This window comes from Microcaecilia unicolor, chromosome 1 (genome assembly GCF_901765095.1).
Source record: "Microcaecilia unicolor chromosome 1, aMicUni1.1, whole genome shotgun sequence".
NCBI lineage: Eukaryota > Metazoa > Chordata > Amphibia > Gymnophiona > Siphonopidae > Microcaecilia > Microcaecilia unicolor.
This window is the reverse complement of record NC_044031.1, coordinates 30,721,748-30,789,692: the sequence shown is the minus strand read 5'-3', so window position 1 is coordinate 30,789,692 and position 67,945 is coordinate 30,721,748. Positions and strand designations below refer to the sequence as shown.

Sequence of the window (67,945 nt, the reverse complement as noted above, 5' to 3'; positions counted from 1 at the left end):
TTTCCCACATAAAAACACTTTCTCTTTCATTCTCACACACTGGCACACACACAATATTAAACGAAGGGGTGGGGGGAAGGCAAATAAAAACGAAACCCTGATTTGCACCTTGCAACAAATGGATATAAGGAGCCACTAACCACCGCCACTGTGACAGCTCACTCTCATGCTCTGTCTCTTTCCCAGAAAGACACACTTTCTCTCTCTCTCACTCACTCACTCTCTCACCCAAGCACACACACACACACAATATTAGAAGAAGGGGTGGGGGCAGGCGAAACAACAACGAGCACTGATTTTAACCTAAACAAAAAAAAACCATAAGGACCACTCCACTCTGACACCTCACTCTCATGCTCTCTGTCTGTTTCCCAGAGAGACACACTTTATCTATCACTCGCTGACTCACACACACACAATATTACAAAAAGGGGTGGGGGCAGGCAAGTGAAAAAAAAAACCACTAATTTGTACCCTAAAATAACTCGCTATAAGGAGCCAGTGACCCCCTCCACTGTGACAGGGAGTCCTAGCAGCTCACTGACACACACAAACTCACTTTTCAAAGCCCACAAACACCGGCTACAAGGAGCAACTAACACTCACTCTCTAATACACATCCACGCTCTGTCTCTCACTCACACAGACGCACACACACACACTTTCACACTGCACACTTTGTCTATCACACACACACACACACACACACAATATTACAAGGAGGGGGGCCACACAACAGAAAAAACATCAAACCATTGACCCTCCACTGTGACAAGGAGTACTACCACCTCACTCTCACACAGACACACACTTTCTCTAACGCTCTCTCTCTCACACACACTCAGCTACAACAACATTTGAACTACTGTGACAAATCAGAACAAGAAAAGGACTGTAACAAAACAGAAACAATACTATTAAAAAAGCAACCTAAAACAACTAATATGCCACGACGAAAACTAGACACCACAGGAACTGAGCAGGCAGCTCATGATTTAGAATTGAAGAGGAGGAAAGCTCAAAGAGATAGAATTAAACATGAAAATAAAACAGAAACACAAAAACATGCAGAAAAGGAAAGAGTACGCAATTACAGAAAACATTGCAGTGAACTACAAAAACATGAAGAAAGACACAGACGTCAACAATCAAGAATCAACAAACACTTAATGGACCTTCAAATGACAAGACACAAAGCTTTAAGAACATTACAAGAGTTTCAGGAAAAAAATATAAACAGTAGCAGCCTTGGCAACTTTTGCGAAATCTGTGAACATTGTCATGCAAAACACTTTAAAAATGAGAGACCAACAGATAAGAAGTTTAATGTTTGCTGCAATTAAGGGTCTATACATTTACCGCCTATAACTACAAATGAATACATTAAGAACTTGATGACTGCACAAGATCCAGATTCAAAAACATTTATGAAAAATATACGATCATATAATAGTGCATTAGCATTTGTATCAGTGGGAGCAAAAATTAATGTCCCTAGAGGTTTTGGACCATACTGTTTCAAAATACACGGACAAATGTAAAAATCAATTATTAAATGTTTTCCCCCCTTATTTAATTTCTTTTTTTCATTAATCGATGGAGGGGAGGGCAGGGGACAGAGGAGGGTGGCTGCACATGGAGTGAGGGAAGAGGACAGAGGACGGTTGCTGGACATGGGGGAAGAGCAGGGGACAGAGCACAGTTGCTGCACATGGAGGTGAAATTTAAAAAAAACGCCCGTTTTAACGGGCTTAATGGCTAGTATAGAATAAACTGAGCGCCAGTACATGCAACTAAATTTAGTCGCGGGTAGTTACGCCAAGTAAAATTTGGTGTACATCCTGATGTCTAAATTAGGCACAGACCGGGTGTATTTTATAACCATATACATAGATTTTACAAACGCCCATGACCCGCCCATTCCGCACCCACTTTTCAACTAAGTGACTTAGAATGTACACGCAGCACGTACACTGCCTATCCAACTGCATGGTGATGGCATAAGGAAAGCAAGTTTGGTCCAGTGAAGACTAACTTAACCTGTTCCTTAGCTGGGCTCTGGAATTACCATATTGAAAGCGTGACCATACCATGCCTCTGTGGTTATGTTCCACTTATAAGCTAAATGATTAACTGGCTTTCTTGAAAGGATTTTATTAACTTTGGATGCATAACTAAGATCACAAACATTCACTTACTTATTCAATATCACAACTCCTCATGTACAGTCAAAAAACAACCTTTAAGGGTAGATAGTGTTCACAATGAGCTCCTTTTATGATCAACCAGATAGAGATAAGAGTTTTCAGTTTTGGCACAGTATAAGCCAGGGGCGTAGCCACGGGTGGGTCTGGGTGGGCCTAGGCCCACCCAGTTTGGGTTCAGGCCCACCCAGCAGAGCACCTTCGTTTGAACGGCAGCAGGCTGAGCTCCCCCAAACCTGCATCTGCCTCCCTCTGTCCCACTGCAGCGCTTCCCAGATGCTACCTACCTACCGCCACCACGATCCTCCCGTTTCAGCAGCAGCGCGGACCAGCGGTAGCGATTCATGCTGCTGCTGCTTCGTTCTAACCCGGAAGCGTCTCCTCTGCAGCGTCCCGCCCCCATTATTACAACTTCCTGTTTCTGCTGGGGCAGGACGCGGGCGCTCGGCAGAGGAGACGCTTCCGGGTTAGAACGAAGCAGCAGCAGCATGAATCGCTACCGCTGCTGCTGAAACGGGAGGTACATGCTGGATCGTGGTGGTGGTAGGTAGGCAGCGTCTGGGAAGCGCTGCAGTGGGACAGAGGGAGCAAGATGCAGGATTGGAGCTCAGCCTTTTAAGAGTGGTGCCCCATTGAAGAGAGGGAGAGTTGGGGGAGGTCTCCATAGGATAGATGCTGCATGGGGGGGGGGGGGGGGGCATGAGGTGGAGAGGGGCAAGAGAGAGAGAATTGTGGGACATAGGGTAGAGAGGGGTAAGAAAGTTAAAAATCTTGCATGGGGAGGGGAGAGGGACAAGAGAGGGAGAAATGTTGGACATAGGGGGGTAGTGGGGAGGGAGAGATGGTAAATGTTGGACAGGGGGTGGTGAGGAGGAGAAGATAGATAGTGAAAAATTGGACATGATGGTGGAGGGCAGGAAGAGATATTGTAGGGGGAAGCGAGAGATGTTGGATGGGGCACAAAGGAGGGGGAGAGGCAGAAATGTTGGACATGGCACGGCAGTGGAAGGGAGGAAGAGAGAAAATGCTGCATGGGGGGAGGGGGGAAGAGAAGTGTTGGACCCATGGCACAAGAGAGGGAGAAATGGTAGAACGTGGGAGAGAGGGAGATATATTGGACCTGGGGGTGAATGAGAGGGAGAGAAAAACACAGGAGGTGGAGAGGGAAGAAAGGAGGAGATGTTGGATTCAGGAGCAGAAGGGTGATGGAGAGATGCCGGACAGTGGGAGTGAGGGAAGAGAGAGGGACAAATGTTGGAACATGGGGGAGAGGGCAGGAGGGAAGAGAGATGTAAGGCTACAAGAGTGGGGTGGGGAGAAAGAGGGAGTAGATGCTGGGCTACAAGAGTGGAGGGAAGGAAGATGGTGGAACCATGTGGGAGAGGCCAGGAAGGAGAGGAAGAGGGTGGCAAGGAAATAAATAAAAAGATAGTGATTACAAAGGATAGAAATATGGTAATGAAAGGGAATGGAGGGCTGAGGAAGGAGTGAGATGGGGAAATGGAAAAGCTAGTAGGTGAGAGAAAAAGTTGAAAATCTGATAGGTAGCTGTAAACTAAAAAGGAGGAGAACAGTGAGAGGGTGAAATTTGAGTTGACAGCAAGGCAGAAAGAAGAAAAAAGAGAGGAAAGAGCTAAAAGTAAGAACAGTCAATATGTCAGAAGCAGGTGTAGTGAAGGTAAAAAAAAGGCAAATGGACAGCAGTCGCTTGAAAGAGAATTAGAATATGACAGACAGGAAAGCATAAAAGAAACTGCAACCAACATGATGGAAAAATGCACACAAAGGTAGAAAAAAGCAATGTATTTTGAATGTTTTAAATGGAGTATGTTGGCTTTGGGAAATCTACATAGCAAATGTGTTTGTATCGTGTTCAGGAGAAAGGAAATGCATTTCTGTTTTTATTTCTCCAGTGTTGAAGTACATGCTAAGTTTAACTTTTTGGGGTTCCGAGTTCAATTTTTGTCTAAATATTTGTATTTCTGATACATGATCCCTTGTTCTGAATTTGGTGAGGGTCTGTTGGTGTGACAGTAAAAGCAGGTTGGGAAATCGGAGGGCAGGCAGGGAGGAGAGGGGATCAGGGAGGGGGCCCTAGCATGTCTAACACCAGTTCTGACCCTTGCTGTATAGCTGGTAGGGATCCCAAGCCTCCCCAGCTGAGGACTTCCTCCAAAGACGGCCATAACTTCCTTCTACCAAGCTCTGCAGTCAGTGACAGCATGCTTGAGTCACCGACAGCTAAGCACGCATAGGGTGCTGGCATCAGTGGTTTACGGCTGTTGCTACTGCCTGTCAAGTTTGGTAAAAGGGAGTTCTGGCCACCTTCAGAGAAAGTCTTCAGCTGACAGAGTTTGAGGATCCTTATTAGCTAATGTATTTATATTTTGCGGTAGGGCACAGAAAATATTGTGCCCACCCACTTTGGGCTCAGGCCCATCCAAAATTGGCTGTCTGGCTACGCCACTGGTATAAGCCATCACAAGAACAAAATATAAGAAAACCAATGGACTGCATTAGGGGCTTATAGCCCATGTAGTTATGTTTAAACAAAAGAGATCTGCATGAAACAAAATATTTATTTTTATTTTGACTTATAAAACCACTTGCCCCTGAAACATGTTCAAAACAGAATAATCCATTTGCGTATCTAAAAGGTAAACTTCTACAAAACAGATGAAGATTCCATGTGCCCCAATGAAAGGAGAGTTTAATTTTACTTCCATTTAGTTTCAATATATTCCGTCATTATAAAACCAGGCTTTTCCCAAGGCAGATTACAACAACAGTTAAGAAGAACCCATCAGGAAACAGGATATCCTCACTGAAATCTGGCCATCTGTATTGTATAGAACAATGAAGAAAACTGAGCACAGAGTTTAAAACTGCTTTTTCTACCAGCTACAATAATTTTTTTAAGCCGTTTTAGTGATATTCAATTATATGTATATCTAGATATAGGAAGCTTTCGAATAAATTAAAAAGCTGTCAAGTAAATAAAAAACAAAATCTTTTGTCCTCCACCTTTTAAAGCACTGCCTAGCCAACTGGCACTTACACCTTTTGCAGATGAACCATGCCTAGGCAGTCCGTTATTTCTAATAATCTTCAAGCTCCGCCTACTGGTTTCAGCTCATGGACTAGATAGGCTCAGCCCATCTCCTATTTTCTTCAACCTCCTTGCTTCTGCCCACAGAATGGGACAAAGCAGGCTCCTGCCGTTTCCTGTCTTATTAAACCTCCTTGGGGTAAACATCATACTGTCATCTACCAACATTTGCTTATTTCCGATCTGACAAAGAAGGGCAACCTTCGAAAGCTAATCAAGAAATGTATTAAGTTATGTCCAATAAAAAAATGTATCTTTCTTTTCTTTTCCATGTTTTATTTTGTTTTATTTCTATTGATTACCCTTAAAAGTGGACTAACACCGGCTATCACACCTCTAGTTGGAGTAAACAGGAAAGAGGGATGAACAGATGTTTCCTGTGATCTAAACAGACCACAGGAAACAAAAACGGAAAATGTCATAAAGCCAGATGAGGCTGAGGTGCAGCAGGGAATAAAGAGCAGAATTTTCTTTTCTGGAGCCCCAATAATAGATTGAGCAGTGTCAGGCTCATTACCTCCTCTTTAGCCCCATGCACGGTATGAGTATCAGAGGCTGCCTGGCATTGCATCCCCTGCTGCCCACCTCCTGCCAGTCTCCTACCTGATGAGCAGAAAACCCTGCAGCCATTCTCCTGCCCTTCTCCACAGCACAGTTTCCAGCCCTGCACCGCTTTGCTGAGTCAGTGGCAGTGCACTGCAGGCACTCAGTCCCTCTCAATTCTTCAGACAAAGAGACAGACAGAAAAAGGGGAGGGGAGGGGAGAAGTTTGGGGACAGATCAGAGAGATGAGAAGCAGGAGAGAAGGAGGCTGGGAAGAGACACTTCTGATTGTTGCCATCTGCTGGACCCTCCCAGCACTGATGGCAGAGGAGCTGATCCTTTACAGACTATCCCAGGCTCAATTCAAGAATCTTACAGGATAATTTGTAGACAGTAACATAGTAACATAGTAGATGACGGCAGAAAAAGACCTGCACGGTCCATCCAGTCTGCCCAACAAGATAACATAGTACCCTGTTTCCCCGAAAGTAAGACATCCCCCGAAAATAAGACCTAGTAGAGGTTTTCCTGAATTGGTAGATATAAGGCCTCCCCTGAAAGTAAGACTTAGCAAATTTTTGTTTGAAAGCAGGGCCACTGAGAGTCGGACAAGGCCACCCCCGGGCCGCCCCCCCCCCCCACCCGAGGTCGCCGGGCCCCCCCCTCCACCCACCCTCCGTCACTCCTGGAACTAACCTTAAATGCCTCCTTTCACCTTCGCAGCAAGCAGCAGCAGGGCAGACCTCTCCTTCCTTCCGTGCCCCGCCCTCGCGGACGTTACGTCAGGCGAGGGCAGGGCACGGAAGGAAGGAGTGGCCTGCCCTGCTGCTGCGAAGGTGAAAGGAGGCGTTTAAGGTTAGTTCCGGGAGCGACGGAGGGCGGGCGGGCCAACCCGATCCAACCCCGATGTTTCCCCAAAAAATAAGACAGCCCCTGAAAATAAGACCTAGCACATTTTGGGGGGCAAAAATTAATATAAGACAGTGTCTTATTTTCAGGGAAACATGGTAACATAGTAACATAGTAGATGACGGCAGAAAAAGACCTGCATGGTCCATCCAGTCTGCCCAAGACAAACTCATATGTGTATACCTTACCTTGAATTTGTACCTGTCCTTTTCAGGGCACAGACAATATAAGTCTGCCCAGCAGTATTTCCCGCCTCCCAACCACCAGTCCCGCCTCCCATCACCGGCTCTGGTACAGACCGTATAAGTCTGCCCTCCCCTATCCTCGCCTCCCAACCACCACCCCCTCTTCCCCCCACCTGCTCCGCCACCCAATTTCAGCTAAGCTTCTGAGGATCCATTCCTTCTGCACAGGATTCCTCTATGCATATCCCACGCATGTTTGAACTCCGTTACCGTTTTCAAAGGAGACTGTATAGATTAACAGAATGTTTACATTATAAAAAGTTTTGAATGATGCATAATGTAGAAACAGATAAGAATTTACCAGCTAATGTGTGTTCCAACATTCGTGTGGATATGTTGAAATCAATAAAATAATGTAATGCAGCATATACACACCTGAAACTCCAATGTGGAGGAGTGGCCTAGTGGTTAGGGTGGTGGACTTTGGTCCTGGGGAACTAAGTTCAATTCCCACTTCAGGCACAGGCAGCTCCTTGTGACTCTGGGCAAGTCACTTAGCCCTCCATTGCCCCATGTAAGCCGCATTGAGCTTGCCATGAGTGGGAAAGCGCGGGGTACAAATGTAACAAAAAAAATCATACTTCATATAGTCATCAATAAAATAATATAATTCGGCATATTCACAATTGAAGAATGAGGTAATATAGAATCAATTAACATAAAATGACATCTCATGTAGCCACCAGATTATATTTTATGATATATAGATGACCCAAGTCATTTAACCCTCCATTGCCCTAAGTACAAAATATGTACCTGTATATAGTATATAAACCACTTTGATTGTAACCACAGAAAAGTGGTATATCAAGTCCCTTTCCCTTTCAACTTGAATATTACATATGGAAATCATATGTATGTATATATATATATATATATAGAGAGAGAGAGAGAGAGAGATTTATATATGTAGAGAGAGTGAAAGTACATATATGAGATGCTTAACTCCAAAAAATACTTCTGTCATATATGAATCTCAATTAGAGGGGCATTTTCAAAAGAAACGTCCAAATTGCTATTTGGGCATCTTTGCAAAACATCCAAATCCAGGGGCAGGGAAAACCAACCTTATTTTCGAAAAAAGATGGACGTCCATCTTTCGTTTTGAAAATACCGTCCTAGATTTGGACGTCCCTAGACATGGACGTCTTTGACTATCGGCGATTTTCAAAACCAAATACGTCCATGTCAAAAATGTCCAAATGCAAGCCATTTGGTCATGGGAGGAGCCAGCATTTCTAGTGCACTGGTCCCCCTAACATGCCAGGACACCAACCGGGCACCCTAGGGGACACTGCAGTGGATTTAATAAAATGCTAAAACAACAAAGAAGTGGGTAAAAAACCAGGAGTCCCAGAGACTGGATCGCTGTGAAGATGAACCAAACTTTATTAATCAGTATATTGACTCGACACAACGCTGTGTTTCGGCCAAAAGGCCTACATCAGGAGTCTACAAATAAAAACAATATATAAAAACCTGATGTCACAGAAAAAAATAATAATACATATATAATCTGAATACTATACAAATGTAATGTAATGTGAAATGAAAAAAATAATATAAAGAACAAAACAGCAAGAGCGTTTATATAGCATATAATATGACATGAAACATGACCATTGTAATCCTATATAATAATTCTCACCTCCAACAGGATGTGCCTGGGACCGTGCCTGCCAGAAGTGGTCTGCTAGGCAGGCACGCATTGACCTCAGTGACATCAGTGACAGATAATTTGGCAAAGCAAAACAATTTGAGTGCTGGCCATTAGGACACAGGGTAGATAGGAGAGTTTTAAAAGACTGAAGGAAACGAAAGTGTTAAACTGGAGAAGGTGGGGGGGGGGGGGGAGTTGTGAATGACTGAAAGACATGCAAATTTGGGACAGGAAAACAATCTCAGTGCTGGCCATTAGCACACAGGGTACATAGGAGAGTTTTAAAAGACTGAAGGAATCAAAAGTGTTCGGGGTGGGGAGGGGGGTGGGGGGCAAGTTCTGAATGAATGAAATAAATGAAAATTTACGAGAGGAACACAATCTGAATGCCGGGCATTTGTACACAGGGTAGATAGGACACTTTAAAAAAAAAAATGAAGGACGTGAAAGTATTACCTCTTGGGGGAGGGGTGAAGAGGAAAGCGGTGGGGTATCCAGATACTGAGCGTTAGGGCCACGGGGGTACATAGACTTTTGAAAGCCTTAAGGAACCCAAAGTGTGGGAAGGAGGAGGAACAGGAGGGGAGGGAACGGGGTGAGGGGCATTAGGAACACGGGAGGGGGCCCTGTCACACACTCTCATTCTCACACACACATTGTCACACAGTCAGTCTCACTCTGTCACACATCCGCACATTCACTCTGGCTCTCTCTCTCTCAAACATACACACTCCCAGGAAAACCTTGCTAGCGCCCGTTTCATTCATTCCAGAAACGGGCCTTTTTTTACTAGTAGTTAATAAAGCTTAAAACATGTATATGACAAATTTAATAAAAAGACATTAATATGAATGAACACTTGCATTTTCTGAAAAAAATGAACATGCACAAAACAAAATTATCCAGAAAAAAAATGGGACAAACCTAAATACTTGAGTAGAAAACAATAACGATGATGCTGGAGAATGCAGTCTGTATTGCAGTGGTCTGTAGGAAATAGCAGAATATACATACTATAGTAAAACTGTATCTAAACAGAAAGGGAAAGCCACTATAATGTGAGGCACAACCTAAAACATAAAGGAGTGCTTAATATGGCTGTTGGAAACGAGGATTATTTTGGCCAAGGAATGGAGGATAAGTCTTGGTGCAGACATAGAGAGAAATAAAATTGAGAGTGAACACGGGCAATGCGTGGTGGACTTTGGTCCTGAGGAACTGGGTTCGATTCCCACTGCAGGCACGGGCAGCTCCTTGTGACTCTGGGCAAGTCACTTAACCCTCCATTGCCCCATGTAAGCCGCATTGAGCCTGCCATGAGTGGGAAAGCGCAGGGTACAAATGTAACAAAAATAAAATAGATACTATTGGAGATTCTACATGGAATGTTGCTGCTATTGGAGATTCTACATGGAATGTTGCTATTCCACTAGCAACATTCCATGTAGAAGGCTGCGCAGGCTTCTGCTTCTGTGAGTCTGCCGTCCTGCGTGGCCACATTGGTGATCTGCAAGGGCCGACTTCTACATGGAATGTTGCTACTATTGGAGATTCTACATGGAATGTTGCTATTTCACTAGCAACTGAAACCACTGAAACTCTCCTAAATATTAGAATCTTTGGTAAATTCAACTAGATACTACACCAGTCCAAAGAAAAAAGAACTAATCATGTGTGCAGCGTGCACCTGTAGGAATCGTTGTATTTTTTCAAAAAATTGTTCTTTAAATAATAACAACATAAATCCCAACTTCTAAAGATATATTCAATTGCATAAATGTATTAACTGCAGATACATAAATACATGCCAAACTTAGTATGGGAACCCTCAGAAGACACCACTTACGGCACACTCATAAATGTTTTGTTGCCTAGTGGCATAGCGTCTCCTCATCGGGCAATCCCTTAGTAAGCTATTTAATAGTGCTATTGCAAACACACATACTTCTAAACGTGCTCAAAGCTACAAGTGCTAACCGCTACAAGTGCTATAAATAAAAAATTATTGGAAGGACTTATCTTAAGTTCCTCTCCATGATGTCTTATGCTGTTGGAGTCCACTTAGGCTTTCCCTAGATCACGCCCGACACCGCGGGTTTTGTCTAAAATGCTGGATCATTTTCTTCAACCACAAGTCAAGTTAGCTAAATCATACATACAGGATACCGCACATTTTTTGCGGCATATTGAAGCTATGGATTACGTGTCCCCGACAGTCCTTCTTGTAACGTTGGATATCGAAGCTTTATACTCTAATATTCCACAAGAGGCCGCTTTGGAGATAGTACGGAAGACCCTTTTGGAGTATACAGTAGAGGATAGAATTTCCATTGATTTATTAATGGCTTTTGCATCGTTGGTATTGAAAAACAACTATTTTGAATTTGATCATACGTTTTATTTACAAAAGAAAGGAGTCGCTATGGGTACAGCAGCCGCCCCGAGTGTGGCTAACTTGTATGTCAGCCAATTTGAGGAAACTAATTTATACCAGTCACAATGGTATAAAAACAACATTAGAAATTGGCTTCGTTTCATTGATGATATATTTTTTCTTTGGGAAGGTACGGAAGAACATCTGCAGTTATTTATACAATGGCTAAATAACAGGGATAAAAATTTGAAATTTACAGCAAATAGTAGTACCATCAATATATCATTTTTGGATACGTGGATATACAAGGCAGGGAGTAAATTACAGGCTACAGTGTACCATAAACCCACCGACCGCAATACTTTGCTATCCTGGAATAGTCATCACCCACATAAATTGAAGTGGTCTCTTCCAATAGGACAGTTCTTACGTCTCCGTCGCATTTGTTCTACAGATGAAGCGTTCAAAGCTCAAGCCTCGATTCTTATGTCAAAATTACAAATGCGAGGTTATACCTATAAGTGCATCCAACAGGCATATAAAAGAGCTTGGTATGCCCAACGTTCATTATTGTTATTAAACAAAGAGAAGGAGAAGGAACAAATGGAAAAAACAGTTTGTGTCCTAGGCTTTTCTACCTTAGCCACTGAGGTATCTCACCTAATTTTCAAACATTGGCAAGTACTGACTTTTCATCCAGTGTTTCAGGAACACCCTTGTATTGCTTATACAAGGGGTAGAAATCTTAGAGATCAACTAGTGCATACACATTTTCCCCCACGGCTCCCAATTAAGGGAACAGGATGCCATCGACCGTGCGGTCAATGCCAGTTTTGTACAATGACCAGCATAATGACTCAATGGTTCCATGCGAGCACTCAACACATGTACAATATGGAACAACAGACTACTTGTTTATCATCTTATGTGGTATATATCATATACTGTCCATGTTCTCTGTACTATGTAGGACGCACGATGAGAACTATGAAAGTACGGCTGATCGAACACAAAAGCAGGCTGAATACTAAAACATTATCGGCTCCTCTAGTACTGCACTGTTTGCAACATCATCATATATTTACGGACCTTAGATGGTTCATAATAGAACAGGTTTCAGAATCTAGAGGAGGACGGGATCGTACTACAGCCCTGATCAGGAGAGAACAGTGGTGGATACATAAGCTACATACAACTAATCCTTATGGATTGAATGAATCGGTAGAATGGAATTCTATGATTTAATCCATAATCTATCTTTCCTTTTGTCCTTTTTACTCCATTTATTAATAACATGGAGATATTACCATCATGCACGTGTAGTTGGAATTTATATAGGAACGAAGAAAAATATATATATATTTTAGTATATTATCTCTTCTTCTAGAAACTGTTTTGGTAAGGGCAATGAAGTGAATGTATTAACTAGCGCCAGATTTTTGCTCTTACTTCTTTTACAGAGACGTCACTAGGATGCGCCATTATTCTACAGCCTTTAAATAGCGCCTTCTAAGAACATTCGAGTGCAGTGTTTTCGGATGTCTACGCTTATATACCGCTGTGAATCTAAGGCGGTCTTTAACCCGAGTCCCTGATGCAAGTTTTGAAACCCGCGGCATCGGGCGCAATTTAGGGGAAGCCTAAGTGGATCACACCAGCGAGAGACATGGATTAGAACTCAAGATAAGTTCTTTAAGAGTTCTTTATCTATTTATAACACGTATATAATTTTGGCACTTTTTGAGTTTGTTTGTCACAGCATTAAAAACAGCACTAATAGTTAATCGAGGGAAGACCCTATGAAGAGATGCTGAGCCACTAGGCAGAAATTTATGAGATTGCCTTTTAGTGGTATCGTCCGAGGGTTCCCAAAAATGAGTCAATTTATGAAGGTATTGAAATAAGATACATGGATGTTTGAGTTTTGCAATCATTAAGGCAAACGTATTTCCTGCAAGTAGACTGTGGACATTCTCATAGTTCTCATCTTTGGATATGTGAAGAGCTAGTGGAATAGCAACATTCCATGTAGAATCTCAAATAGTAGCAACAGTGGAGGAGTGGCCTAGTGGTTAGGGTGGTGGACTTTGGTCCTGAGGAACTGAGTTCAATTCCCACTTCAGGCACAGGCAGCTCCTTGTGACTCTGGGCAAGTCACTTAACCCTCCATTGCCCCAGGTACAAATAAGTACCTGTATATACTATGTAAGCCACATTGAGCCTGCTATGAGTGGGAAAGTGCGGGGTTCAAATGTAACAAAACTAAAAAAAAAATGTTATGTTTGTTAAATTAAGCTGAAAAAAATAACATACATCAATACTAAAAAAGTACTGTATATCGATGTGACAAAAAAAAGAATGATAAAAGGAAAAAGGAAGGTGATTAGAACGTAACAGTAACAAGGCAGATGAAAGTGTTACGTAATGTCAATTAGATTGTATCAATGTACTGTGTGCTGTAACAAACGTAAGAAAATGAATTGCAACATTGTCTGATACAATGTGTATACTGCATTTAAAACTATTTTAAGGCTACACATGTCTATTTTTAACCCTCTCAGGTAAATTTATAGGGTTTTTTTCCCCCAACACTATTCAAGTCTCAACAAGGAATGGTTAAACTTGCAGGTGATGTTGGGGTTCACTTTTCTGAAACTGTCTCGTAGAACCTTGCTTGCGTGGGGGCCCGTGATGTAGTCTTCAAGGCATGCCACCCCTGATGCTGACACCTATCTCTAATACAAACTTAAAAGGAGAGAGACCCTATCTCCCTCACACTATTGCACAATCCTTAAATCTGAGGTAAGGGTGTTACTGTGACTGCTTAACTAATACAAAAATGGAGAAATTAGACCTTTTCTGCTAATTTGCTTTCCTTTAGTCTCTCCAGACTGGCCCAGGATTGGGCTGATGGGTTGTTCACTCCTTCCAGCAGGTGGAGACTGAGAACTTCTGACTCTGAGAGCCAATAAGATCCCTTGCCATCTGACCCTAGATTTAGTATTTGACTAACAAAGCAGGAAAGAGAAAGAAGGACCTTCTGTGTCACTGAGAATCTACAGCTGCAGAAGCACTGCCAATAGCGTGCATGAGACAGACCCAGAAATACCTGGAGTCTCATAAATGCAAACACAACCCACTCTGGGAAGATGTTTGACCATAAGCTTGATTTATTCTTTTTTTTTTTAATATCGAGTGTTACATATTCAAGGAATGGCCTAATGGCTAGTGCAGCAGGGCAGGCTTTGATCCTGGCAACCTGGGTTCAATTCCCACTGCAGATCCTTGTGACCTTGGGCAATTCACTTAACCCTCCATTGCCCCAGGTACAAAAATTTAGATTGTGAGTCCTCTAGGGACAGAGAAAGTACCAGCATATAATGTGTAAAGTGCTGCATAGGTCTAGTAACGCTATAGAAATGATTAGTAGAAAGTGAGCCCTTGGGCCGCTGCTGGCGAACGGCAGCAGCAGGTGAACCACCCAACCAAGGATTGAAACTGATCATAGACAGGACTGGAGCAAGCAGGACTGGAACTGTAGCTAAAGACAGGCAGAACTGGAACAGAAGCTGAAGACAGGCAGGGCTAGAACAGAAGCTGAAGACAGGCAGGGCTGGAATAAGCAGGACTGGAACAGAAGCTGAAGGCAGGTAAGGCTGGAAGTACAATAGCACAAACAGACAAGAACTCTGTTGCAAAGGCAAGGCATGAAAGTTCCAAGCTGTTTATAAAGGCGTACCCATCTTGAATAACCTCTAGTACCCACTGATCGGAGGTAATTTGATCCCACCTCTGAAGAAACTGGGACAACCTTTCTCCCACTGGAATCAGAGGAAGGACTCACGCACCCTCATTGAGCTGACCGGGCCACCACGACGGGAACCGCGAAAGGACTGGGTCCTCTGGCATCCCACTGAGACTGAATAATATCTCAAATGTCCTGATGCATTGGAAAGGTCTAACCAGATTTCCTAATACACTTAACCAAGAGGTCCACCTTACAGACCTCAGGAACCACAGACTGCTCTTCCTCAAAACGCAGGGTGGAGGCTACCAAGGAAAAAAGTTATTGAAGTACATAAGCACTGCCACGCTGGGAAAATATCAAAGGTCCATCAAGCCCAGCACTCTGTGTCCGACAGCGGCCAATCCAGGCCCCAAGAACCTGGGAAAAACCCAAAATTTAATAACGATCAATGGACTTTTCCTTCAGGAATCTGTCCAGACCCCCTTTAAACTCAGCAAGGCCAGCTGCCGTCACTACCTTCTCCGGCAATGAGTTCCAGAGTCTAACCACACGCTGAGTAAAGAAAAACTTTCTCCACTTTGTTTTAAACCTACCACATTCTAATTTCATCTTGTGTCCCCTAGTTCTATTATTGTTAGAAAGCGTAAACAAACGCTTCACATCTGTCCGCTCTACCCCACTCATTATTTTGTAGACCTCTATCATATCACCCCTCAGCTGCCTTTATGGAAAATCTTCACCACCAAAGGATCTTACCCTGGAGACATGAGATCCACACCAAACTCAACTGATACAGGATCCTCAGCCTCCCTATCCTCCAGACTTTCTATTTCTTCCAAGGAAGGCATATCTAAATCAGCATCTGAAAACTACTCCCCTTGAAGATCCCAGGACTCCCTGAGTCTCTTAGCTGGAGTTAAGTGCCTAGACTGGGAATCCCTGGAAGGAATAGCTCCAGCACTGGACTGCTTAAGTAAAAATGCGTAGTACATCTGAAGAACAAATATAAGGAGGGAAACCTCCCTCCTGAAAACTGCCAGGCTGAGCTAAAATGACCACAGAAGTTTCAGGCAGGGAAGGGCCTGCTGAAAGTACCGCTCTGCAGAACTGACTGCTGCAGACAACATGGCGGACTTTCCCGCCATTGGGGACAGTGTTGCCAGGTGGGCGGTTTTATCGCCCAATTGGGCGGTTTTCCGCGACCCGCCGCAGGAAATTTTGCCTGCAGCGGGTTGCGGTTTTGTGGGCTTCTTTTTTAGTTTTGGGGCGGTTTTTTTGGTGGTTTTTTCGGCCGCGGGGGTGGGGTTAGTGACGTTTTGGGCGGGGCCGATGACGTTCTGGGCGGGGCCTATGACGTTCTGGGCGGGGTCGATTACGTGGGAGGCGGGGCCGATGACGGCGGGGCGGGGTTGATTACGGCGGGGACGGGGTTGATGACGGCGGGGGCGGGGGTGATGACGCGGGGGTGGGGGTGTCGGGGGCGGGGTTTGAGTTTGGGCGGGTTTTGGGCTGGATTTAGGCTGTTTTGGGTGGGAAAAAAATTTTCCACCTGGCAACCTTGCAGTCTCTGAAGTCGCCGTGGGGTCCCAACATCACTGAAGATGCAGCTACAGAAGGAGCCGAAAAAGCAGGAACTACTATGGAATCGATGGCGGTGCAGTACTTGCAGCTGCCGGATGCTCCTATCCCCCACCCCCCCCGCCACTGACAGACTTCACATCATTGGAGTTTCTCTGTCATTGCGCGGCTAACCAAGCATCTGACTTCGAATGCAAAACCTGCAGATACTTTCAGCCTCCGATAATGTAGTACCACGGAGACAGGGGAGACAAAGGCAGTTGAGGTGAAGATGGAACTGCACTGCTCATTCACGCCGAGGAGAAGCAGCTAAAGAGCAACTTACAGAGCCCCCCCCCCCTTTTTTTCAGCGGCTGCCTCTCCGGAAACTGTAACACCCTTCCTCTGAAGGGGTAGAGCTCTTCCCTGCCTAAAGGTAGATCTGAGAAGTGTGAGAAAAAAAGTGGGAGGGTAGAGGGGGAGGGACCCGGTACCCCCGAGTGTGACACCCCTGGAATATTTAGAAAAGCTCAGTGCACAGAAGGCTGTCTAATTATATTTTAATTTTTTTATTAATCTTAAAAACGAAATAGATAAAGACAGAAAGAGAGGAGACTAAGGGCTCACCTCCTGCTGGAGACTGAGAATACTGAATCTAGGGTCACATGGCAAGGGATCTTATTGGCTCCCAGAGTCAGAAGTTCTCAGTCTCCACCTGCTGGAAGGGGTGCACAACCCATCGGTCTGGAGGGACACTAAGGAAAAAGTTAATTATTCTCCCTGCGTGGTCCCCTGTTCTCTTACTGATGCCCTATTCCGTAAGAGCCGGTTGTTGTGGTATGTCGGCCCACTCTCACATCACTGATTCACTCAGCCACGACACAGGCCTGCCTAATAACCTCAGCCTTCCAGTTATGGAATCAGGCTTTAACTCTATTCTTGTCACACCTCACACTACCTCACAGCAGTTTCTTACACGCACACACTCAATCTCTCTTACAGCATTTGATCACAACTTAATCAAACCTTATACATTTGGAAATGAATTAAATTAAATTTTGGCACATGTCTCAGTGTTATTCCAAAGTGCCACCATTTGTTTAGAGACAACAAAACTTAAACAGGTGTCTGTTCAATGTCAGATGATAGTCACAAACAGAAGGGAAAAAAAACTCCACGAATGGAATTCACTAGGCAAAAACAGTGGAGAAAAAAGGAATCCTCTCGCAGATGGTGTCCAAAACACTTCTTTATTTCAACAAACTACAAAATTTTAAAAGCAGTAAAGGAGACCCGATACGACTCGTGTTTCAGCCCTACCGGCCTGCATCAGGGGTCTAAAGAATACAGAAAATGCAAAATACAAATCTAAGAAGAAATCAAAAAAAGCGGAGAGGAGAATCCTCACGTATAGCAAAAGCAATGGACACAAAAAGTGAGGACGAGTTGAAGAGGAAATCCCAAAAACCTTTATTAATGCTAAAATGACGACCTGACACGGCAGTGTTTCGGCATCAAAGCCTGCATCAGGGGTCAAACAAATCTTTTTAAGTTGTCACTGAATAAAAGACCAAGGGAAATGCGGCTGTAGGACTTTCTTGAAACACAAGAATTAAGCAGTCAACTGTGAAGCGCCTCGAGGGCAATACACATAAATGATGTCATTAATAAAGGTTTTTTGGATTTCCTCTTCAACTCGTCCTCAAATAAAAATCTAAAACATATTTAAAAACATATATAATATAGAAAATACTTTGAAATTTTAAATTATGCACATAGATAAAATAATATATAAGAAAAGGGGTTACTACCTAGGACTTAAGCCAAATCTTACATATTCCCAGAAATATCATCAGATCCTATTGGACAATATACAAAACCAAGCATAAGATGCAAAATTTTGAACAAAATACACTTGTATTTATATACATTTCAAAACCAAATATAAGATGCAAAATTTTGAATAAAATACACTTATATTTATATACATTCTCATAAATGGCTGTTGTAGACTCAGAGAAAAAAAAACAATTATGTGAACACTGTTTTAGCCTCATGGAAATATCAAATATTGTGTAGACTCAGAGGAAACATCAAATATGTGAAGAACACTGTATATGAACACATTTAAGGTAGAGCACAGTATCAATTTTTAAAATAAAATCAAAGATTTCAGAAGTATAACCACTGTGTTTGTAATACCCAATGGATAAGAATAGAGTTCTCTTAAACACACTATAAAATGCTATAGAAAATGACCATAAAGATATCAAAAGCTGTGTGACCTCGTCTCCTGAATCAAAAAACCATTAGATAAAAAAAATATAAAAAATGAGCATGAGGGTATCAAAAACTGTATGACCTTATCAACATGTCCTTGAACATATCTGTAAATGCTTTAAAAAAATTCTCATATAAATGAGGATAAAACATAACTTGCCTCTTCATTGTATACAATTATGAGGTGGAGATAAAAAAACAAACCAAGCTGGCACAAAAATGAAATAGGGGAAAAAAATATAAGTACTACTAAAATGACAGAAAAGTGAGTAGCTAAGAAAATGACAAGGGTACTCACTTCAGAACCACCATAGGAATTGGTGAACATTATAAATATCTCATAATATTCTTTCTGATGGTCAGAGAAAAAAAAAAAGAAAAACAAGAAATATATGGACACCTTATGTACCAAATAGAAACAATGTGTATAAACCCCGGTGACACCAACTGAATGTAACATGAAAATTGAGGGTTTTTTTTAACTGCCAAAGCCAAGAGATAAAAAAAAATTAGAGAGGGAAACCGCCATATCTACAGTTAGTGCAAGGAAATCAGAAACATTCACAGGGAAGATAGGAATGAAGGGTTACAAACTTGGCACTCGCAATCCTAACAAAAAAAATTGGACAGCAAACCGCTGGCTTGACACTGTATACCTAAGTAAAAGAGAACTATGTTTTAACAATCTGCTCTTTTGAAGTACAACCTATGACGTCAAGAGATATGAAAAAAAGACAGCTGATGTGTAGATGACTCATTTGACATTTGCATAAAAACATAAAAATTAGATATAAGTATTGGAATCTAGAGATGCACGTTGGTTTATATATTGGCTTAAAGGCACAAACTTTTTTTTTTAAGATTAAACAAAAACTACAAAATAAAAAACGGAAAATTGTGAGGATGGAAGATTGCAGATTATTGGTCGCCGTATCTCAAAAAAGATATAGTGGAATTAGAAAAGGTGCAGAGAAGGGCGACAAAAATGATAAAGGGGATGGGACGACTTCCCTATGAGGAAAAGCTAAAGCGGCTAGGGCTTTTCAGCTTGGAGAAAAGGCGGCTGAGGGGAGATATGATAGAGGTCTATAAAATAATGAGTGGTGTTGAACAGGTAGATGTGAAGCGTCTGTTCACACTTTCCAAAAATACTAGGGCTAGTGGGCATGCGATGAAGCTACAATATAGTAAATTTAAAATGAATCAGAGAAAGTTTTTCTTCACTCAACGTGTAATTAAACTCTGGAATTCATTGCCAGAGAATGTGGTAAAGGCGGTTAGCTTAGCGGAGTTTAAAAAAGGTTTGGACGGCTTCCTAAAGGAAAAGTCCATAGACCGTTATTAAATGGACTTGGAGAAAATCCACTATTTCTGGGATAAGCAGTATAAAATGTTTTGTGCTTTTTTGGGATCTTGCCAGGTATTTGTGATCTGGATTGGCCACTGCTGGAAACAGGATGCTGGGCTTGATGGACCTTTGGTCTTTCCTAGTATGGCAATACTTATGTACTTATGGATTACCCTGAGCAAAAGAGGGGGTAAAAATGTGTATGGTATAAACTCAAAATCTGAGGACCAAAATCATATAAATAAAGGGAAGAAAGGTTAAAAATGGCATGCTAAACTGAAAAAATAAAATTGTAAACATTAAATATAGGAACCAAAAGAAAAACATAAGCACTAAATGTGAGAAGAAAGAAAAAAATGAAAATGAAAACCAAGAAAAAGACAAAAGTGCTAAATATGACATGTTCAGCTGAGAAAAGGGGACAGATTGGGAAACGTGGGACCTATTGAGTTACAAAAAAAATCTGGTTTGGATTTATTGGTGATGCTATTCAAAAGAGTCTGTCTATCTTTATTTATTAAATTACAAAAAATCAGGAAGATCAAATCCAACAAACCAAGTTAAACCTTAAACTCACTATAGTAAACTTGGGTTCAGAATAATTTATCTTTTTATATATATATATATATGTATGCACTTTAAAAAAATGCTAAAGTGTTTTAAATTGTTTTAAATGTGCTCAGACCATACCGTTTACACCCATTATATCCCCAAGAGGAATATGTGGTGGTGTCACAATGGAACCATCATTGCACATGTGATGTTCCACCTCCTAATATTTATGTATGTACATACAGCTGAGCCCAAGTAGATCTTACTCACCGATGTATGCGTATATCTATAATGCATATGTATAAGTCATAGACTACTCACATTAAATATTGTTAGGGAGTAGTTATTTTGATGGCAAGATTGGAATGGATGAATGATATGTGATTTTAATGAAGCACAAGCACGAGCACAATATACCCCAAGGGAAGTGAAATAATTATGTGAATATGTGTATATATCGCATTGTGGGTTGGTGTGTGTAAGATATGTGGGGGAAGAGAGATCAGGGTGTCATGTATTAACATATTCCTCCTTTAGGTTTAAACAAACGTTGAACTGTATGTTTTATTATCCATGTATCAGAAGGTAATATGGAATGTACCATAATTTATGGGCAGAGGTTTGAGCTCAAGTCTAACAATATTTAATGTGAGTAGTCTATGACTTATACATATGCATTATAGATATACGCATACATCGGTGAGTAAGATCTACTTGGGCTCAGCTGTATGTACATACATAAATATTAGGAGGTGGAACATCACATGTGCAATGATGATTCCATTGTGACACCACCACATATTCCTCTTGGGGATATAATGGGTGTAAACGGTATGGTCTGAGCACATTTAAAACAATTTAAAACACTTTAGCATTTTTTTAAAGTGCATACATATATATATATATAAAAAGATAAATTATTCTGAACCCAAGTTTACTATAGTGAGTATCTTTATTTATTGCCTTGGTTAAACTATTATCAATACATTTCTCAGGATAACCTCTATGAATATGCATTTATTTTTGTTACATTTGTACCCTGTGCTTTCCCACTCATGGCAGGCTCAATGCGGCTTACATGGGGCAATGGAGGGTTAAGTGAGTTGCCCACAGTCACAAGGAGCTGCCCGTGCCTGAAGTGGGAATCGAACTCAGTGCCTCAGGACCAAAGTCCACCACCCTAACCACTAGGCCACTCCTCCACTCATGAGAGCTATTTGTATACAATGGGAGCTGTACATGCAAATTATTGTGGAAAGCTTGAAAGCCTGACTGAATTGTGGTCCTCGAGGACTGTGACCACCCACCTGTTAGCCAAAGGTCTTTCTTATCACTTAAACCCATAATGCCAGTACCAGCATCACCTATGGACCAGGAACTGGACTGTTTCAGCTTATGCAGAAATGTATTGTCACCCCTAGGGGCGCTCTCGCAATTGACTACTACTACTACTTAGGTCCAAATGCTTGCCGTGATGGAGGCTGCTGGTTCTTTGGTATAACTGAACATGTGGATCACTAACCACGAGGAGCTCTGTCTGCGTCCCAGCTATCCCCATTAGTTCTATACCAGGTTTAATCCAGTACACCAGTGCTCGTCAATCTTCTTGTGGCCGTAATCTCGTGACAGTGGCCACATAAAATTGTGTGACCCCCCCCTGGAGGTACAGAAAAATGATGCATTTATAGAGAGCACATGCAGGTCGTGACTCCAAATGTGGATTTTGTGACGCCATTTGGGATCCTTACCCACAGTTTGGGAAGCTCTGCAGTTCTCTTTCCCAAAGCAAATCCACCCCCAAATAAAAATACTTCCCAGGATTTTACTGAATTTATCATTTATTAAGGATATAAAAGAGTCATGTTCAATCAATATAGCTTCTACGATTCCTTCCTAGAAGATTGTTACAAAACAAAAGTTAAAAGAAAGAACAAAAATGTCTAATTCACTTCCCCGAGTTACTGTGTTAAAATTCACACGCTCCACACATTGCCTAATTAAAGATAATCTTTCCCCATTCCACAACTTGCAAATATCAGGAATGCCACATCTACTTCAAACTGAACTAGACAACTGACAATTTCAGCAGTCCAGACAGCTTCAAAATCCTATACTAGTTTCTCAGACCAGCCAGCATGTGCCGTCTCCTGAGGGGACACCAGGACACGGATGAGGTGGATTCTCCCTTCCCCATCCCTTCATCGTTAAACAGCAGTACTACCTTTCTTCATTTCCCAAAACCTTTCCCAAGGAAATTACTCTTTGGTAACATTAAGTAGACAGAATTTCTCCATTCACAGAACTCTTCATAGGGAAATCTCCAGTTTGTTAAAATAAACAGAATTGCTTCCTTCCTCAAAATACTTTATTTTTCAAAAAGCTGTATTAATTCTGCACAGTACAGGAGTAAGTACATTGAAACATAAAAGCTTAGAATTAATCAAATAGAATAATACATGTCATACAATTTAACGTGAATAATGAATTGTCATCATACTTATAAGTGACTGATTTAACAGCAAACAATTGCCCCTCCTGGTTAACGTGGAGGGGCATAATCGAACGTCGCCGACCAAATAGATCACCGGTGATCTATGTTGGCGGTGGCGCTACAGCTGGCCGGAACCGTATTATCGATAAAGATGGCCGGACATCTTTTTTTTCGATAATACGGTTTAGCCCAGCCAAATGCCATGGAGTTCGCCGGGTTTGAGATGGCCGAGTTTGTTTTTCAGCGATAATAGAAAGTTATGTCGGCCATCTCAAACCCCGGCCAAATTCAAGGCATTTGGCCGTGGGAGGAGCCAGCATTTTTAGTGCACTGGCCCCCCTGACATGCCAGGACACCAACCAGCCACCCTAGGGGTCAATGCGGTAGACTTCAGAAAAGCTCCCACGTGCATAGCTCTCTTACTTTGGGAGCTGAGCCCCCCAACCCCCCCCCCAAACCCACTACCCACAAATGTACTGCACCCACTAAAATTGCTCCAGGGACCTGCATACAGCCTCTAGGACTTATTGCTGCTGTATAACTTTGGCACACCAGTTCACACCTGAAGACTAATCTCTCTGAAAAAGTCCTTTCTTGAAATAACCACGTTTACTCACAGTTAACTGCAGATCAGAGGTTGTGCCCCACTGGCAAAGAATCCCCTGGTACTAAGATTAGCAGTAGGTCAGAGCTGGCACAATGGTGTACAATGCCCTCTTTCAGCACCATTCAAGGTAATAACTACGTTCTCTAACGTGGGTAACACAGGAAAGGGAACTAAAACTGGCTTACAAAAATGGCCACTACCGCATAGACTACAACAGGAAACAAAACAGGGCACACTCTGACCCAGTTAGCAGGGGGGAAAAGCACCAAGGGAGTAGAGCCCAGTACCCTACACCCACCACAATGCATTGCTAATGTGACTCTGCAGGGCACCTAACAGAAAAGGTGTCACACTCACCTGAGAGCCACATCGCAACCAGGGAAAGGCTGTCGGAGGATACAACACATTCTGCTGTCATGGAGGTGGGTACGGCATTTGAGGCTGGCATACAGGCTGGCAAAAAAGGTTTTTAGTTTTATTTTTTTAGTTTGGAAGGGGATTGGTGACCACTGGGGGAGTATGGGGAGGTCATACCCCATTCCCTCCAGTGGTCATCTGGTCAGTTGGGGCACCTTTTTGAGGCTTGGTCGTGAAAATAAAAGGACCAAGTAAAGCCAGCGAAATACTGCTTAATGCCGTTTTTTTTCCATTATCGGCGAAAGCCGGCCATCTGGTAGCCACGCCCATGCCTGCCCATGTCCCGCCTTCGCTAATCTACCGACACGCCCCCAGTGACTTCCTTGTTAGGAGATACGTTTTTTGGATCCTCAGCTTTAGGAATAGGATCCCAAGAATGGGATTCCTTATTCAATAAATTTAAAACAGCCATTAAATTGAAACTTAATAGCGCTGCGCTGGTGGAATACTGTAAAATGGAGCGTATTCCCCATGGTCTTAGAGTACAGAAAGCACCACTGGCATTTAAAACAGATGAAGCATTTGTGAACAAGTAGAACATGATTTTAAATAAATGTTCCCTTGATCTAATGTTGCTCATTATTGAAAAGAGCAAAACAATTTTAGATGCAGAGTAAGCTGCCTTGGATGCCGATCTCAGCAAATTGAAAGAAAAATGATCTACAGCAGATTTTGATAAACAACATGACAAGTTAAAAGAGAATTTAGGAGTATTTCGTGAAAACATCAGATCTCTTAAGCTTAAGAAATTTGAAAGGGATGCAAGAGATTACGCAGAAAATAAAGTTTATATGTGGATACACAAAGATACACAAGCTATGAGTGGCATTGATAATGCCCAGATAGACTCGTTGGATAATATTCTAAGTGATAGTTCAACTTCTGGTAGCAATCGGGGAGATTTTTTAGGTGGACGCCAACACAGAGGGAGAGGAAGATGCGCTCGCAGAACAAGAGGTGGCGGCAACGATACACTATGCCCTCAAACCAGATCCCAGCGCCGATTTCAACAACCCCCTCAGTGGTGACCAATTTATCCACCCGTGAATTATCCACAACAGAATACAGTCTATTAGAAAAAGGCTTATCGTTTGTGCCTATGAAGAAATTTGACCCGTTCCAATTTCGGATTGATGTGGAACGGTTCATCAGACAACTTCAATGAAGAATCTTCTTTGCGGATAAGGAACAGCAGTCTGACATCTCAAGAATGAGCTTTAGATCCTCTTGGACCCCTCCTGGACCTCTTGATCCTATTGTGAAAATCTTCAATGATGTATTGTTAAGAGAAGTCATGAGGTCTTCCAGCTTGCAGGGTTGGAGGAAAGATAATCTATCCAAGGAAGAAAGACAATCTATACAAAGTTTGGCTTCAGATGATTCCATTATCATTAAAAAAGCGGATAAAGAGGGTGCTATTGTGGTTTTAGAAAAGGAAGCATACCTGGAAGAGATACACATGTAATTATCAGATACTGCTATTTATCAAAAAATATCATCAGATCCTACTATGGAGTTGCAAGATATCATTAAATCTGTTATATCTGAGGGATTAGAATCAGGTTTTTTAACTAAAAAGGAATGGATATTTTTGAATCTTAAACATCCTCACACTCCAGTGTTATATGTGCTCCCTAAAATCCACAAGAATCTTGAAAGACCTCTTGGACGTCCTATATTGTCATTGACAGGTTCCTTATTGGAGCCTTTGTCTATCTTTGTGGACTACTTCCTGAAACCATTTGTCATTTTGACTCCCTCCTACCTTAGAGATACTAACGTTTTGGAGGAGGTGATTTTATGTCCTGAGGACAGCATCCAGATGGTGACTCTGGATGTAAAATCTTTGTACACCTCAATTCCTCAGCAAGAAGCTCTGCAAGTCATCAGATCGACTTTAGAATCTCGGGTTAGACCCATGGATGTGCCCACTGAATTTCTCATGGAATTGGCGGAGTTAGCCCTTTGTAAAAAAAAAATGTTTTCTATTCGAGTATGATTATTTTCAGCAAATTTCTGGTGTGGCTATGGGTGCCTTGTTTGCTCCTTCAGTGGCCAATTTATACATGGCCGTTTTTGAGAGAACATGGCTGATTGATCATCAATGGAGTGGCTCTGTGTTGCTTTCGAAACGCTTCATCGATGATATTTTCCTATTATGGAAAGGTGACATTTTTTCTTTAGAACAGTTTGTTGGCTTAATTCTTTGAATCCAGCACTTCAGTTCACAAGTGAGTGTTCCATGACCACCATCAATTTGTTGGATGTCACGATTGAACTAAACAGGGGCAATTTTTGTACTAAGGTGTTGAAAAAAACCAACCGATAGAAATACTGTTGTACAATATAAGAGTTGCCATCCTAAGTCACTAAAAGATAGTCTTCCATTTTCACAGTTTTTACGCTATAGGAGGATATGCACTGACAATGATGATTTTAGACACCAAGCCAAGAGCTTGGCGCATTCTTTACATCAACGAGGATATCCTGCTTCAGTTTTGAAAAAATCATACACTGGGCCAAGTACAATAACAGAGATATTTTGTTAAGAAAGGGTGTTGAGTCCATAGATAACAACAGAGATTCTAAAGAAACATTTATGCTTAGATATCAGCAGGGTGGGGAAGAGGTGGCCAACATTATTCGCAGTAATTGGGATATCATATAATCTCATGATGTTTTCAAGAACACAGATTTACAAATTGCATTCTCTAGAGAACGTAATCTAAAAGAGATATTATGTCTTGCAGATGTTGTGTCAAGAACAGGGGCCACTGAGGGGCATCATCAATCTTGTGGTAACTGCAGTTTTTGCAAGGTGATGATTACGTGTGACAGTTTTTGTAATCCTGTGGATGGCAGGATTTATAAATGGAGACATTGTACTACATGTCGTTCGGGCCATGTGATCTATGTCCTACAATGTCCATGCAGTAAACTGTACATTGGTAAAATGAGATTCATCAGAGTTGAGATATCCTGGCAGGGCCTTCCCAAAAAATGAGCATATCATCAGGTGGATTTTTTGTTCTGTTCCTCTTAATTTAGTTCCATGGATTTCTTGCATGGCATGAATTTTAATGGCAAGTGGCTATCTAGTGTTAAAATAAAAAGCAAGGGGGACAACGGGCACTCTTGCTGTGAGAAAACACTTCTGTAATCCTTCCATTAATCAATAATTTCTTATAGAATTCTAATCCATTGCAAAAATGCCTCTTCTAACCCAAACTTTTTCAAAATCCAAAACCTGTATTCCCAATTTACTCTATCAAATGCCTTTTTGGCATCTAAGCTACCTAGCACTACTTCCTTTTGAGTGTCAGCTTTCCTGTACAATGCTGACAGCACCCAAACGATGTTATTAGAGGCACAATGACATGGACCAAAACCAGTTTGGTCTCTATGGATCAGGTGTGGTAGAAACACATTTAACCATGCCACTAAGATGGATGTTAACATTTTCAGATCCTGATTTATCAATGAGATCAACCTATAAGAATTCAAATTGTTCATCTTTACTTTCGGCAATAGAATAATTTGAGCCCTATTTTGTTATCCACCCATGATTCCTTTATATTTTAGAGTGTAAGAATGTTTCATGTTTCTTTTCTCTGCTGATATCATCTACTACCTGTCCCTGTTCACCTTGACCCCACCCACTAAGAAAGCCAGATTCTTTCTTTCCTCCCATGTCCCCTCCCCAATCTTTTTTTCCAGTCTCCCTCCACCCTTTTTTTTATAGCTCACTCCATTCACATCCCCCCCCATCCTGTCCTGTACCTTATTGTGCCTGGTGGTCTAATGGCCTCTTCAGGGCAGGAGAGACCCCTCTTTCCTGTCTGGTGCTGCCGCAGACCTTTCACACCTGGCACCGCTTCAAAATGGCCTTGGGATACAGCTAGACTTAACACTTACACTGATCCACCAAATCCCAGCAACCTTCAGAGACTGCTTCTATCATTTGCGGTAATTACATTGCCTCTCTTCATACACTGAGAAGGCAAGTCTTATCACAGTGCTTCACACCATGATATAACAATTGCATCAACTCCAGTTGAATCAGAATGTTTACAGCAAAACTGATAGAAGGTTGCAAGGGACACGACCACATCACACTATTTCTGCAAAATTTCATTGCCCACCAGTACAATACAGGGCTAAATTTAAAACTCTGTGTGTGTGATCTTCAAGGCCCTTAAATGAAATGGGCCAGAGTACTTGAAGAACAGGATCTCCCTCTACATAGCTCTAAGGTTGCTAAATTCCTCCTAAGGAGTATCCCTAACCACACTCTCTCCAAAGGACATCACATCACATGATGTGACACCCTTCAGGGAGCCTTCTTCAGAGTAGTCAGACTCTGGAATGCATACCCTGAAAGGTTTAATTCAGTCCTTCCGGAAGCAGGTGAATGCTTGGCTCTTCTTCCAAACCTTTAATGGAAGAAGCAACCTACCTTGCTTGTCACACACATGCAAGGACTAACACCAGTCGGTGCATACTGTAGTCCTACCCTAGGATCGGTAGCATGGAATCTTGTTACTGTTTGGGATTCTGCCGGGTACTTATGACCTGGATTGATACTGGGCTAGATGGACCATCGATCTGACCCAGTATGGCATTTCTTATATTCTTATGTCATTCGGGGATATTCAATGGTATTTCTGAAACCTGGTAGCTTATGGAATTCCCATGGGTGAATATCCTGTATGTGTGTGTGTGTGGGGGGGGGGGGGGGGGCGGAGGTTGGAAGGAGGCTGAGGGGGGGGTCTTGCTTCATGGGGATTAGCTGAGAGAGAGGCTTGCCTCATTAGTGAAGAGGGAGGGAGCATAGGAAAGGCTTAAGATGTGTGGGTGTATTGCATTAAGTAGGATTCCCTCCCCCCATTCAGTCTAAAAGTTTTCTGTGACCTCTGCGGATTTCAATAAAAAGAAAATTAACTCTCAAGAGTGACCTTCAAACACTCATCCTGCCCTCCCCTACACTGGGCGGGGCTTCACCACTATATAAGGGAGCTTTTCAAGATGGCACTGGAAAAGGTGGGAGTGTACTACTACACTCCCTCCACCACCGTTAAGGAACCGGGGGTGGGCTGCTAGACCACCAGGTTTGGGGGTGGGGTGCTTGAGTTTGCAGCCACCGGGCCACCAGGACTTTTTTTTTTGGGGGGGGGGGTGAAATTTTGTCCGGGGGGGGGGTGGAGGTCCAGTGGACATCCAGCCCCCATGTTGCCAGCTTAGGATGGGGGCTGGGGGCTCCTGCAGGGGGGGGAATGGGATGGGGGGCCTGCTAGTATGCAAATGCATGCTGGACAGGGTTCTCCATTCCTCCCCAATGTTCTGCAAACCCTAATGCAAGCTCAGAGCTGGTGTAGGGTTTGCTGCGTGCAGTGTGCCAATGTTTAGCGCGCTGCCCACTGACCATTGGGGAGGAATATATTTAGCATGCAATTTGCATGTTACTTGGCTAAGAGCTCTGTTTATCATGCATCTGCATGCTACTTGCGGTCAGAGCCCATGAGCACATTGTTTCACGTGCTTGGGGCTCTGATCATGGGGTGGTAGCAAACATGGGCGCTAAGAACCTCAAGCGCCCATGTTTGCTTCCGATCATCAGCCCATGAGGGAGAATTGCCATGGAAATTGCATTGCTGATAAACTGTAGCTCCTTGTACCTAAGGAGTTGCGAACTGCAAAGTATGGTACTGGATTCAAGCAACAGTCCAGAGTCACAGAAGGACCACTTCCAAATCCAGCAGTAATCTGAATTTGCATGATCTGTAGGGGGAAGGGCAATACTGAAGTACAACCCGATGTTTACTCTGAATTGAGGCACTACTGATGAATGTGGAACTTAAACCTGTCCCTCTCAACAAATCGGGTCTGGATTCATTTGGTTGCCTTTAAGTCTGTATTACTTTGGATTCCCCCACCACCACCTCTTTTTTTGTGTCCATCTGTATTAGCTGCACTTATTAGGTTCTGCGGTTTTGCAAGAAGGAACAGATGAGAAGTATCTGAAACGTGAGAAGGCTAGCAGCTAAATGTATTTATTTATTACATTTGTATCACACCTTTATCTAAGGCAGGTAACAATATCTACATACAAAGTCTTGAACACATAACAATCAACAAGTATATTAGAAGTATCCTCATACATAGTCTTCAGCATGTAGCAGTCGCTAGGTATATTAAGCTAAAATGGAATGGAAGGGGAGGAAAAAGTACTCAGAAAGATAAGGGGATTGAAACCGATAGAGTTTATAAATATAGCAAGTGCTTTGCCAATGGTATAGCATAGTGTGACGGGGCTTATAGGACATTGTTCCTCACCCTTAAGAAAAGTCCCTCTTTAATTAGCCTGGGCCACCTTAAGAGTGCAGATCCCATCCCGGGAGGAAGCAATCTGGGAGGGGAAGTGTCACTACCAGAAAGTTCAAAAGACAGGGCCAAGTAGAAGTTAAAGAGGCCCAGGCCCAAAGGAACTGAACCCAAGCCTATGCCCTTACTACTACTACTACTACTACTACTTAGCATTTCTGAAGACGTATAGCTGCTGTGATCTGGCTGAGGCAAACCACAGCTAATACTAAACTGAATATTGCAAGTTTGTGCCTCCAAGAGGAGACAAGAACTAAAGGCTGTGTTTGGGAACTGGCAACCCTGCCAGTCACACACTGTGTTAGGCCTGCTGCTAGAGACCTGCTTGATAACTGTGTTTCCTGAGCCACAGAAGCTTATCCACATTATGACTTGGGCCCTGTGAAGGAACAGGCCCAGGGAGCTCTTTAAATAAATACTTAGTTTGTGTGCATCCCTTCTTGTCCAGTTGCGTTACTTCATCGGCCCACTCCCAACTCTCGCTCGGGATCTCGCACATGGAAACAAAACCGAAGCCAAAATTTAACTTCAAGCATCGGCTAGAATTTGTGATTGAGGTGAAAACTCGAGAGTGTTATAAGGAAAGTGTATGCAACATGGTAACACATTAAGAGAAGAGCTGAGAGTAAGATCAATTTTAAATTAGGCCAACTGTCCCGGTGGCCATGATCATAAAGAGGAGCTGCATGGGAGAAAAGCATGCAGGAGGATTGCTATCGCCCTCTCTTACAGGGAATTTTGTTTTTTTTGTTGTGAAATACAAGATTCTCACATATCCCCAGGAATCTCCAAACGGAGACACACCGGTACTTGTATGAAGCAAACAAAATCGAGCCTAAAGTCAACAATGTCTAAGAATGTTAATACGGAAGAAACAGCCAATCAAATCTGACTGCTTGTAATTTCGGATGAGAAACAGAGCACAGCTATGGCATCAGTAATGTTTGCCCACTGCTGGGTACTTGTACCAAGGAGGTAACGTCTTTGACTTGTACCGCAAGCAGAAACCCCTACACTGATGATAGCTAGGTCCTGGCATGACCTGCCAATATGGCGACTATAAAATTCACTAGATGCTAAGTGTCCAAAAAGTGCATCAATCAAAACCTCATGATAGTAGAGAGTTATAATCGTTCCTTCGCTCAGGACAACAGTACGTGCCTTACGATCTTTTCTACACTCCCTTACATCTCAGTCTTATGCGAGAGCCCTTCACCTGGCTTGCTTACCTCTTCAAAAATTAAACAAAGCCTGTTACCACCAACCACTTGCGACGCTGGAACTGCAACCCATCTGCCTGGCCAAAGCAGCTCTGAACTCCATGACAAATGGCAGATCCAAACTGCAGTTTAAGGGAACTGGAAGCTAGAAAGAGTTGCGCTAGATTAAGCTGCCCGACCTGATAACAACCAGAGATAAGTCACAGAAGAAACCATTAACAAAGCTGAGGATTGCAGATCAGATGCGAGCAGAAGTGCTAGACCAAGAAAACTTTTCAGGCTCCCTGCAGAAAGAGGGCAAGACTTAGGGAACACAGTATTTTAAAGAACCCGTTGTCGATATTGGCTCCACCTCCCAGTTACTCAGGCCAACCAACGGCTCAAGACACCGGACTGATGTCATAGGCTGATACACACAAGGAGCTGCTCCTCCCCCAAACCACCAATCCTGACCCCTGGGGGGGGGGGGAGGGGAGCGCTGGCCCAAGCGTTGCACATGGCCTCTGCCATATTATCCGCAGCCACGCTTGCATGCTCTAGCGGGCCTTCCTTTATCTTTAAATTTCTGTTTAATTTACAAAACTATTTTTGGACCATTTGATAATCAAGGTACCATCTAGACTAATTAGGAATTCTAATCTATTTGCATATCCTTCAGTGAAAAATAGAGAGGTTAAGGGGCCCTTTTACTAAAGGATTGCTGCGGCAACCCGGAACTACCACCGGCCCAACATAGGTACCGGCGGTAGTTCTACCCCCAACACATGCCATTTCCGGCGCTAAGTGAAATATTGAAAAACTTTACCGCCACCTCAATGGCCGATGGTAAGTGGTCCCCCCCGAAATGGCCGTGCAGCAAGTGCAAACTTACCTCATGCCATTTCATTTTTGGCTTTCACCCGTAGCGGAAAAAGGGGCCCTTATGCTTGGCAAAAACGACTACCAACGCCAGTGCAAGACCCCATTTAGTGCAGCTTAGTAAAAGGGCCCCTTAGGTTGGCTGATCATTTACTTTCAATTCAAGCAGCAAGATTAGATTCAGCTTTTCTTGATTTGTTATTATCAGCTGAGAATTATATACACTTTAGAAAGAATCTTAAAACACACTTTTCCAAGAAATTAGTTCTGAATTTGAAAGAATGATACTTTTAAAGAAGCTACTTTTGAGTTATTATTTGCAGTTTTATCTTCAACAAGGCATACCACAACGATCAATAATTGTAAATGTAACACATCTTCACTTTACCTATATACAAATCTGTTTTCTTCTTATATCTATTTGTTTAATTTTATTATGACATTCATGTGTCTGTATGTAACACCAATTGCTATCTTCTAATCTGGATTGGTGTAGGCCATAACGGTACATTGTAAGCCACATTGAGCCTGCAAATAGGTGGGAAAATGTGGGATACAAATGCAACAAATACATTTATTTAGATTTTGCTCACACCTTTTTCAGTAGTAGCTCAAGGTGAGTTACATTCAAGTACACTGGATATTTCTCTGTCCCAGGAGGGCTCACAATCTAAGTTTGTACCTGAGGCAATGGAGGGTTAAGTGACCTGCCCAAGATCACAAGGAGCAGCAGTGGGATTTGAACCGGCCACCTCTGGCTTGCAAGACTGGTGCTCCAACCACTAGGCCACTCCTTCACACATTATTATCTAAAGGGTTTAAATAGCATAGGCTCTCTGATTATAATTTTTTTTATTGTAACTTCCAGGATGTTTGATTTCTGACCTAGATAATGTGCGGCTTTTTTTTGCTGTAATCCACGTAGAACCGGCAGGCTAACAGCGGAATATAAGGTATGTTGTAATGTAATAGGAGAGATGGAGTGGGAATTTGAGGGGATAACGAATACTTGGCAGTTTCTGATATGAGTGGGGTATATTGATGGGTTGGGAGAATGAGTGAGAGTGTGAAGTGCGCGATATGAGGAGAGGAGCAAGATAGGGGATGATGGGGGGAAAACTGAGACAATATGAATGATCTGGAAGACTGGAGAGAGGATGAGGGGCATTGAAAAAAGATGGGAGTAATGGGAAGGGGAAGGTGATTGAAGGAGGCTGAGTGAGGGTAGAATGGGGTTAAAAATATGGTGAAAGAGAGGCTATTGGGCAGGGGGTATAGGGTAAGAGACAGAATAACCTTGGAGGCAAGAGAAGCAAGGAGAGACAAGGATGGAGCTGGGACTGATTGGATGGTGAGATGTAGTGGAGGGTAGATGAGGGCTAAGACGGTGAGTAGAGATGATGGGAATGAGGGACTAAGGAGGTGGATGAAAGATTGGGGAGTGGTTTAGGAGACTAGGTAAGTGAAAGACAGAGGGGGCAATGAGAGTGCTGAAGAGGGAAGGAGGAGAGGGAGATGGTAAAAGCCAGTAGGTAGATGAGAAGTGAAATAGAGACTAAGGCCTTTGACACGGTTCCGCACAAGCAACTGATAAATTGAGTGCTCTTGGTATGGGACCTAGAGTAACTGATTGGGTTAAAAATTGGTTGAACGGAAGGAGACAGAGGGCAGTGCTCTGAAGAAATGGATGTTATCAGTGGAGTACTGCAGGGATCGGTCCTCGGGCTAGCTCTTTTTAACATCTTTGTGAGTGATATTGCGGAAGGGCTGTCTGGTAAGGTTTGTCTCTTTGCGGATGATACCAAACTCTGCAACAGGGTGGACACCCCGGAGGGGTGTGGATGAGATGAGGAAGGACCTAGTGAAGCTGGAGCAATGGTCCGATATCTGGCAACTAAGATTTAATGCTAAAAAATGAAGGTCATGCACTTGGGTCACAAGAATCTGAGGAAGTGGTACAATATAGGGGGTGAACTGCTTCTGTGTACAAAGGAAGAGAGGGACTTGGGGGGGTGATGACCTTAAAGCTTCCAAACAGGTACAAAAAGCGATGGTCAAAGCCAGAAGGATGCTTGGGTGCACAATGAGAGGAATGACCAGCAGGAAAAAAAGAGGTGATATTGCCATTGTATAAGTCTCTGGTGAGGCCCCACTTGGAGTACTGTGTGCAGTTCTGGAGACCGCACCTACAAAAAGATATAAACAGGATGGAGTCGGTCCAGAGGGCGGCTACAAAATTAGTAAGTGGTCTTGAACACAAAAAATATAGGGATAGGCTTATGAACTTCAACTTGTATATGCTGGAAGACATGAGGGAGACAGGAGACACGATAGAGACCTTTAAATATCTCAAAGGCATTAATGTACAAGAAGTGAGCCTTTTTCAACTGAAGGAGAGCTCTGGAATGAGGAGGCACATGATGAAGTTAAGAGGGAATAGGCTTAGGAAAAATCTAAGAAAGTATTATTTCACAGAAAGGGTGGTGGACGCGTGGAATGGCCTCCCAGTGGAGGTTGTGGAGTCGAGGACTGTCAGAATTTATGTTTAAATCTGTTTTATTGGCAGTAACATTAGATAACAGACAACTTTGTCAAAAAACAACGCTAATACAGAATGTCATCATACACACTAACATCATTATGCATTTTCACATTTTTCCCCCTCCCCATCCCATCCCCCTACTTCATCCCTCTCAACCTCCAGTCGTATTCCATGGTCCTTTCTATGTTAATGTGTCTTGTACATGAAATCTATTTATTAAGTTGCAACCCACAACAGCAGCCACGGCATGAACAAGCTGATAACCTTAAGACAGAGAATCCATCTGCCCAGTTTTCTCTAGGACCTTGGCTCTTCTGGCCCTTCATTGACCGTTATCGTCTCTGTCCTCTGTCAGAATTTAAAAAGGCATGGGATAAGCATGTGGGATCTCTTAGGAAAAGGAAGAGTTAGGGGTTATAGAGGATGGGCAAACTGGATGGGCCATTTGGCCTTTATCTGCTGTCATGTTTCTATGATTCTACATATAATGTTTCACTCCTGGCTGTTTTCTTTACTACACTCAGTATATGTACGCAATTTCATTCTTGTGTGAATTTTCTGGTGCTTTGTTAGGTGTCCATTTTGACTGAAACTTTTACCACACTCAGAGCATGTATGTGGCTTCACTCCTGTGTGAATTCTCTGGTGCTGGTTGAGGTTTTGCTTGTGCCTGAATAATTTACCACACTCAGAACACGTATATGGCTTCACCCCTGTGTGGATTCTCAGATGTGCTGTGAGGCTCCCCTTGTAAGTGAATTGATTACCACACAAAGGACAAGTAAATCGTTTCTCTCCTGTGTGGATTCTCTGATGCATTATGAGGGATTCCTTCCAACTGAAGTTTTTACCACACTCAAAACACGTATATGGTTTCATTCCTATATGGATTCTCAGATGTGCTGTGACGCTTCTCTTGTTATTGAATTGTTTACCACACACAGGACAAGTAGATAGTTTCACTACTGTGTGGCTTCTCTGATGTGTTGTGAGAGCTTCCTTCATACTGAAACTTTTACCACACTCAGAACATACAAACTGTTTCACTTCTGTGTGGATTCTCTGGTGGGCTGTGAGAGTTCTCGTGTGACTGAAGCTTTTACCACACTCAGCACTTGTAAATGGTTTTGCTGAGTCGCCTGTTGAATTTTTTTCTTTATTTTCTGAAATCCTTTGATATTTTCCCTTTTCTCCCCAGTCAGAACAGAAAGCGGTTTCTTCTTCTTTTTCTGATGCCTTTTCCCCTTCAGGCTTCTCATTGATTTTCCAGTGCTGTGTCTCGATATTACTGTTTCTGGGATAATCTTTTTCTAGATGTAAAAAAAAAAAAAAAAAGAGAACATTGGGCATTATTATAGTTGAACAGTTTAACGAGTTCAGTAATACAACAGCCTTTTGTAAATTAGACACCCACGCTGTGCAGGAAAAAAAGTTACTCACCTGTAGCAAGTGTTCTCTGAGGACAGGAGGATTATTATTCTTACTGTTGTGACATCATCAAGCCTGTGTGGGAACAACTCCCTAGTATCAGTTCTAGAAGACTTTGGAAAGCATAAAATGGGCATGAGTGTGGCCTTCAGGTGCAACTAATCTTAACAGCTTGAAAAGTACAGCTCTGAGAGGAGGTGGGTGGGTCAGTAAAAATAAAGAGCCTGATGTCTTTGAAGAACACCAGATACAGGGAAGTAACATTTTCTCCTAGGATAAACAGGATACAGCTATTCCTACTATTGGGACTCCCTAGCTACCTGGCCGACTTCAACAAAAGTCTGGTAACAGACTAGGTCCTAAAGCATTAACACATTATGTACTTTTCTATTTTTTTTTGGTAAGACAGCCTGGAACTGAACGAAAGAGGCCTAGGGGGACTGAGTTGGATTCTAAACCCCAAATAGATTCTAAGTGTCTGACACATTCTGGAACAGCGAGTAATTCCATGACATCTAAACCATGAGGGCTAGGGATTTCTTTTTAGGAAGGATAAGGGAGGGCCATAGAGGTTGAGTGGCGGCGCTGTATGTGAAAAATTATATCAGAGCAGCTGGAATGCAGGGGACCCCGGGGAAAGGAAGACGCTATATGGATCATTCTGGAAAGAGAAGATGGAACCTATATCCACATGGGTGTTGTCCACAGATCTCGGCAGTAAAAGCATTCAGCGTCGGTGTCTCAGCTTACAGGTCTTTGTGGACCTGGCGTGGGCAATTAACCCGAGTCCCTGAGGAAAGCATTGAAACCCGCGGTGTCGGGCGTAACCAGGGGAAGCCTATGTGGACTACAGATTTCAGAGACATGGACACGATTTAAAGTTAAGTTTATTATTTATTGAGCACATTCAGTTGGAGCACTCTTGTGTGTTTGCAATAGCACTTCCAAAAAATTCATAATTAAGGGATAGCCCGATGAAGAGATGCTATGCCACTAGGCAAAATAACTAATGATATTGCCTTTATAAGTGGTGTCTCCTGAGAGTTCTCTTATATAAATAAAGAAAAAACAACAAGAATTTGTATATATATAAACAATGCTTAAAGAGAGAAAGTAAAAGGTAATTTGCAGGCATGGAGTTAAGATCTTTGGTTTTGTAGTTCATTTGTGTGTTTTTACCAAAGAGCATTTTTGGGAAGATTTTGTGTTGGTCCACAGATCTCCAGCACTGAAGGTGAAGCTGGACAAGGGTCTGTGGTGCCCGATGCAGAAGAGAGCCCAGGTGCTGGAAGAGGAAGAGAAAGTAACAGAGTTCAAGGGGGTCTCTGTTAAAGATACTTTGGACAATTATGTGCTGTGAGTGAAGATGAGCACTGCCTACATGGAGGGAACCTGGCATGGACTCAGCCTGGACACAAGGAGAAGACTACTGAACGTATTACTGTGGGAACTACTTCCAACTTTGCCAAGTTCATTTTTGAATAAACCTTCTGAAATTTCATTAAATTCTATTAGGTCAACCATATCAGACTTGGGTACATCATTACTCCTGATTGTTTGCATTATGAGAAGTTCAATAAATAATAGAAAGAAAAAAACATAACGACTGACGTACTGTGTCAGACTAAAGTTTCAGCAAGTCAGGTATCCCATTTTCAACATGGGCCAATCCAGGTCAGAAGTACCTTGCAGGTTTCCAAAATGTAGACGGATTCCAAGCACTTCTTCTTGGGGATTAGCAGTGGGTTTAGGCTTATTGGTACTTCATGTACTGCTAATCATAAACAGGTCTTAGCAGTTTACAAACACCACAACATCCTGCACAGATACCTCTGAATATCCTAGGTTCTTGGGAAGGACTTGATACAAACTCAGCCAGCAGCAATCATAAGTACACAAGTATTGCCATACTGGGAAAGACCAAAGGTCTATCAAGCCCAGCATCCTGTTTCCAACAGTGGCCAATCCAGGTCACAAATACCTGGCAAGATCCGAAAAAGTACAAAACATTTTATACTGCTTAGTGGATTTTCCCCAAGTCCATTTAATAATGGTCTATAGACTTTTCCTTTAGAAAGCCGTCCAAACCTTTTTTAAACTCTGCTAAGCTAACCGCCTTTACCACATTCTCTGGCAACGAATTCCAGAGTTTAATTACACGTTGAGTGAAGAAAAATTTTCTCAGATTAGTTTTAAATTTACTACATTGTAGCTTCATCGCATGTCCCCCAGTCCTAGTATTTTTGGAAAGCGTAAACAGACGCTTCACATCTACCCGTTCAACTCCACTCATTATTTTATAGACCTCTATCATATCTCCCCTCAGCCGCCTTTTCTCCAAGCTGAAGAGCCCTAGTCGCTTTAGCCTTTCCTCAACTATACTATATAGATAAAACATGATTACAAAACACATTCAAAGCAATAACAAAAGAACCAAGCAGAAGATGAAAGGCCAGGGGCCTCTTCACATAAATTGACTAGACCCTCCTTAGCTGCAATGCTTTCAATATCTGATAGTTCTGCTGAAAATCTCTTTCACTAGGAGTCATCATATTCTGTATCTACCAAAACCTTAATCTTTCATTCTGTTTACAGCTTCCATCTATAGGTTCCAGGATATCATTATATGATTTGTTTTCTAGATTGTGCTGTTTATGTTTTTTAAACTTTTACCCATATGATTTTAATATATTATTTAATTTTAGTATATTTAGTATTTATGTAATGTTGATACTTCTTTTCCAATATTATTTATATATAGTGTTTGAAGTATACAGTTTGTGCATACTATACAACTTTCATTTTTGTGTGTGTATTTTAATGTTTGTTTGTGTAGACCCTGACATAGGCATTTTGCTGAATCATGGGTTGTGTCAGGTCCCCTAATAAAGACACATCTCTTTGCCAACCCAATTCTAAGGCCCTCCGTGCTTTTTGCATTTGCTAATAATGCAGATAATACAATCCTTACCTAGTGAGATCAGGGTCTCATAATTCTCCTTCATCACCTCCCAGTAAAGCTCCCTCTGGCCTTCATTCAAATATTCCCACTGCTCCTGGGAGAAATAGACAGCGATATCCTCAAACGTCACTGGCATCTGAAACACAAACCAGAAACAACATGTGGAGGAGCTCAGGCTGCTTTAGAGTTCAGATAACTTCATTCTCCAAACAATGTATCATAGAAAAGAGGATTCCAGGACCCCTCTCTACCCCAGAAAGTGTCAGATTTACTTCCCCATATATGGCCCTAGACTTGGTTTCCTCTGTGTACTTCAAGGTTTGCAAGTTTAACTATGCTATCAGGTGCCCACACTTACACCAGCTCTAAGGCTGTCATAAGAGCTCATGCTGAAACGCATATACACATACCTACCCTGTTAAACTAGTATTCAATAAAGGAAATCAGGTGCCTGTATTCATTTATAGAACAGCTGCACAGTTATACAATTATCCCCTTAATATGCTTGCCAGTCCCCTAAAGATGCAGGGGTTTGAGAATTAGAATCACAGCAAGCCCTTGATACCCTGTACCTTTAAAGGGTTAATCTGAATAGGATGCACCACTTTACGTTTGGTTCGTCACACGGACCAAATCGTGTTTCAGGCATTTCAGATTCATATACGCTACGTCATAGCGGGAGACTCCTGATGCAGGCCTGTAGGCCGAAACACAACAGTTGTGTCGAGACTTTTCTTCAATAAAGAAGTTTTTATGATATTGTTTCCAGGATTTGTATTTCCGTGGTCAAACATCCCACTTTTTACCTATATCTGTGTTTTCCCGTGGGGCGTTCGAGTTCTCTGCTTGATTGCGGATTTTGTTTTCTGCAACATATAGGCATACAGAGCAGCAGAATGAGCTTTGGGTGGGGGGGGGGGGGGGGAATCAGAAATCCCCTGCCCCAAAGAAGCCCCCAGTGGCTGACGTGCATCCCGAAAATATCAAGGCACATCACAGGACCATCAGAGATTCCTTCTGGAAAACGTAGCCTTCTAGAACCCATCTGCCCGAGATGGGCATAAAAAACTCCCCCAATCATGAAAAGGGCTACTGAGGCCAAGCTCTCTTAAGAAGAAAGGTTCAAATTAAGGATCCCAGAGCAGAGGAGATCCTGCTCAGAAGATATAGAAATAGCTTAAACTAATTCTGTTCTTTCCTTGGATCCCCTTGCATAGTGGGGGCAGTTTGAGAAGAATTTGTGCCACTGCACCAGCTACATGCAAACAGTTTCTGACTCAACAGTGATTTTGGTGAAGGAAACCAAAGGCTGAAGAAAATAAAGGGGAATCCCCTGGACCAGCAGTCTCTAATGGAACACAAGATCCTTTAGGAGAAGCCCCCCCCCCCCCACCCACATCAAGGCCACAGGGCGGAAAAGGAACAGAGCTGATATCAGGAGAAAAGAGAGAGCCACGCCAGCAAAAAAGCGCACGTTCCTGCCATTTTAGCGCGGGAAAAGGCTGCTCGGGGAAGGGGAACTTCAGCACTTCCCTCCCCAGTGTTCAAACACGCCACCACACAGAGTCCTGCTCTGCAGAATCTGCTACCACAGCGGGAACAGCTTTCAAACGCCAGCGTCGCCCAAATTAAAGCATGAAAAGAGAAAGGCAGGGACTCACCGAACAGCAGGTGTCTCCGGAGGACAAGCAGACGCAGGCAGCCTGCTGCCTAACTGGCACACAGACTGAAAGCACAGCACTAAGACAGGGAACATTTCTATAGCGCTACAAGGCCCGGTCCTGTCAAAAATCTTTTGTTTCTTCTGTTTTGTTTTAGTTCTTTTAACACCAAATGAAGGCAAAGGAGCTCTCTTGGTTTTTTTTGTTTGTTGTTTTGTTTTTTTTTACTGGTGAGGAAGGCTAGAGCTCTAAAGACTGGGGGGAAAGGGTGAAGCAGGGACCCAGAAGACTGAGTATGCCCCCCAAAGTTAGCACCACCAACCAGACACCCCTAAACTCAACTGGCCTACAGGACCCAGGAGTATCCCCAACAGACAAATCCAGGCGCTGCTGAAGCGCCGTCCACCACCTGCTGGAGATAGAGATGTACTGAGGTGAAGGAGGAGCTGGCCGTCTGGTAGCACTGCCTTCAGCTTTGTAATCTCTATCTCCACCTGTTGGTAGATAGACACAACCCACCAGTTCTTGGACTCATCTGCTGCACACGCTAAGGAAAGAGCTGAATCTTGGTGTATGCTGCCCCTCAGACATTAAATATAGATGGATCCAGGTGTAAGCAGCCCTTCCAGAAAGATCTGGACATGTATTACTGTATTGTATAGAACAGTGTGGAAAAATGAGCAAAATATACAAAGAACGTTTCTGATGTTTCTAGCAGGTACAATAATTTTTAATGCTGTTTTACTGATTTCAATTTTTATGTTATCATATATTCATAGGGGCAGCTTTCAAATAAACATCTGTAAGTATTTTTATAGAGAACTATCTTTATTGTCATCATAAAGAAAAAGGCAGGCGTCTAGTGCTCCAATGAAAACTACAGTACAGCATTGGAAATAAAGCAGCTTCTGGTGCACTGACAAATATATTTTGAAAAGGACCCCCCCCCCTTCACAGACCCTCAAAAATTCCACCAGCCCCTACAACTCCACTTAGATCTTCTCCCCCCCCCAATCCCCTAACAAGAGAGAATGCAGAGCTATGTTGCTATTGTTTTTGACAAACCAAGATGGCTGCTGCAGGGGGAACCGGCTTCAACTTTATAGTCATACTGTCTCGTTATCCAATTTCAGTGAACCAGATAAGCTCATGCTATGTCCCCTCATTTAACTTCAAGGAGACAGAGATAAAAGTTTTCAGTTTTGACATAGTATAAGTCATCACAAGAACAAAATATAAGAAAACCAATGGCCTGCATTAATGCTTATAACCCATTTAGTTATGTTTAAACAAAAGATATCTGCATGAAACAAAATATTTATTGTTATTTTGACTTACAAAACCCAAAACAGAACAATCCATTTGTATATCTAAAAGGTAAACTTCTGCAAAACAGATGAAAATGTGAATCCATGTGCCCCAATGAAAGGAAAGTTTAATTTTACTTCCATTTATTTTCAATATATTCAGTCATTATAAAACCAGGCTTTTCCCAAGGCAGATTACAACAACAGTTAAGATGAACCCATCAGGAAACGGGCTATCCTCACTGAAATCTGGCCATCTGTATTGTATAGAACAACAGTGAAGAAAAATAAACAGAAACTACAAGAATTGTTCGTTCTTTTCTCCTCCACCTTTTAAGGCACTGCCTATCCAACTGAAGCAGCTTTAGACTTGTTACAGATGGAGCAGCAATAAAGAACCACAACGTGGATGCAGCAGCTCATAGGTTTGCTTGCTGTGTTTTGAGTGAAAGGCAATGACGGCTGCGCGGGGGGGAATGGAAACAGAGATTAACCAAATTGGCTTCTTTGCTTATAGTGGACTAGATAGGATCACTTCCACTCCCGTCTATTAAACTTCCTTGTTTAACTTCCTTCAAGATTCGCAGCGCTGGGTTATGGCTGGTGATCGCTGCATACTGTAAGCAGCGATGGCCGTCAAAACAAAGAAGTGCTCCAGTCTTAACAGATCCGGAAGATCCCGGGGATTCCGCAGATCTGGCTTTTACACTGTATCTCTAAACAGATCACAGGAAACAGAAACTGAAAACGTCATAAACCCAGAGGAAAATCAAGAAGAGCCTGAGGGGCTGCAGGGAATAAAGAGCAGAACTTTCTTTTCTGGCACCCCCAGGAACGGATTGAGCAGTGCCAGGCTCATTTCTTCTTCTGCTTGTGTATCAGAGGCTGCCTGGCATTGCATCCCCTGCTGCCCACCTCCTACCTGCTGAGCACAAAGCCCTGCAGCCATTCTCCTGCCCCCCCCCCCCCTCTTTGCTGGCTCAGGAGCAGCAGCCCTGTGAAGGGAGGGGAACCAGGAAGAAGAACTTTCTTTTTCGTCTGCTTGCTCCATGCACCATGTGTGTATCAGAGGTTGCATGACATTGCCTGGCACTGCATCCCCTGCTGCCCACCTCCTGCCAGTCTCCTACCTGCTGAGCACAAAGCCCTGCAGCCATTCTCCTGCCCTTCTCCATAGCAGGATTTCCAGCCCTTGCTTCCTCCCTCTCTGCAGCTTTGCTTCTCTCCTAATGGCTTCTGACAGAGACCAGAAAGGGGAGGGCTGGGCAGGGCAGGGGGGAAGTCTGGGAACAGATCAGAGAGAAGCAGGAGAGAGGGAAGAGGGAGTCACTTCTGACTGCTGCCATCTATTGCACCCTCCCATTACTGACACCAGAGGAGGTGATCCTGCACTCACTATCCCAGATTCAAGAATCTGTATTACAGGATAATTTGTATATCGGTCTGAAAAGTGCTGCATTACCTGAGCCAAGCCATAAAACCAAACAAATAATAATGCAAACATAAGTGTGACAATGAAAATTAACACATATTAAACAACCTTATTCATATAAATATAAAAAATATAGATTATGATAAAATAGCAAATATTCTTAAATTTAGAAAAAAAATATATATATGAACATAAATGAAGATGTGATCACATACATTGATACTTTAAAAGGGCATTTTACAGATTAACAGAATGGAAAAAATTATGAAAAGTTTTTATTTTATTTATTTATTTGTTACATTTGTACCCCACATTTTCCCACCTCTTTGCAGGTTCAACGTGGCTTACATAGTGCCAGAGAGCAGTTGCAGACTTCGGTGTATACAAATACAAGGTGAAGTTGTGATAGGGTAAGGCTCATGTGGTAGGACCACGTAGAGGAAACGTTCGACGGTAGGATTCAGTGATGGCCATTACGAACTTTAGCGTTGTTGTGTCGCTGAGCTCAGGTAGTTGCGTTCTGCGGGGTATGCCTTTTTAAACAGGTGGGTCTTAAGTGTCTTTATTTATTTATTGCATTTGTATCCCACGTTTCCCCACCTCTTTGCAGGCTCAATGTGGCTTACAATACATCATGGATACTGGAAATAAGAAGAGAATATACATTTGGTTTTACAGAAGGATTTTGGGTTACATGGTAGTGAAATACAAGATATTGGTATAGCAGAAGACATTATAAGACATTAGACGCTGTAAGACGTTTCTGGGTATATTTGGAGATTTTTACATGTGTTGATCTTTGTGGTATATCTTGTCAAAGAGATGAGTCTTCAGTAGTTTGCAGAAGTTGGTCAGTTCATAGGTCGCTTTCAGATTGCATGGTAGCGCGTTCCAGAGTTGCATGCTCATATAGGAGAAGGTAGATGGCCGTATGTGGTTTTCAAGTCTCTTGGAAGTGCGTTCCATAGTCGTGTGCTGATGTAGGAAAAGCTGGATGCGTAAGTTGATTTGTATTTGAGTCCTTTGCAGCTTGGGTAGTGTAGATTCAGGTACGTTCATGTAGATACGGATGAGTTTCTGGCTGGTAGGTCGATTAGGTCTGTCATGTATTCCGGTGCTTCGCCATATATGATTTTGTGGACCATAGTACAGATTTTGAAGGCAATGCGCTCTTTGATTGGGAGCCAATGTAGTTTTTCGAGAAGGGGTTTAGCGCTTTCAAATTGTGTTTTTCCGAAGAGAGTCTTGCAGCCGTGTTTTGTGTGGTCTGAAACTTCTTTAGGATTTTGAATGATGCATCATATTTTTTCACTCCAAGAATAGTTAAGTTCTAGAACTCATTGCCAGTAGATGTTCTTATGTTCTCTCCACAGGGAGATGGCTATTCTTATGTTCTTATAATGTAGAAAGAGGTCAGACTTTACTAATTAATATGTGTTCCAACACTCATGTGGATACATTGAACTCAAGAAAATAATGTAATACAGCATATACACAACTGAAAAAAACAATCCTATATAATACAACTCACCCTCAACGTTCTGAAGACACTGACGTCAGTGAAGCCAAGCCACTGACGTCACTTCCTTCAAGACGGGTTCGAAGGGTTCGTGGTGGTGAAGCCACCGAAATCGCCAAGTCTCGGGGCCCCGCCCTTGCATCAAACGTGATGACGTCGAGGGCGGAGCAATGGCCTCACACACCGAGGGCGGAGCAATGGCGTACGGTGCATTCAGGAGGTGCGGAGCAATGGCGTCAGTACGACGAAGGGGTCGGCAGGTAGGTAGGTAGGGAGGGAGGGAGGGAGAAGGAGGGGGTGTAGGGAAGGAAAACCTTGCTAGCGCCCGTTTCATTTGCTCCAGAAATGGGCCTCTTTTACTAGTGATAAAATAATCTCATATAGCCATGAATAAAATAATGTAACTTAACATATTCACAAGTGAAGAATGAGGTAAAATAGAATCAATTAACATCAAATGACATCTCATATAGCCAACAGATCATATTTTATGATTTACAGATGATCGTATGACTTGAATATTACATATGGAAGCCCAAAATACATATGTTAGGTATATATACACAGAAAGTATATTCACATATATATGTAACCCCCCCTGAATAGTTGCTGCCCCTATAAGTGGTAATTGAGGAGACATAGCTTCAGGTCGAGTAGGTGAGTCCAGCCTGGAAGTGGAACGAGAACAGGGGGGGCCTGTTCAAGGCAGGGGCGTAGTCAGAAAACAGATTTTGGGTGGGCACCAAGTGTTCTCCCCCCCCCCCCCAAAAAAAAAATTATCTCAGCTGGTGGGAAAACGCTTCTTTCCTCCTTGGCAGCAGGCATGCACAGGTGCCGGTGTCATGGACAGTAGCGTTTTCGTTACCATCAGGGGGAAATCTTCAGCTAGTGGAGCTTGGGATTCCCACCAGTTACCACTAAACATGTGCTACTGTTGGGTGGGCCTGAGCCATAAATGGGTGGGCCCTGGCCCACCCAAACCCACCTGTGGCTACACCACTGGTTCAAGGCCAGAGTGTAGTCTTGCGAGGCGCACTGCTGGAAGGACAGCCTAAAGGGTCTGTGCCTAAGGGAGTGCTATTGACAGCAATTGGAGCAGCCACAGAATGGGGAAAGGAGATTCTGGTGGATATGGGAAAAGTGAAAATATTGAGAGCATATGTAGTGATTGGTGGGATGGTTTAAAGAGGAAAAAAAATGGGAAATTAGATAAATGGTGAATTTACTATAAAAGGAGAAGGTTAAGTGTTAAAAAAATAATGAGAGATATGATGTAGGGGAAAAAATAATAGTTGTGTTTAAAATAGAGGTCGACAATGTTGTGTGGTATTGTTGTTGCTTCAAAGGAAGGGAGGAGAAAACCTAAGGAGTTTGGCCCTTGAAGACAAAGGATGATGTTTTCTGTTGGCCTTTCCTGGGTTTTAAGCAATTCAGGACCTGGACTCTGTACATACCCCACCCCCACCCCCAATTCTATATAGTGCAACTGAGTTGTGCATTCAAATCTGAGCGTATTCAGTATTTCAGCATGCAATTCAATTGGTTAATGACACAATCAGCGTCAATAATTGGATGTTAACAAGCAATTATCAGCACTAATTAGAATTTACGCACACTACTCACTAAGTGTATTCTATAAACTAGTCCAAGTAAATTCTACCGCATGGCAGTGGTGTAGCTACAGGGGGCCTTGGGGGCCCAAGCCCCCCCATTCCTGTCTCAGGCCCCCACAACAATGGTGGCCAACCAGGTGCCTGCGTGGCCGTGCACTGCACCCCCGCCTGCAACTGTCCACGGATGCTCCCGATGCAGGCATCTCCCCTTCTCCCTCCCTGCGGTCCTTCCACTTCACCTCCATAGCGGCACCACAGTGACTGAAGCAGGGCAGACGGCAGAGTTGCCTCGGAGCCTTGGACTTCCCTGGAGTATACCCCGCCCTCCTCTGATGTAACTTTGTTTCCGTCCGCCCTTGCAGAACCAGGAAGTTACATCAGAGGAGAGTGGGGCAGGGTATCCCCCAGGGAAGGCCGAGGCTCTGAGGCAGCCCTGCTTCAATTGCTGCGGTGCCGATACAGAGGCAAGGTAGAAAGATCCTCCCTCTCCTCCCCTCCATACCTGAGGTCGCAGCTGTGGCAGCCTTGGCTCAGCTCGCGTCGCCTCCAGCCTTCCCTTGCCTTCCCTCTCAGTGTCCCGCCCTCCTCTGACGTCATTTCGTCTTTCTGCAAGGGCGGGACACCGAGGGAAGGGAACACTGGAGGTGAGCTGACGTAACCTCATTAGCATAAGGTTATGAACTCAGCCAGCCATCCAGGGACGCAGATTGACCAATTATTAGAGAGATCTGAAAGCTTCCCATATGTAGATATACATGTCATAGATATAAATATGAAATAAAAATTGAATATCAACAGCTTAAAAATTATTGAAGCTGGTGGAAACAGCAGTTATAAATTCTGTATTTTGTGCTCATTTTTCTACACTGTTAGTGTTCTATACATTACAGCTGGCCAAATTTCAGTGAGGATAGTCTGTTTCCTGATGGGTTCATTTTAACTGTTGTTATAATCTGCCTTGGGAAGCCTGGTGTAATAAAGATGGAATATATTGAAATGAAATGGAAGTAAAATTTAACTCTCCTTTCATTGGGACACATGGAATCACATCGTCACTTCATCTTTTTTGTAGAAGTTTACATTTTAAATACACACTAGCCGTTAAGCCTGTTAAAACGGGCGTTTTTTTTAAATTTCACCTCCATGTGCAGCAACTGTGCTCTGTCCCCTGCTCTTCCCCCATGTCCAGCAACCGTCCTCTGTCCTCTTCCCTCACCCCATGTGCAGCCACCCTCCTCTGTCCCCTGCCCTCCCCTCCATCGATTAATGAAAAAAAGAAATTAAATAAGGGGGGAAAACATTTAATAATTGATTTTTACATTTGTCCGTGTATTTTGAAACAGTATGGTCCAAAACCTCTAGGGACATTCATTTTTGCTCCCACTGATACAAATGCTAATGCACTATTATATGATCGTATATTTTTCATAAATGTTTTTGAATCTGGATCTTGTGCAGTTATCAAGTTCTTAATGTATTCATTTGTAGTTATAGGCGGTAAATGTATAGACCCTTTATTGCAGCAAACATTAAACTTCTTATCTGTTGGTCTCTCATTTTTAAAGTGTTTTGCATGACAATGTTCACAGATTTCGCAAAAGTTGCCAAGGCTGCTACTGTTTATATTTTTTTCCTGAAACTCTTGTAAAGCTTTGTGTCTTGTCATTTGAAGGTCCATTAAGTGTTTGTTGATTCTTGATTGTTGACGTCTGTGTCTTTCATGTTTTTATAGTTCACTGCTATGTTTTCTGTAATTGCGTACTCTTTCCTTTTCTGCATGTTTTTGTGTTTCTGTTTTATTTTCATGTCTAATTCTATCTCTTTGAGCTTTCCTCCTCTTCAATTCTAAATCATGAGCTGCCTGCTCAGTTCCTGTGGTGTCTAGTTTTCGTCGTGGCATATTAGTTGTTTTAGGTTGCTTTTTTAATAGTAGTGTTTCTGTTTTGTTACAGTCCTTTTCTTGTTCTGATTTGTCACAGTAGTTCAAATCAGTTGTAATGTTGTTGTAGCTGAGTGTGTGTGAGAGAGAGAGCGTTAGAGAAAGTGTGTGTCTGTGTGAGAGTGAGGTGGTAGTACTCCTTGTCACAGTGGAGGGTCAATGGTTTGATGTTTTTTCTGTTGTCTGGCCCCCCTCCTTGTAATATTTTGTGTGTGTGTGTGATAGACAAAGTGTGCAGTGTGAAAGTGTGTGTGTGTGCGTATGTGTGAGTGAGAGACAGAGCGTGTATGTGTATTAGAGAGTGAGTGTTAGTTGCTCCTTGTAGCCGGTGTTTGTGGGCTTTGAAAAGTGAGTTTGTGTGTGTCAGTGAGCTGCTAGGACTCCCTGTCACAGTGGAGGGGGTCACTGGCTCCTTATAGCGAGTTATTTTAGGGTACAAATTAGTGCTTTTTTTTTCACTTGCCAGCCCCCACCCCTTTTTGTAATATTGTGTGTGTGTGAGTCAGCGAGTGATAGATAAAGTGTGTCTCTCTGGGAAACAGACAGAGAGCATGAGAGTGAGGTGTCAGAGTGGAGTGGGTCAGTTGGTCCTTATGGGTTTTTTTTGTTTAGGTTAAAATCAGTGCTCGTTGTTGTTTCGCCTGCCCCCACCCCTTCTTCTAATATTGTGTGTGTGTATGTGCTTAGGTGAGAGAGTGAGTGAGAGAGAAAGTGTGTCTTTCTGGGAAAGAGACAGAGCATGAGAGTGAGCTGTCACAGTGGTGGTGGTTAGTGGCTCCTTATATCCATTTGTTGCAAGGTGCAAATCAGGGTTTTGTTTTTATTTGCCTTCCCCCACCCCTTCGTTTAATATTGTGTGTGTGTGCCAGTGTGTGAGAATGAAAGAGAAAGTGTTTTTATGTGGGAAATTGACAGTGAGTGTGAGCTGCTAGTGTGTGTGTGTGTGTGAGTGAGAGAGTGCTAGTGAGCTGTTAGTACTCCGTCTCAGTGGAGGTTCAGTGTCTCCTTGTAGGCAGTTGTTGGAGCAGTTTGAAAGGCAGGCACGTTTTGCAGTCTGGTGCCGGTCTCCCCTCCCCCCCCCCCCCCCCCCCCCCCCAGTTGTTCCGCCCCTTCTGCTGACTGGTGCTGTTCAGTGAGCCAAAGGGGCGTGACAGGTATGCCTTTGCTTGCAGCAAAGCAGGATGTGTGTGTGTGTGTGTGTGTGTGTGTGTTTGTGTGTGTGTGTGTAGCGAGTGAATGCACGTGCTTACCTTTTGCTGTTGGCCTCCTGAACAGTTTTGGATCCCTGCTTGGTTTCTGGTGGTTCTCTTTTCTCCTGCATTAGTTTCTCCGCATTGGCTCCTCCCCGGATGGTAGCGGTTCTGGCCATTGGTTATCTTTGTTCCACGGTTCCTCCCTCTGCTGCCATACTAGTTCTTGTCCAGTCTCCCCCTCCCTACCCCCTCTGATGTCCACGCCCCCTCCTGTCCTGCCTCCTGCTCCGATTTCCATGCCCATGTCCAACAACAGACCTCCTTCCTGTTGTCTGAGTGAAAATAGTAGTGGTCCTGCTGTCCCTCCCTAGAGCCTGCCATTTCCCAGCGATTTCCAGGGCTCCTCCCTCTGCTCCTATCCTTGTGCTTGTCCATCCTCCCTCCCTCCCCCAGGGATGTCCACGCCCCCTCCTTCGCCCCTCTCCCTCCGATTTCCACCAACTGTCCTCTGTCCTGTGTTCCTGACTTGTTCTGTGTGTGTGTACTGCATCATCCTTGTCTCCCTCCCTCCTCCACCGTCCCTCCCGTTGCCGAGTTCCATGCCCTCCGTAGTTGCAGATTTGTTGTGCACCTCCGATTTCCACGCCCCCCTCCTTCCCTCCCTATTGGCTGCATTACGTCCAGAACAGGAGCTGCTGGTGGAGGCGGGGCTTGGAGTGTTGCTCCTTGAAAGTTCGGTCTCTACTGCGCATTTGCGGGTGAGTACGGTCACTCGCAATGTATATGTTTGATTATTTATTAAGTAAAGAAATATATGTATAAATAGTTGTGAAGCAAAATGCCAAGCAAAATACAATAACTTGCTATAAAAATAGATTATTACCAAAATATAGATAAAGGAATCTGATTATCCTAATGGACTACTAAATGAATGATTACACAACCAATTACAATACTGATCCTAATGATTATTAGGAGATCTTATACCACACATCTTATGCAAAATACAAAGTTAGCAGCTAAATTCATAGACCATAAATCCTGACATAAAAACCCATCTGCCACAGAATAAAGACAAGGACTAATTATCCCTATTACCATAGGAAGTAAATCCTGGTACGTCACCCTGTAGTCTGTAGCAGACTTCCAATGGTAGAAACGGAATCCTCCTCTTAGACTTGAGCTGAATTTCCAGCGAGTCTCTGGGTCAAGGAATTAAGAGGCAGATGCACTAAAGCTTAATGAGCCTTTAATGACCCTCCAACGAGGAAAATTTGATCCTTTGCATGCATCAAAGGGCTTTTACCGAGGAAGCCAGCAGCTAACGAAAACGGAATGGAGATGAGCAATTAGTGTGAAAACCCCATTGAAACGAGATGCACTAACCTTTTCCGATTGCCTTTACGCAGAAAAAAGGCAGGAAATCTAACGAGAGGTCTGGACCTCTCGTTAGGACAGCTCTGTGCCAGGAAAAATAGTAAAGTGAAAAAACAAACAAACTGTGAGCCAATCCCAGCGCATTAGCAGAGCTAATAGCGCTGTGATTGGTCAAAAGGAAACTGAAAGGCACAATCCATAAACAGAAGCCTCTACAAGCCCCAAGGAGTTCAAAAATAGTCTGATGTGCCTTGGATTGATTCCTACAGCAGCAACTGGGGATTTTTTTTTTAGCTCCCTAGTTAACAGGACATGGAAAGTCTCATGACCATCAGGCAAGGAAGGTCAAAGCAATAGGTTACTGACGTCAGACAGGGGCGGGCCCAGGAGGAGAGAGATGCGCGACCGAAGCTGGGCGAAGGCAGGCATCAGCTTTCTTCTTGCCCGTGCAGCGCCTTCGGACAGAGGAGAGAGGCGCTGCACGGGCCCGGTAAGAGGGAGGGGGGCCCGATGGAGGAGGGGAATGGCGGCGACGACCCCAAGAGGGGGCGGGGCACAGGGCTGGGGATGTCGGGAGGCGGAGCTGAGGGGAGACAGAGTAGTGAGGAAGGGAGGGGGCCGGGGCTGCTAAAGGTATGTTTGCTTTTTAATTTAGAATGCAGGGGGAAGTGGGGGAGGGGGGGAACGGCGACCTCGGGCGGGGGGGGGGGGCAAGGACGGCCATACAGGACGCTCCTGACGAGCGCCTTTGCCCCCTCCTGACCCTTTTTTTATTTTTGTTTTGATTTGGGAGCCATGTGCTTGTGTTTTGACTGTTTGTGGCATGCGCAGAGCAGCTAACATAACGCTTGGCTGCTCTGCGCATGATTTGGGGGCTGATTACCGATGTGTATTGTGATTCTTTGATACATTGTACGTTTCAATACCGATCTCAGCATGTGTGACTTTTTTTTTTAGTGCATTCTTCGTTTTTTTTAAATCGTTTGGGACTTTGACGATTTAGATTTTTTTACGTTTGGTTGCTGCATCTGCCTCTAAGTCTGATATTTGAATTCTGGATGCAGAGAGCATGCAGTTCACTGGTGTTTAGGAAAATCAGTCTCTAGCTCATTTAGAGCCTTCTATCCACCTGCAAGTCTTCTGGTCGTCTTTTCTTTTCTTTCTCTCTTCAGTCCTAACCTTTTGGTATCCAAGGGTCAGATGATACCTGTGGACCAATCACATACGGTGACATAATGTCCAGCCAGCTTCATGGTCAAGAAGTGCACCTTTGTTCGATGGCATGCAAACTCCCTGTCTGCTCAAACACTCCTGGAGCCATGTGTGTTTCTCTCCTCCAGTCTTCCCAGGAGATAGCAGGCTTGTTTGCACACACAGAATATGTCCTTGGATAAAATCATCTTGCAATGCTCAACACTAATGTTCCTTTGATTTGACAAAGCTGGTTACTGATGCAGACAGGCCAAGCTGTAATCCATATTGTTATAATAAAATGACTGTATAGGCCAAGACCAGCAAAGGTGAGATCTCAAGTAAATACCCCTACAGGATGGAAGACCAAACAACAGATGGCATGGTTAAAAAGTGAGGTGAAGGAAGCTATTAGAGCTAAAAGAAAATCCTTCAGAAAATGGAAGAAGGAACCGACTGAAAATAATAAGAAACAGCATAAGGAATGTCAAGTCAAATGCAAAGCGCTGATAAGGAAAGCTAAGAGGGACTTCGAAAAAAGATTCCATTGGAGGCAAAAACACATAGTAAATTTTTTTTAGGTATATTAAAAGCAGGAAGCCAGCAAAAGAATTGGTTGGACTGCTAAATGACCGACGAGTACAACGGGCGATCAGGGAAGAGAAAGCCGTAGCGGAGAGATTAAATTAATTCTTTGCTTCAGTCTTCACCAAGGAAGATTTGGGTGAGATATCGGTGCCGAAAATGGTATTCGAAGCTGACGAGTCAGAGAAACTTAATGAATTTTCTGTAAACCTGGAGGTTGTAATGGGGCATTTCTACAAACTGAAGAGTAGCAAATCTCCTGGACCGGATGGTATTCATCCCAGAGTACTGATAGAACTGAAAAAGGAGCTTGCAAAGCTATTGTTAGTAATATGTAATTTATCCTTAAAATCGAGTGCGGTACCGAAAGATTGGAGGGTGACCAATGTAACGCAAATTTTTTAAAAAGGTTCCAGAGGAGATCCTGGAAATTATAGACCGGTGAGTCTGACATCGGTGCAGGGCAATATGGTAGAGACTATTATTAAGAACAAAATTATAGAGCATATTCAAAAGCATGGATTAATGAGACAAAGTCAACATGGATTTAGTGAAGGGAAATCTTGCCTCACCAATCTACTACATTTCTTTGAAGGGGTGAACAAACATGTGGATAAAGGTGAGCCGGTTGATATTGTGTATCTGGATTTTCAGAAGGCGTTTGACAAGGTACCTCATGAAAGACTCCAGAGGAAACTGGAAAGTCATGGGATAGGAGGTAGTGTTCTATTGTGGATTAAAAACTGATTAAAATATAGAAAACAGACAGTAGGGTTAAATGGTCAGTATTCTCAATGGAGAAGGGTAGTTAGTGGGGTTCCCCAGGGTTCTGTGCTATTTATTTATTTATTTGTAGCATTTATACCCCACTCTTTCCCGCTCGATAGCAGGTTCAGTGCGGCTTACAATATATGGGTACAAAGTATCACAGAGATAACACAATGTATGGGTACAAAGTATCACAGAGGTAACATAATGTATGGGTAAAAAATATCAGAGAGGTAACACAATTGTATTAGAGAAGGACAAAAGGAAGAGATGTGGGGGGAATGATTGAGGTATGGTTAATGTTAATGTTGTGGATTAGGTTCGTAAATTAAATTGGGTTGTTTGGATAGGCTTGTTAGAAGAGGTATGTTTTCAGCAGCTTTCGGAAGGGTAGATGTTCGTTGGTTGTTCGGATGTATCTTGGTATGGTGTTCCAGAGTTGGCTGCCTATAACAGAGAAGTTGGATGCGTAATAGGTTTTGTATTTGAGACCTTTGCAATTGGGAAGGTGAAGATTGAGATATGTTTGAGAAGATTTGGACCCGTTTCTGGCTGGGAGGTTGATCAGATTGGTCATTTAACTTGGAGATTCTCCTTGGAGGATCTTGTGGATCAGTGTGTGGGCTTTGAAGTTTATTCGTTGTTTGATAGGGAGCCAGTGGAGTTTTTCACGGAGTGGTGTTGCGCTTTCAAATCGTGATTTACCAAAAATGAGTCTGGCTGCTGTGTTTTGGGCGGTTTGGAGTTTTTTCAGGATTTAGGCTTTGCAACCAATGAAGATGCTGTTGCAGTAGTCAGCGTGGGTGAGTACTGTGGATTGTACCAGATTACGGAAAGTTTTTTGGGGGGGAGCAATGGTTTTACTCTTCTCAGTACCCACATCATGTTGAACATCTTCTTCGTCATGGCTTTTGCATGAGTTTCAAGAGTTAGATGGTTGTCTAACGTTACTCCTAGGATTTTTAGGTTGTCGGACATGGGATTGTAACATCGGGGGTGATCAGGGTGGTTGGAATAGATTGGAGTGTCTTGATGAGAGGATTAAGCATTGAGTTTTTTCTTTAATTCAATTTCATTTTTAAGGCATTGGCCCAGGCGGCTAAGATGTTCATGCCAGTGATTATTTTTCAGAGATTTCTGCAAGGTTGGATTGGAAAGGGATGAGTATGGTGACGTCATCTGCATAGATGAAGGGGTTTAAACCAGCTTTGGATAGGGATGTAGCCAGAGGAATCATCATAAGATTGAAGAGGATTGGGGATAGAGGCGATCCTTGGGGGACTCTGCATTGTGAGGACCACGCAGATGATACAGATGAGGTTATTTTATTTATTTTATTACATTTGTACCCCACGCTTTCCCACTCATAGCAGGCTCAATGCGGCTTACATATTATATACAGGTATTTATTTGTACCTGGGGCAATGGAGGGTTAAGTGACTTGCCCAGAGTCACAAGGAGCTGCCTGTGCCTGCAGTGGGAATCGAACCCAGTTCCCCAGGACCAAAGTCCACCACTCTAACCACTAGGCCACTCCTGGTGGTGATGAAACCTTTTATCCATTTAATGATGTTTCCTCCGATTCCTAGTTTGTCTAGTAGTTTTGTGAGAATATCGTGGTTTACCATGTCAAATGCGCTGGATAGGTCGAACGCAGAAGAAGTATATTGTTACCAAATGAAATATCTTGTTTGAATTTGAGATTAGGGTGAGTAGTACTGTTTCAGTGCTGTGTGCTGGACGGAAACCCAATTGTGACTCATGTAGTATGGAGAATTTTTGTATGAACTTGTTGAGTTGGGAGGTCACTCTATTTTCCATTAGTTTGGTTAGAAAAGGGATGGAGGCCACAGGTCGGTAGTTAGTGATGTCTTTCGCTGGTTTTTTGTTTTTTTTTTGTATTGGTGTGAATAGAATATTGCCTTGTTCGGAGGGGAAGGAGCCTTGTTGAAGTAGGAAATTTAGGTGGGTGGTGAGGTCCGTAATGAATCGAGTTGGGGGACCACTGCTTTTTAACATATTATAAATGACCTAGAGATGGGAGTAACTAGTGAGGTAATAAATTTGCTGATGACACAAGTTATTCAAAGTCATTAATCGCGGGAGGATTGTGAAAAATTACAAGAGGACCTTACGAGACTGGGAGACTGGGCGTCTAAATGGCAGATGACATTTAATGTGAGCAAGTACAAAGTGATGCATGTGGGAAAGAGGAACCCGAATTGTAGCTACGTCACGCAAGGTTCCACGTTAGGAGTCACAGACCAAGAAAGGGATCTAGGTGTTGTCGTTGATGATACGTTGAAACCTTCTGCTCAGTGTGCTGCTGCAGCTAAGAAAGCAAATAGAATGTTAGGAATTACTAGGAAAGGAATGGAAAACAAAAATGAGGATGTTATAATGCCTTTGTATCGCTCCATGGTGCGACTGCACCTTGAATATTGTGTTCAATTCTGGAAGACGCATCTCAAAAAAGATAGAGTGGAATTAGAAAAGGTGCAGAGAAGGGCGACGAAAATGGTAAAGGGGATGGGACGACTTCCCTATGAGGAAAGGCTAAAGCGGCTAGGGCTCTTCAGCTTGGAGAAAAGGCGGCTTAGGGGAGATATGATAGAGGTCTATAAAATAATGAGTGGAGTGGAACAGGTAGATGTGAAGCGTCTGTTTACGCTTTCCAAAACTACTAGGACTAGGGGGCATGCGATGAAGCTACAATGTAGTAAATTTAAAACGAATCGGAGAAGATTTTTCTTCACTCAACGTGTAATTAAACTGTGGAATTTGTTGCCAGAGAATGTGGCAAAGGCGATTAACTTAGCGGAGTTTAAAAAAAGGTTTGGACGTCTTCCTAAGGAAAAGTCCATAGACCATTATTAAATGGACTTGGGGAAAATCCACTATTTCTGGGATAAGCAGTATAAAATGTTTTGTACCTTTTTGGGATCTTGCCAGGTATTTGTGACCTGGATTGGCCACTGTTGGGGGATGCTGGGCTTGATGGACCTTTGTTCTTTCCCAGTATGGCAATACTTATGTACAGCATTTTAAGCAGCGGTAAGCTTACCGCTGCTTGGTAAAAGGCCCCTTGTATGTTTAATTATATCAACTGGTTCATTTATTTTACTGTTTTGGATTAGTTCTACTGAGAGACATATCTGGTTCCCAGTATATTTATTTGTTTTTTGATTATCATTAGAAATCCATTATATATGTAACATACTGTTTATTATTGCTAATATGAATATTTTATCTACTTATTTAACCATTTTGGGGTCGATATTTCAAAGCAATTCAAATGGCCCCAAGTTCAATACATTTTATTTAGCATAATGATATAGAACAACAAACAGTGCATCGGTATAAAACTCAAAGAAAAATACCTTTGCAAAATGTCATGACATCATGTCAATAGTGAATTTTCATAGTACAGTCATTAATGCCTAAGCCCCCCATCCTCCCCAAATCCCAATCCCTTCCCTTACAACAAGGTAAACAGGAGACTGTTAGCCAAGAAGTAGCAAATCATGGAACAAAGAAACTCCAAGTAAACTCAAGAAAACACAGCCATAAACAAGAAATAATTGAACTAACAGTTAATAGGTAACACAAAGACCTCTCCTCCTTCTCCCTCCCCCTCTCCCTCCAAAGAAGATCATCGGAGACTTTGGGGTCCTTTTACGAAGCTGCGGCAAAAGGGGGCCTGCGCTGGAACGTGTTTTTGACGAATACTGAGGACCCCTTTTACCACATTGGGTAAAAGAGAGATCTTTCTTTTTTTAAAGAAATGGCCATGAGGTAAGTGAAGCACTTGCCACCACCCACTGAGCTGGCGGTAAGGGCTCCTGCGCTAACTGGGCAGCATACAGCACTGCCCGATTACTGCCAGGTACACACTGGCACAATTTTTGCAGCGCCAGAAATGGCGCGCGCTGGAGGAGGGATCTACCGCGGGGCTGCTGCGGTAGCCTGGCGGTACTTCCCTTTTACTTCATGCACTGGGCTTACCGTCGCTTCGTAAAAGGGCCCTTTGTAATTAGATCTCCCAACGATGGAAGGAAAAAACAGGAAAAGAAAATATAGGGCCCTGTTTACAAAGGTGTGCTAGCGTTTTTAGAGCACGCTAACCATGTAGATGCTGACAGGAGTATCATGGGTATCTAGCGCCTTTGTAAACAGGACCCATAATGGTATTCCCAATATAAAACTCCATGGTCTAGGACGTAGCAATAAAGATGCAAAAGGGAAACAAAACATACAAATGGAATGCTCCACAGAAATAGATATGTAGATGATAGAGCAAAACCTACTGTGACGTACTAAAGACCCAACATCATACCATACAGTCTGGGTTTACCTATACAGTATATCAGAAGCCTACAGACAGAAACACTTTACTACATCTTCAGAGCGTCCATCCCCCCGAAACTACAAGAGAGCATTCCTGTGGAGCAGTTTTTACGACTTAAATGTATTTGTTCATCAACCACTGAATTTAAGAGACAAGCTAAGGACTTGTTTCTTAGATTCATTAAGTGTGACTATCCAGAATCAGTTGTTAAGATAGCATATAAGAGGGCCCGGCCCGTGAGCAGCCCATGAACGATTGTTACTACCATGGTTTGCTGAAAATTCGGAACAAGTAGCATATTCTACCTTATTCTTCTGGAGTGAGAAACTGTCCGCTCTATTCTTTTGAAGCATTGGTATATCTTAGGTCTACACTCTAGTTTACAGAGTCCCCAGCTTTGCTTTCAGGAGAGAAAGGAATCTTCACGATATGCCTGGTTCCCTCTCATTTGCCAGCTGATAATACACTGTGGGCCACTTTACGAAGTTGTAGCAAAAGGGGGCCTGCGCTGGTGCTGACACGTGTTTAGACGCGTGCTGATGCGCCCTTTTAGCGCAGCGGGTAAAAGGCAGGTCTTTGTTTTTTTTTTCAGGAAATGCCATGCAACATCACTAACTACCGACCTGTGGCCTCCATCCCTTTTCTAACCAAACTAATGGAAAATAGAGTGACCTCCCACTCAACAAGTTCATGAAGCACTTGATGCATGGCCATTTCGGGGTGGGGTGGGGGAAGCACTTATCACACGTTGAGGTGGTGGTAAAGGCTCTCGCACTAACCCGGCAGTAACCGGGCGGATTACCACCGGGTACACATCAGTGCTACAAAAATTTAAATATTTTCATAGCGCCGGATATGAAGGGTGCGGGCTCCCACAGCAGCAATTCCCTTTTACCGAGCGGAAAGCTTATGTTGGGCTTACCGCCGCTTTGTAAAGGACCCCTGTCTGTTCCTAATGGCCTCATTGGCCATTTTCTATGTATACAGCGCTGTCTTTGTTCTAATTCATTTTCAGGGGTCCGTTTTGGCAATAAACGGTCGTCTGATTCATTTGAAAACTTCAACTGATTGTAATTCTTCCACAGTAATTTTATGCCGTTTGGTGTACATGTTCTTAGTGTACATTGGTAAACGTTGCGTATATTGAAAGCAAGGATTTTGGAACATAAGAGCCGCTGAAAGTGCTATGATGTTGCTGCCCCTATGGTGGAACACTGGCCTATGTGGTAACTCATTTAAGATCTGCGGTTGGTAGCCTTGGCTCAACTAAGACCTTCACCGTGGGGGTAGGGGGTAATTTGGAAACTATCCTATGTATATAAAGATGGTGGATTCATTTTAAGGAATTGAATTGCACTTGTGACATCTGACATTATTTTTTGGGAGAGGTGCTTTGGTTTTGCTTTTCTTGTAAGGATTTTTCTATAGGTATCATGTTTATTTAGTTGTTGCAATCAAGCTCTGTAGCTCTGCTATCGTCATGACGCAGAGCGTGTTCTCTTAAATTTGCTTACGTCATTGAGCACCATCCTTAAGTCAGTTACTCTATATGGCGTTTACGACAGTTGAAGGTTTGCAGTAAGTAACTATAATGAAAGGGTTTTTTAATTATATCTGTGGCATATAGATATTATGACTTTTTCTTGTGTGGTTTAGATTGGCGAATGATTGAAAGCCATTGGAAGCAGGTCTTTGACTGAAACGCTATGGTTTAAAAGAGCGTTTAACACCATGATTTGTGTGAGCGCTATGGGAGATCCTAGCCACTGATGAAATCTGATGTGTTCCGTGTTACTACTACTACTACTACTTGACATTTCTATAGCGCTATCTAGGGTTACGCACGAGCTGTACAATTTAACAAAAAAGGGGCAGTCCCTGCTCAAAGGAGCTTACAATCTAAATGGTATGATGTTAGTTCTTTAGTATGTCACTGTAGGTTTTGCTCCTATTATCTATGTATCTAGGAGTGTAGCAATGCCATTTAAATCACTTGTCTGAGACTAACAGGGCATTTTCAGCAGCACACTTAGGGATCCTTTTACTAAGCCATGGCAAAACGTGGCCTGCAGTAATGTGGGTGCATTTTTTGGATGCCGCGCTGGGCCAGTTTTTACCGTGCCTGGGGAAAAGGGTTTTTTTTTCAATGCTTGGGAAAAGGGCCTGCGGTAAAATTGAAACCAGCGTGCGTCTATTTACGGCCTGAGCCCTTAACGCCACCCACTGATCTAGTGGTAAGGGCTCACATGCTACACGTGTGGTGACCGATGAACGCCAGAAACGTTGCAAGTGTAAGGAAATAAAAAAATAATTTGTCCCGGCGGTATAGATGTGTGCCAAATTGGAAATTATCGCAAGGAGGCATGCTAGCCTGGCGGTAGTCTCATTTTGGCGCATGCTGCACGCGCGTAGAGCCTACCCTGCCTTTGTAAAAGGGGCCCTTAACCAGATAGTGCTGTTGAATATACCCGGTTAGCATCCATGTCAAAATCGGCTGCTTGGTGAGCGGTCCAGGGGCAGAGTCAGTACTTATGCGGTTCAGGAAAGAACTGAAAACATGGCTATTTCGAAAATATTTACATTAGCTTCTCTAATCTTTCTTTTAGATAGTTATTATAATTGCTAAGTTGAGAATATTATTTCTGGGGTTTTTTCTCCACTTTTATATGTAAACCATTTTGAGCTTTGCCGTTAAATGGTATATAAATCGTAGGAGAGCAAAATGATGTAAATCGCTACTTAAAATATATATTTTGCGCAAAAGGTTGACGCAGAGTGTTCACTAACCGCTATAGCTACAAACAAGCATTAAATACTTTAACAAAACAGAAGCCTCAGCTTCCCTGAGGAAAGACCACACTGGCTAATTACATGAATCTCAGTGGGGTTACTATCACTGTATTCAGTGCATCAGCAAAAACAACTCTCAAAAATTACTAAGGAGAAAAATGCTACTACTGAAAAAAGCAGACCGCAACTATATATAAATAATGGGTGAAAACTCTAGTGCACTTTGGGGTCCTTTTACTAAGCTGCAGTAAAGGGGGGATCTGCGCTAGCATCAGCGTGTGTTATTGATGGGAACCAGATATAAAATAGGGAAAACGAGACTGTTGGTGATTTCAACTTGTTTTTTGTCAAGAAACCTCGACGTACACCCTTCAGTTGTAATGATATTGATTTGTTGAAGGTCATCCGTAGGGTCCTTTATCCAACTTACAATACACTTTTTAAGATCAGATAACTGGTTCCTAGCTTCCTGTAGACAATCCTGCTTGGCCCAAACCACAACAGCTCCAGCCTTGTCAGCCCGATAAATTACAATATCTTGATTGAACTTTAAACGAGTCAAAGCCAGATATTTTTGAGAGGTGAGATTTTCAGGTTGAACCACCATTTCTTGTACTAAGTTGTGAAGCAAGTGGACATTGTTTCAGCGAGCGGGCTTGGATTTGATACAACGGCTGACAGGAACCCTTTTACTAAAGGGATGGTGCATGGCGACAGGCTTATCACGTGCCAGTCTGGAACTACTACCGGGCTACCTCAGGAGCCCAGCGGTAGTTCCCAACCCCTACGCACGCAATTTATGGTGGGTGGCCGTCAGTGCTTCCCCCCCCCCCCCCCCCCCCCGAAATGGTCACGCGGCAGTAGTTCACTTACCGCACGGCTTTTTATCTGTTGCAGTAAAAGAGGGCCTCAGTACGCGTCAAAACACACGCTGACGCTAGCACAGGCCCCCCCTTTACCGCAGCTAAGTAAAAGGACCCCAAAGAGCACTAGAGTTTCACCCGTTATTTATATATAGCTGTGGTCTTCTTTTTCAGAAGTGGCTTTTTTTCTCCCTAGTATTTTTTGGAAGTTGTTTTTGCTGTCGCACTGAAGCTAGTGATGATAACCCCATTGAGGTTCATGTAACTAGCCAGTGCGGGCTTTCCTCAGAGAAGTTGAGTCTTCTGTTTTGTTAAAGTATTTAGGGGCCCTTTACCAAGCCGCTCAGGCACCTACGCACATCCAACGCACGCCAGTTTGGAACTACCGCTCAACTACTGCGTAGCCTGGGCGGTAATTTCATTTTTATGTTTAAATCTGTTTATTGACGTAAAATTCAGAAGGTACATACATAGGTTGCAACAAATGGGCAATACTGTACAGTAAACAACTGTCAATCCTTCTTTCATCGTCAATTCTTTCCCCCCCCCCCTTTTATCTCCAATCAACCCACCCCCCCTCCCTCATCCCTCTTATTTAGTGGCTCCTCATTGTTATTGTTGACTATTCGACAAGAAGTTACAACAACTTGACCAAAATGCAAAGGTGCAAATTACACAGGTACTTATTAAACCAAGTGAACATTCCATCAACAAAAACTTTTCACATTTACTCTCCTCCCCTCCACTACCTACTTAATCTTTTTTATTGAAGAATTCTGCCTGCTTGTCAACACACCAATTTAGAAACAAAACAAGATATGCATAATGACTCTATTCACTTATTAATTGCTGTCACATATTTGTCTACAGCCAACATTTAACACAACTCGGCACTTGGCACTTGCTCCCCTTCCCAGAAAACGCCACACTGAAAGCATCTTAAAGAAAGTTGAATTTATTTTGGCCGCAGCCAGGAACGTTTAGCTTACAATTCAAAACATATCATACGTCAAAACATAATTATCGTTACACACACATAACTACATATCATCTGTTAATAACTTGGGTACACAGTTTTGGACCTCGCAAATGCTTAGTATGCCCCCCAGGTTGCTGCACAAGCAGCCTGTGGGTTCCCTGTGCAATTACCCGCACCCGTAGAATCCTGGTGCATCCCGCTTAAGGATGCCCCGCCCTAATATCAAAACTGCGTTCTGGCCCCCTGGCCGCCTAAGCCAGGAGACACGCTGTTCACATTTTCCTGCTGCCAGTCTGCAGCCTACTGTTGCTTATGCTTATCACTTTGGAGGAGGTCTTTCTGCCCCCGTTCTCAGCATCTCATTTAGCACTGTTACTGCCAAGTTGCTGTGTACCCCCGTCGTTATTGCTCTACCTTCCTCTTAACGCCTGCTGCGACAAGTTGGCTATGGCCCCTATGATGGGTGGGCGGGATGGGACAGCGCTGCTTACACCTGGCCGTCTGGGTTTCCGAGGGCGGTTTCCCTTTCTTCCTTTCCTTTTATTCTCCTTCCTCCACCCTCCCCCCTGCCTTAACCCTTTGTCCGCCTGGTTCCCCTCCCTCTTCCCTGTGCCCTCCTCTCCTCTTCCCCCCCACCCTCCCTAATGTCGCTGGCCATCGGCCCGGTTGTGCCCAGCCTCCCTTTAGGAGGTGGCTGGGTTCTTTCCCCTCCTACCCCCCTAACTGCCTATGCCCACAGTCCCTCCCAACCCTTCCCACCATGTAAACTCCGCCGTAAAACAGTTGGATCACAAAGTCTTACTCTTACTAAGTAATCCTTCCCGCATCCCCCTCCCTCCCTCCCCTGTCCCCTTGAAATAAGCTCAGGAGAGCAAAGACTGTAAAAAAAAAACCACCCAGGTAGGAGATCAAAGCTTATTAAGTGCCAGACTGCGAGACTTAGACGAGAATGATTGAATGTAGGGTTCCCAAGTTCTTAAGAAGGCTTTTCTTGTCTTTGGGAGAACCCCACCATCCTACGTTCCTGCAACAAGAGCTCATGTAACCTGTTCCTCCAGTGCCAATTATCTGGCGGATCTTCGCTCATCCATGCTCCCATAATGAGCTTCTTCCCCAATAGGCTGGCCTTATGATTAAGCTGATGAGTCCCTTTACATTGAAGCGCAAATACTTCATATTTATCCAGTAAAATCCCCAGGGGGAAAACGGGACCCTGGAATGCAACAGCGACTCCAAATACTTAATATCTGTTTCCAGAAGGCCTTTATCCGATGACACTCCCAGAGAGAGAATGAAACAACGTACCCTGCCTCTGTTTGCACTTGGAACAGAGAGGATCCGATACCCCCCCCCCCCATTCGGAACACTTGAGCCTTGGGCATGTATGTCTGTATAAAATTCTGTACCGACATTCACGCAAGTTAGCACTCACCGACAATGTTGGTATCCGAGATGTCAATTTCCGAAAATCTAACTTCAACTTATTCTGTGCCCAACGCCGCTGGATATCCCTGTATCTTTTCCCCCACCTAATTCCAAAAGGGCCCTCTGCAAACCTGATACTGAGAGCCTATCCCCGGGAGTTACGGACCAAGAAAGGGATCTGGGTGTCGTTGTCGATAACACACTGAAACCTTCTGCTCAGTGTGCTGCTGCGGCTAGGAAAGTGAATAGAATGTTGGGTATTATTAGGAAAGGTATGGAAAACAGGTGTGAGGATGATATAATGCCGTTGTATCGCTCCATGGTGCGACCGCACCTTGAGTATTGTGTTCAATTCTGGTCGCCGCATCTCAAGAAAGATATAGTACAATTGGAAAAGGTGCAGCGAAGGGCGACTAAAATGATAGCGGGGATGGGACGACTTCCTATGAAGAAAGACTAAGGAGGCTAGGGCTATTCAGCTTGGAGAAGAGACGGCTGAGGGGAGACATGATAGAGGTATTAAATAATGATGAGTGGAGTGGAACAGGTGGATGTGAAGAGTCTGTTCACGCTTTCCAAAAATACTAGGACTAGGGGGCATGCGATTAAACTACAGTGTAGTAAATTTAAAAGTAGAGGAGTGTGGTAGCCGTGTTAGTCCACTCTTAAGGTTATCAATAGAAATCAAACAAAATAAAACATGGAAAAGAAAATAAGATGATACCTTTTTTATTGGACATAACTTAATACATTTCTTGATTAGCTTTTGAAGGTTGCCCTTCTTCCTCAGATCGGAAAAAAAAAAATGGGCAACCTTCAAAAGCTAATCAAGAAATGTATTAAGTTATGTCCAATAAAAAAGGTATCATCTTATTTCTTTCCATGTTTTCTTTGTTTGATTTCTATTGGTAAATTTAAAACAAATCGGAGAAAATGTTTCTTCACCCAACGTGTAATTAAACTCTGGAATTCATTGCCGGAAAATGTGGTAAAGGCGGTTAGCTTAGCAGAGTTTAAAAAGGGGTTGGACGGTTTCCTAAAGGACAAGTCCATAAACCGCTACTAAACGGACTTGGAAAAATCCAAAATCCCAGGAATAACATGTATAGAATGTTGTACGTTTGGGAAGCTTGCCAGGTGCCCTTGGCCTGGATTGGCCGCTGTCGTGGACAAGATGCTGGGCTCGATGGACCTTGGTCTTTTCCCAGTATGGCATTACTTATGTACTTATGAATGGATCCAAAAAACTCTCGTATGCGACGACCATGGCCTCTGCCCACCTTCCCCGGATCTAAAGATCTAATATTCTTATTTATTGCATTTGTATCCCACATTTTCCCACCTCTTTGCAGGTTCAATGTGGCTTACAATACATCATGGATAGTGGAAATATATAAGAGAATAGACATTTAGTATTACAGAAGTATATTGGGTAACATGATAATGATAAAGCATGATAGTAGTATAACAAGCAAATATTATAAGACAATTCTGGATATATGTGGAGGAGATCATATTTGTTGATCTTTATGGTATGCTTTGTTAAAGAGATGGGTCTTCAGTAGTTTGCGGAAGTTAGTTAGTTCGTAGATATAATGCGCCAACTGTTGATATGCAAAAAGATGACTATAGTTAATGCCTATCCCCAAAGCTCCCAATTCCAATAATCTCCCTCCCGTACCCAATACATGTTCGAGCCTCGTTATCCCCATCTCTGCCCATCTACAAAACACTACAATATTTGATCCTGGGGCAAACATTGGATTACCTTGTAAAGGCAGCTGATCCGAGGTATCTGTTGCTAGTCCCCAGAACTGATTCAAATCTCTCCAAGTATCCCTCAGCGGACTCAACAATATACTGCTTCCTACATGTACAGGCAGTGTCCTTCTGGGGCACTGCAACAAATAATACAAATGGTATGGCTTGAAAAAGTCCCGCTCTCCCTTTGTGGCGTAAAATCCTGTCTATCTAGCAGCCAATCTCCCAAATGTCTGAGCAAACATGCTTGATTGTATCTCCGGATATCAGGAATCCCCATTCCCCCCACTCTCCAGGGCCCCATTAAGAAATTCAAGGGAAGCTTAGGCTTCGCATCCTTCCAGGCAAACTTTAAGTACCTATAAATTTGATTTAAATCTTTGCTCTTTAACAGCAAAGGCAATACCTGAAATGTACACAGCCACCTCAGGAATTCCACCATACGAAACAACTGTATCCTCCCATGCATGTTTAACGGCAATGCCCTCCACGTACCCAGCCTATCCTTCATCTTAGTTAATAATCAAGTGATATTTAGGGAATACAAAGCGGACGTCTTCATGGAAATCCTTACTCCCAAGTATAGGAGGGAATCGACAGCCCATTTTAACGGAAACTCAGTCCCCCACTCCTTCTTCACAGTCGCTTGTGCTGTCAGTGCCAGAGATTTAGAGTAATTAATTTTAAACCCAGCAAAGTCTCCATATTCCTGCATGGTCTCCAACAAAGCCCCTAGAGATCTTTAGGCTGGGTAATATGCACCAGTATGTCATCCACGAAAGCAGAAATTTTAAACGCTGACGACCCCCAATTCACCCTCACTATTTCTGGATGGGATACAATCTCCCTAATTAAGGGATCCAACGCAAGCACAAACAGTAAGGGTGACAGGGGGCATCCCTGCCTCGTACCCCTTCTTATCAAAAACATAGAGGACTGTTCCCCATTAACCCACTGCATTCTGAAATACACCCTCCACCCCCACGTTCTCCAATACTGCGAATAGAAAGTCCCAGACTACCCTATCAAAGGCCTTCTCTGCGTCAAAGCTGACCAGCAGAGAAGGCCTTTTCTGTGTTTCCACTATCTCTAAAGAAGCCAAAAGTGCTCTAACATTACTTGCCACTGATACCTTTCACGAATCCTACCTGAGGGGTCGCTATCAGGTCTGGGAGCACCCTAGACAGCCTATTGGCTAAGATCTTAGCATACAATTTAATATCACAATTAACAACGATAAAAGACTGTAGGATCCTACTTCCCTCTCATCTTTACCTGGCTTCAGCGCACTATCACTTTTGCCACATTAAGAGAGTCTGGCATGACTCCAGAAACTGCCATAGTGTTGAACAAATTTAACAGTGGGGGGTCACCTGCTCCTGAACCAACGTATAAAATGCCATACTAAACCCATCTGGTCCTGGCGCTTTGTGAATTTTACTCTGCTGAAATGCCAGCATTATCTCCCTCTGTAATATACTGTTAAATATTCCGTTTGCGATTCTGAAATCCTGGGCAACACCTGGTTAACTAAATAGACAATGCTATCCTGCATTGTTTCATTAGGCTCCCCATATAACGTCTCATAATATTTCCTGAAGCGCTCAGTAATTTCTCCAGTTTCTCGAAGAAGATGTCCCCCTTCCGCTCATACCTGCATGATTCTCGTGGGACCCCCTTTCCCTTCGCCAGTCTCCCCAACAATGTCCCAGCTTTATTCCCATGTAGAAAAGTTGGTATTTATAATAAAGGTATGACT

At 43.1% G+C, this 67,945-nt stretch overlaps 1 protein-coding gene across 1 annotated transcript; it reads right to left on the bottom strand.

The window, feature by feature from the left end:
• Positions 1-35,459: 35,459 nt before the first annotated feature.
• Positions 35,460-43,634, bottom strand: LOC115464401 (gastrula zinc finger protein XlCGF7.1-like). Its single transcript, XM_030194786.1, has 3 exons — positions 43,534-43,634; positions 39,445-39,571; positions 35,460-36,355 (listed from the first exon to the last, which is right to left on the bottom strand). The coding sequence occupies exons 1-3, from the start codon at positions 43,576-43,578 to the stop codon at positions 35,538-35,540; spliced, it is 990 nt and encodes a 329-aa protein (XP_030050646.1). The 5' UTR covers positions 43,579-43,634; the 3' UTR covers positions 35,460-35,537.
• Between the last annotated feature and the right edge of the window lie 24,311 nt (positions 43,635-67,945).

Excerpts from the sequence above, each read along its gene's own strand:
- LOC115464401 (XM_030194786.1), bottom strand. The coding sequence starts at position 43,578 with ATGGAGAAGGGCAGGAGAATGGCTGCAGGGCTTTGTGCTCAGCAG. Across the intron at positions 39,572-43,533 it reads CAGGGCTTTGTGCTCAGCAG|ATGCCAGTGACGTTTGAGGA; the intron begins GTAGGAGACTGG and ends TTTGTGTTTCAG. Across the intron at positions 36,356-39,444 it reads TGAGACCCTGATCTCACTAG|AAAAAGATTATCCCAGAAAC; the intron begins GTAAGGATTGTA and ends TTTTACATCTAG.